The sequence below is a fragment of the Chlamydotis macqueenii genome, chromosome 1 (genome assembly GCF_036417535.1).
Source record: "Chlamydotis macqueenii isolate bChlMac1 chromosome 1, bChlMac1.mat, whole genome shotgun sequence".
NCBI lineage: Eukaryota > Metazoa > Chordata > Aves > Otidiformes > Otididae > Chlamydotis > Chlamydotis macqueenii.
The window spans coordinates 209,356,793-209,428,260 of NC_141556.1; the positions used below are offsets into that span (position 1 = coordinate 209,356,793).

General features: G+C 42.1%; 2 protein-coding genes across 8 annotated transcripts; one reads left to right on the forward strand and one right to left on the reverse strand.

The window, feature by feature from the left end:
- The first annotated feature begins 1,136 nt into the window (after positions 1-1,136).
- Positions 1,137-18,610, forward strand: EED (embryonic ectoderm development). The gene is made up of 12 exons (XM_086742974.1): positions 1,137-1,265; positions 4,101-4,253; positions 9,503-9,595; positions 10,524-10,589; positions 11,317-11,442; positions 11,556-11,637; positions 13,234-13,325; positions 14,252-14,385; positions 15,538-15,643; positions 16,554-16,712; positions 17,164-17,237; positions 18,281-18,610. The coding sequence occupies exons 1-12, from the start codon at positions 1,137-1,139 to the stop codon at positions 18,405-18,407; spliced, it is 1,341 nt and encodes a 446-aa protein (XP_086599100.1). The 3' UTR covers positions 18,408-18,610.
- Positions 18,611-26,026: 7,416 nt separating this feature from the next.
- Positions 26,027-36,891, reverse strand: HIKESHI (heat shock protein nuclear import factor hikeshi). Of its 7 annotated transcripts, none has more exons than XM_086739698.1 (6): positions 36,776-36,874; positions 36,236-36,344; positions 35,739-35,921; positions 31,264-31,415; positions 28,987-29,105; positions 26,027-26,258 (listed from the first exon to the last, which is right to left on the reverse strand). In XM_086739698.1, the coding sequence occupies exons 1-6, from the start codon at positions 36,803-36,805 to the stop codon at positions 26,204-26,206; spliced, it is 648 nt and encodes a 215-aa protein (XP_086595824.1). In that variant the 5' UTR covers positions 36,806-36,874; the 3' UTR covers positions 26,027-26,203. The 7 variants fall into 7 exon arrangements, with proteins under 7 accessions (XP_086595824.1, XP_086595825.1, XP_086595826.1 ...); XM_086739699.1 differs by lacking the exon at positions 36,776-36,874 and adding an exon at positions 36,431-36,751; XM_086739700.1 differs by lacking the exon at positions 36,236-36,344 and having other exon boundaries at positions 35,739-35,976; positions 36,776-36,891.
- Between the last annotated feature and the right edge of the window lie 34,577 nt (positions 36,892-71,468).

Sequence of the window (71,468 nt, forward strand, 5' to 3'; positions counted from 1 at the left end):
GCTGCAAGAAAGGCAGGCAAGACGCTGTGCCTGTGGGCAGATTACTTTTCCCCTTTGGTAGAAGTTCTTTTACTGTTCATGATTATGATGACTCTGGGACCAGTGGTTTCTGAAATAAATAAATAAATAAATAAATAAAAAACTGGTGACTGCAGTTATTTCATTTATAACTGTAGTAGGGACTTGCCATTGAGTACAGTAGAAGGCAGCACAGTAGAGCCTATTTCCTTCTCCATCATTTTCAGACTAAAAGACTTTTGTAGAGCAAGAGGAGAAAAAAAAAAAAACCAAAAAAAAAACCAACACCAACATTTTAGCCACCTGAAACATTTTTTTTTTTTTTACACTGAGGGTGGTGAAGCATTGGAACAGGTTGCCCAGAGAGGCGGTGGAAGCCCCATCCCTGGAAACATTCCAGGCCAGGTTGGACGGGGCTCTGAGCAACCTGATCTGGTTGGAGATGTCCCTGCTCCTTGCAGGGGGGTTGGACTGGATGACCTTTGAAGGTCCCTTCCAACCCCTTCCATTCTGTGATTTATATCGCGGCCGTGCCAAGCAGGGACAGATGAGAACGCGTGTGAGGCAGTCTCTGTCACCAGGTGTTAATGGTCCCATCTTCATGCAGTTCTCGGGTGCCGTTTCGTAGAATCCTAGCACAGTTTGGGTTGGAAGGGACCTTTAAAGGCCATCTAGGACACCTTCAACCAGACCTTGTTGTTGAGAGCCCCGTCCAACCCGGCCTTGAAGGCTTCCAGGGATGGGGCTTCCACCACCCCTCTGGGCAACCTGTGCCAGTGCTCCACCACCCTCAGTGTAAAACCTTTCTTCCTTACACCTAGTTTGAATCTACCCCCTTTTAGTTGAAAAGCATTACCCCCTGTCCTATAAAGTGTCTCTAGGCGCTGTTTAAAGACGCGTTAATTTAACGCGTACCCCCACCGGGCCCAGCGCGCTCCCTAAGCCAGCGGATCCCCGAGGCGCCGCGCGGCGCTGGGCGCGGGAAGAGCCCTTTTTCAGCAGTGTGGCAGCTCGCCGCTCCCCGGCCGAGGAAAGGGGCTCAGGGCTGCTTTACGGCAGGCGTTTCGACCTCCCCGTCCGCGCTTTGCGGCTGCGTGGCGGGGTGGGGGGCGGGGAAGATGTCTGAGCGGGGAGAAGCCCCGGCGGCGGCGGCATCGGCGGGAGTGGGGGGTGAGATGCCGGCGAAGAAGCAGAAGCTGAGCAGCGACGAGAACAGCAACCCCGGGGACTTGTCCGGCGACGAGAACGTGAGGCCGGGCGAGGGACAGGCGGCTGGAGCCGGGGGCGGGGGGGAGGGGCGGCCAGGCGGGAGCGGGGCCTCGCGCCGGGGGCGGGCGGGAGCGCTGAGCCGGGGGGGTGGAATTTGGGGGTGGGAGGGGGGAGGCGCCGCTCCCCGCCCGCCGGGCCCCGCTGTGAGGGGACCCTCCGAGCCGACCCCCTCCTCGGGTGTCCCGCGGGCCGGGGTCCCCGTCCGGTTCCCCGGGGGTGGGGGGTGAGGAGCGGGAGGAGGGTGTGAGCCCACCCCGCCTCGGCCCGCTGAGTGCCCTTCGGGGCAGGCGGGCCCTTGGAGAGGGGCCCCGGAGGGAGAGACACTCGCTTTTTCCTCCACGTGGGTGAGGGGGAATTTGAGGCCCAAACTCTTAAGCGGGCTCTGTCTCGAAGTCTGCTTCAAAATGTCAGGCTTGCTTTTTTTTTTTTTTCCTTCCTTTGCTGCAAAACTGCAAAATTATCCGTCTTTCTTGCGGTTTTGTGTCATGTGTTGTCACTGTCAGGTTGCAGAGTAACAAGCAGGATGAATTTCTGTATGCAGCCCTTTGGTGAATGAGAAGTAGCAGATAGTGCTGATAAGCTTCTGTCAGCAGAAGAAAGTGGCAGGGGATGAGGACTGTAACCTCCAAGTTAGGCTAAAATCTGGTGTTCAGGACAAAGGTAATGAGATTGATATAGAATAGCTTGATACTTGAAAGATAAACTTAATCTTAGGCATCTAGCAGTCGTTTTATGTAGTTATTGGAGTGGGGGATGTTATTTGGGTGTTAGCTTTATGCAGTGCGGTTCTTTTTCTGGTTAGAGCACTTACCCAGAAAGGGCAGGATCTGGACCACATCCCCCACGACCTGTGGAAGCGTTGCTTGTGAAGCAACAGGCAGGTTTGAGGTGCTTCATAGCACTACTACGGATTTTTTTTTTTTTTTTTAACTGCTCAGCAGCACTTGTGAATCCAAGTGTAATTTGGTGACAAAGGCATTCAGGTTTGCTTTGGTGTCTGCTGTAGGCTATCGGTGACCGTGGGGTGTGGGCTGTCTGGTTATTGAAAATTTGTCTCAGTGGTGAAAGGACTCCGTTTCCACGGAGTTTGTTACTGGGCTCCACTTCTCCTGAAAGGTGGGGATTCTGTTTCAAAGTTGGCATAGTAGTGTTGATCTGGAGAAAGGATGTATTTCGTTCCACAGGTATCCCGGGAGCAAGTTTGTTGGTTCTGCTGTAGTTGCAGGTGCCTGGTGTATGCGCATCATACCCGGTACCTGGTGTTCTTACACTGACAATATCTGACAAGCCCAGAGAAAGCTGCAGTCTTGTGAAGTGTTACGACTCCGGTGAGCAAGTGCACTTGGGACATGAGAATTTGGCAGGCTCTGAAATTTCTTAGGGTAAAGGAGAAGAAACTGGAAAATGTAAAAATTGTTAAACTTGATTATACATATTTGAGAGGGTTGGCTCTTTTAGGGGTGCAACGCGAAGGGAATCACTCACTTGGGCAGTTCACTTACAAGCTTTTGTGTTGTCTGTCCTCCTTTTCCTCCTTTTGATGTCCTGATTTTCAGAGTTGTTGGGTAACCAAAGACTAGTACAGCTCTACTGGCTTCTGGTGATACAGATATGAAACTGGGACAAAGAATAAACGTTTGGTGGGAATTGGTGTAGTCATGTTTATAGTTGACCTTATTCTGTATTCCTAGTGGAGTTCCTGATGGAGCTTCTTGTTACACTTAATCTCTTCCAGTGGCAGGCTGTTACCTGCCTCTGTCTCTCTTAGTTCAGATCTAGAAATCACAAGGCCTTGGGATGAGATGTTTCCCCCCCACTACTCTGATGGAAAGCGAACAGACTACCTTGTCAGGACAAAAAAAACCCAAAAAACAACAAAAAAAACCAAAAAAAAAAGTTGATGTTTAACAAGCGGAACTTACTCATGTGGAAGCCGAGGGTTGCCAGTTATGATGCAGGTGGACTTGGAGTGCACTGTGACGGGCAATGCAGAAAATTAGAAATGTCCTTTTGAGCAGTGTCCTGCAGTCAGACTGCGTATGGAATTGTAATTTCTGTTAATTGTGCAAAGCTGATCTAAAGCTGCTCAGTGACTGGGTGGGTTGTTTCGTGCACCCCTTCTTTCAGTTTTCCCCTTTCGTACTTTGGTTCTGGCTGCTGACAGTGGGAGGCCCAGTTAGATGGACTAGCTAGCTGATCAGACAGCAAGCTAATTTTCTTTTCTTTTTTTTATTATTATTTTTTTTAACTTAGCTTTTAGTTGAAGCAAATGTCTGAAGGGAAGAGCAGGAGCAGGAGGTGGGACTTCCTCTTCTGGTGGCAGTGCTGACTTATTGCAGAACTGTGCTGTGCCTGATGCTGCTGAGGGTGTCCAGAAATCTCTCAGAACGGTTAGATTCTTGGTATGGCTAAGCGTAATGTTTTTACACAAACGACCACTTCCTTCAGTAGTTCAGAAGGACTCATTTCATCCACGTCAAAGATGTTTTCTAGGGAATGCAACCACTTTATCTTTAGACATTTTCGTGAGAGCAGCTCCCAGTATTCTGAAGAAACTTCACTAGATCACAGTTCACATCTGTCCCTCTTGGATTAATCCTCATGTGGCTCATGTTCTGTTTCTAGGGAGGAATGCTATTACGATAATAGTAGATTTAAATACGTGAATCTAAATAACACCAGGTCCTAGGAGATCTTCTGTCCTCATGGAGGAGAAGAAAAAGTGAAAAATGCCAAGTGCTGCAAAATCAGTTGAATTTATACGACAGTTAATCGTATCTTTGTTACATTCTGTATAATTTGAATGTTTTCAGGATGATGCCGTTAGTATTGAAAGCGGTACTAACACCGAGCGCCCTGATACGCCAACAAACACTCCAAACGCACCGGGAAGAAAAAGCTGGGGGAAAGGAAAATGGAAGTCAAAGAAGTGCAAATATTCCTTCAAATGTGTAAATAGCCTCAAGGTAGGTATGGGTGAGCTTTAACATGGGAATGCCGGTACCACTTGCTGGCAGTAATGTCAGTGTTGACTGTGAGACAGTGTCAAGATCTGAATACAATTATGTTCTGTGCTTATTTGAAGAAAGTACCTTTCTTATAGCTAAGTTTGCAAAGTTATGTGTGATTTGTTATAATTATGTGTTTTGTTGAAGGTGCGCTTGCTCGAGATAAAGATAAGAAACTGGATAAACAAATTCAAATAAAACAAAACCTGTGACAGCTTGATGCAAATCTGTACAGAACCTGTACAGATTTTTTTACCCATTGAAATGTATTTACGAAAAAAAACCAGAACCACAGCAACCCAACAAACTTGATGTAGCTTCTTCCTCATACTTACCAGATCAGGTACTTTCTGTCCTCAGGCAGTTGTCGTAAAAGCTGTATAGTGCGATTTGGTTAACTTATCTTGAGTGTTGTGATTATGTGTTCGCACCTGATCTAGGTCATATTTATCTTCCCACATAATACCTGATGGTATTAAAGAATGGGAATTCATAGTCTTTACTCCCTGTTCTTGTGTTTTAGGGTACAATTGTTTTCTTCTGCACTGGTGACAGACTATGGTGGACTGAATTATTTTTCTCTTTGATTCTTTTACACTGTGAGGATGTTGTTTTTTCATTCCCCAGCCTCATGTGGGATATTTGTCTGGCAAAAGTTGTAAATATACCGTCTGATTAGATTTTTATAAGATTTCCAAATAAAGAAAAGATTACATCTGGAACAAGACGAGAGTTTTGTTAAACTTTTTATTTAGCTGACAAGAGAATTTTTTCAGCTCCATAGCGAATATTTTCTGCAGACTTGCTTTAAGAGGTTTTGTCATTCCCCCGTGCTTAACCGTTGCGCTGCGCTGATGTAACTGTTTCTGAATTTTGGCTTCAGACTGCTTCACAGAAATCTGTGGTAGCTGAGTGCGAGGGGATGAGAGCTTTAGAGCATGGAAACCTCCTAAATGAGCTTTGCCACTGGAGAAATTGTGATGTGAAGTTATACTGACAAAAGTGTCTGGGAAGCAAGTTGATCTTAATGTGTTTTTTTTGAAGTATAAAAATTATCCCCAGTCCTTTCAGGGTGTAGGAGGAAGGGAAGCTCTTTCATTTTCACCGAAGCAGGCAGCTGTTCCTGTGATTTGCATGAGTCGCCCCCGCAGGTAGTGCTTTTTGTGGCTTCAAGTCATGCTTCAAACGTAAGCGCGGGCCTTTAGCACCCAAACATTTAACAAGTTCTGAGTTTTGCTAAGCGTATTTGTTTTCTATCTGCAGACCAAATATTCCAAAGGGTACTTTTCAAGTGTCTTATGGGAAAACAGAACAATCCCTTACCCCGGCTTCAACCCAGGCCCTGCTATAGGGTGAGCCTATGAAGCTAAGCAATCCCTGACTTTTGTGGATTTGGATCAGGGCCTGGGAACAGATTCCTGTGCAAGTAGAATCAAGCTGTGGGGGAGTAAATGTAGCGTTTCAGCAAAGTGGGATATTTATATTATCTTTTTTCCCCATTTCTTTTTGAACTGAAATTAATGCTAGTAATAATAAACGTGCATGTTAATACAAAGACTACGTAGCAGCCAAAATTGGTAACTCCTTTTTGCTTCATGTTTGAGGAAGCCTCTATTTTGTTTTTCCTGTTCCTCCATTCTAATTTTGAAGATACTGTGGCAATAAACTCTAACAATTGAATGTTGTATATGGGTTCAGAAAGACACTTCTGACACTTGGGATATCACATCATATATCCCATAATTTGTATGTCTTTGAACTGTGCTGTCAGGTGCCTGTACTGAAATTAATGAAAAGACTCTATGATACACGGAAATTAATTTTAATATTTTTTAGGGATGTATGAATTATATGTTTTTTCACTTTCCTACTTTTGTTTTCCCCTTTTATTTTGCTTTTTACTTTTTTTTCCTTAAGGAAACCAAGGAATATGGCCATTACTGTCTGCTTTGAATGATAAATGGTTATGGTTCAGCCTGAAAAACTCAGTGCTTGCTAAATGTGTGTTTTAAACACTACTGTGGAAGTTATTTTGGGTGAAATTTAAACATCAGGAAAACAAAAATATAACTTGGAAAATGACAGGAAATAAAAAACTGCCCTTTTTTTTTTTTTTTTTTTTTTTTTCCTGCACTAAGTTACCATAAGGTGTACAGAAAAGTCTTTGCTGTCTGTGGGCTGAGTGGAAATGTAGTTTATGAATGAGCGTATGCAGCTAACAGATGCACATCCTCGCGTATATCCGTATATGTTTTGCTTATAGATCTTCCAGCAAAGAACTGTGTGTATTCTGCTTTGATGTGTTCCCCTTAAAACAATGCTATTATTTCTCCTACCCTTTGCTGGGGCTCAGTGGTTGTTAGCAGTCCAGCGTTGTCTCTCAGCTTCTACTCGCTGTCCCCTGAGCTGGGGGTCAGTAGCCATCTACATGCAAGATTCTAGCTTGACGTGTGAAGGAGAGGTAACTGAAACCACTGCCAGTAATGGCTTGCTTCCACTTCAGGGAACTGGAAATGCATGTGTGGTCAGTTGGTTCCTCGTTGGCAGTGTGGGTGACAGCATATTAAAATGTACTTGCAGGTTATTTTTTGTGTTGACATAGTATTTACTTTGCTCCCTTCAGTCTAAAACCGGGTCTAGTCTTATTGTCTGACTGAACCTGAGTTGGCGTTTAGCGAGTAGGAGCAGAACCATTGATTATTTATTTATTTGCTTTTATTACAATTGTAGATCTGTTTTCTCCTCTGCCTTCTGTCTCTGGCGCACGAAGAACCCGAGTACTTCGAGTTTCGTGCCCTTTATTCGTACCAGGGTCAAGATGGCATTTCACAATTCTACTTTTGGGCCAGCGTCTGGGTCAAACTCTTCTGTCTGCACAAACGAGTGGTCAGATTTGCACAACATACTTAGCATCTCAGGATAGCCGTAATGTGCAGCACCTACAAGTGTAATATTTTTAAAAACCTGCTTTATTGTTTAGCACTTGGGACAAAAATTAGAGCAGACAAGTATTATTAAAATAGCTGTGTGCTGTCTCTGACCAGTGAGGATGACGGTAGTTTAAATGAGGTGAGCGTAACTTCTTCAGATACCCTAATGACTTCTTGCAAAAGCCTGTGCCTGTCTCATTCATCCATTAAACACCAGAAAAACTGTGATATGTACGGTCGGCCTCTTGGAGGTTGTAGCACTCAATGTGAGGAATGTAGTCCAGATGATGTAAGTAGTCTGAAGACATTTTCTCGCAGAGTAACTTTTCCAGGGAAATAGGTTTTCTTAGGAAAAGCTGACTAAATACTTCAGGTATGTACTCAGATATAGGAATAAAGAAACAGCATAACTTATGACCCTAGTCTGGGTCCTACCTAGAAAATCACCAACTTATAACAAATTACACTGCAAAAATATCCTGTCTTGAGGGGCAAAAACATCTTCCTCTTCACTTGTCTCGTTCACTCTGTTTAGCAGAAACAGTGCAAATGACAGAGAACAAGAGTATTCCAGAGAAACAAGCACAAAACCTGCTGATGTAAAGCAGTAGGAAGAATCCATGCATTTTACCTGTGTTATCTCCATGCAGTATGTCAAAAGCCCTCGGTATTCACCAGCATGAACTCTTTCACACGGAAGTTCAGAGCTGACTATTACTAGAGGAAATTTTTTTTTAGGTATTCTGTGTTTGACCTCACAGCCATTCTTTTCAAGGAAGTTTAAATACACTCAATAAATAAGCCTAGAAAGTAAAATTCATAACTTTATTGGACACTAAAAATCGGGGCCTTATGTATGCAATTTTATGGCATGCAGTTTTCCTCATTTTCCATCTGTAATTAAACTATGATGCTTTACAGATGCTGAATACCTGCTTTTTCCTTCTGTCCTGGCATCACTAATAACGTTGCTACTTTTCCCTTTGCTAATATCCCATATCCCTCATCACATAAAGCCACTAGTCTGTTCTTTCGTATTACGATGGGTAATACTTTGAGTTAAACTTTGAACAATGCTTTTAAATCTGTACTCAGGTTTGAAAGTTGTTACTTCTCTTGAAGAATTGCAGGAGGGCCTTCATCTCTGAAAGATTTTTCTCCCTTCTCTTTCTAGCTCTTCTAGCTATTGCTGTTAATAATGGTTATTAGTAAATAATTCAATTTTAAATTCTTCCAGACTTCCTTACTCTTCTTTTTCTCAGAGTAAGGAAAGTTGGACTCCCCACCCACACCCCCTCCTCAAATTTGTTCTTTGGTTCTTGGATAGGCCAGAGCTGCCAGGGCCAATATTTCTCCTGTTGTCTCTGAAGCACTGCCATTTGAGAGCTGCTTAACAGCCGTCATGAGACACTTCCTTCCTGCCTGCGCTGTCCCAGACAGTCCCCTGCGGGGAGGCACTTTAATGAACATTATTCTTACTGAAAACATCCTGGCAGGACAGGCCAAAATACTGTTATCAATTATTAACAAGCACCACCATATTCATCACAATTTGTAAACATATCTGCTTCTTTTTTTTTCCTCTATTAAACTGATGTAAGCTGTATAAAAATAATACTTGGCATTTCTCTGGTAACTGTTTGTGCAGGAGATCTGAAAACACTTTGTGTTGAACTTTGCAGCAGCATTGTGACATGCTGGAGTGAGTTTGTCATGTCTGTGACAGAGTTGCAAGACGTAACCGTGCTGTAGTAGTTAAGCGTGGCCCTTCTCCACCTTTTTACCAGTATAATTCTTCTCTGCCCTAATAATTATTCTCTGTGAAGCTGTAAATCCTTGTGTGGAAGTAATTATAACAGTACAAAATGCATCTAGATGTGACCTTAGATGCAGAGGAAGATTGTTTAAGATTGCAAAACAAAGTAGTAGAGCTGAAAATATAACTCAGGAGTTCTGCCAGCTTCTGGCTGTAACTGTGAGACAACATTTCTTCTTCCCTTTCACTTTTTAAAAGCTTGAGGGGCAGGGGAGAAAGAGTAGGGGGGGCAGACTGTTCCTTTAACCTTCCTTGAGACAGCCAAGTTAAAATGTGATGTTACAAACCTGTTCTTTTTAACTGTTCACTATCTCTATCTGAAATTATCCTGGATGTGAACCCAGTAGTTTGAGGAGGAAAACACATCAATTAAACTGTTTACCACCGCAGCTGAATTTCACAGAAATAATATGCCTGTGGGTTTTATTTATTTTATCTCTGATCTTACTTTACATCTACAGGAGGACCATGGTCAGCCTTTGTTTGGAGTCCAGTTTAACTGGCACAGTAAAGAAGGCGATCCTCTCGTTTTTGCCACTGTGGGCAGCAACAGGGTGAGTAATCTGTTTTTAACCGTAAGCCCTTCCGTGTGGTTCTGCTTGCATTCTTTTTTTCCAGCCAGTCTCTTTACCTGTGTTTAGTATGGACACAGGATATTTCATACAGAAAGCTTTATTTCTGAAGCATGTAGCGTCTGTTATCTGGAGAGAGTTGCATCTTCTGGATTGTTTCATGAAGCAATGTGCTGGCTATTTGGGAATTAACCTATATAGTTAAAAAAAACAAAAAAAGAAAAACAAAAAAACCCCTTCAGTAATAGAAACATGGTTAAGGAAAAGAGATGCATAATTGTATCTTTGTGCTAAAATTACTCCTAGATGTTATTGTTTCCAAGAGGTCATATGCTCTAAAATGGAATGAGAAGTGTCTGCAATGATGCCAGGCAGCTCAGCAGCTAAATTAAATAATGGCCTGTGTGGAGTGAATTTATAGACTTTTTCTGAACAAGGATCTATGTCATTTCAGTCTTGAAAATAACTCCTGAAATGCATTCTATGCAATGTTGTGAATAAACAAGAAGCCTTTCATTTCCAGGATTGTTCCACCTGGCAGTTAACAAAAGTGCTAAACTAAGGTTAAACAAGGTACCGGTGGCTCATTAAAAGCCCAAGTCGTGTTAGAGTTGGCTGCAGGAACTAATTCCAAATAGAGTTTAATCTTACTAAGACAATTCAAATAATAGATGTTGGTATCTGGGAAGGACTGCTGACAAGTTCTCAAGTGATACGCTACTGAAGCTGCTGTGAGCATTCTTTTATCAAAGCATTTCCACCTGTTGGAAACAAACAGATAATGGATGAGATCTAAAGCATAAAGACACAATACCTCTCCGCGTCAGGAAGTCAATACACACATGCACATGATTTCTTTTTGAAATACCACAAGTAAGCAGCAATTTCTCCCACTTTTTTTTTTCTCCAGGTTACTTTATATGAATGTCATTCCCAAGGAGAAATCCGTCTGTTGCAGTCCTATGTGGATGCTGATGTATCCTTTTAAGTTAAAAAGCCACTTCTTTGCATCCTCTTTACAAAAAATTAAGAGGCTTTGTAGGAAAAAGCATGCGAAGGTTTTCTCTGTGATTTAATACTTTGCTTATGTGGCACATTCCTTACGTTAGGTCCAAGTCTTACCTCTTTCCCACATCCTAGAGTCCCTCCTATTGAAAAAATATTAAAAACACAGACTGTATTAAAATATTTGAAAGCTGATTCTCCATCAGTTTAATCTTTCCAACACTAATATTTGTGTAATGTTTCACATTTGCTGTATTACAGTGGTCTCATCTTCCCTGTGAATTGAAACTGGATTTAAACCCTGAGAATTATTTGTCATGCTCTGAAGTGGTAATAACTTATGTTGATCATTCTCAATATACAAGTCAATAACTTGTGAACTCAGTCTTGATCCATCCTAATTTTATTCCCAGTCTTTGGATGTTTTGGAGAAAGAGGTTGAAAAGTGATGCCAAGAGAGAGAGGTGTTCCTTGTGTGTGATGGAACAGAAGTGAGAAAACTGGCATCTGTAGAAAAGGTGGTGTTCCTTGTATTTGCAGATATGTAATGAAATGTGTATCTTTTTGTTACTGGTTCCAGCAGAGCATCTCGGGTACTTGTGTAAAATAGCAGCAAGTTTACTTAAAGAAATCCACATTGTTTAAAAAAAAAAAAAAACTCCTGTTTTTCCTGTGTTCCTTAATGTAAGATGTTATAGGCAGATGAAAATTTCTATACCTGCGCATGGACATATGACAGCAATACAAGCCATCCTCTTCTGGCTGTGGCAGGGTCCAGGGGTATTATTAGGATAATTAATCCTATTACAATGCAGTGCATAAAGGTGAGTGCTCAGAACTTTGAGATACAGCTTGGGTTTCAGTAAGGCATGAAACTTGTCTTCTAAATACATGTAAACGTGAGGGGAAATAACTTGGTCTCTGAATTCTATCCCAGCACTACGTGGGCCATGGAAATGCAATCAATGAACTGAAATTCCATCCAAGAGATCCAAATCTCCTTTTATCTGTAAGCAAAGGTGAGGAAAAAACCCTCTTTTTTTTTTTTTGTTTTTGTATAGATCAGGATACTTTGGATTGGATTTTGGTCTTGAAAATGGCCAAAACCTCCATGATTTTTTTATGAATGGCACTGAACAAGTTTACCTTGAAAGTCTAGAGCAAATCTTGCTCGTGTATGACTGAATGTCTTGTACATATTAAATCCGTGGCCTACAATAAACGTAACTCCACCTGTGATGCAAAGAGCTGGTGAACAGTGCTGCTATTAGGAGAGAAGAAACACAAGCATTGGGGTTGCTCCTGCCTCTCCAGCAGTCGAGTTAATTTTTTTTTTCAGTTGTTGACTTCTGTTGCCATCTAGTGGGGATGTCTTAATGTCGCGGACAGCATTCACCACCGTGTCCGTGGGGAAAACATCGATTGTCTCTGTCACTCAGGAGCAGTTCTGGCTTTAATTAGACTTTGTGTGAAAAGTATATTAGTGAAGGGAGAAGCGGGTTTTTGGTGTGGTGCCATACGGGCTTGTCCAGGATGTCTAAACAGTCGCAATTTCCTAATCTTGGCTGTTTTGTTCAGTAAGGGAATGCTTGATCTGCCACAAGAGTAAGCCTTCAGGAATGCTCAGGTTGGAAATCTCCACATAAGGGGACCTTTGGCTTTAGCACAATTAGTATTACTGGTGAAACTGCCCAAATATAGGAGTTGGGAACCTCTCTTATTCTTGCAGTGGTCAAGTTTGTGCCTTTGGTCTGTAACACTGAATCTTTTGAGTTCTGTGTATTTTTTAGATTCTCTTTTTAATAACATTTTGATGTCAGCTGTAGTACTAGAAGTTTTAATTTGCAATCTTTGGACCAGGTACTGTCTCTGAGAGGGCATGAGGCAGGAAAATATTGGAGTCTCAGAGCTGATTGGCTGAGAGATGAGTAGAAAAAGAGGAAAATAATTGGGACTGAGTGGCCTTGCAGTTAGCGTTGCAGTAATTCAGTGCAGTGTACATGTGGAATCCAAAGGGAAATACATTAGAGGTTCCCATTTCCAAATGAGAAATACAGTAGAGGTCCTTCATTAGAAATTGTTACAACTTTCTTTAAACAAGTGGGTTAGGCCAATTTGACTTTGGAGTACATGTTGTTTATAAAAACAGTTTCTCCATCCCTGCAGTCTGTGGTTCGTAAAGAATAATATTTTAAAGATTAAAAATAAAAGAAAATAAAAACTTCTCTGCTGATATAAGAATGGCTGAAAGGAATTCTAGCATTTTTTGATAGATACAATTATTTTTGGGGTAAGACTGAATAAAGCATACTTGTCCAAGATCAGACTCTTCTTTGCTTTTCGGATGATCTAAAGATCAGAATATATTTTTGCTAGAAGCTGGCTCGAGGGGAAGGGGATGGGCAAACTTTCACAATTACAGAATTACTCTAACAGTAGTTCAGTTGTAATGACAATTTTAGTTAATGCAGTTCTGTTGTTTCTAACAAGTCAAGAAGATTTAAGTGCCTTTTTGATGTTTACATGAACACCTGTTATTGAAAGTGGTTAAGCTGAAATATATGATTCGTATGTACGTATAAAAAGCAGCATGTAATTTTATTTGTTCTTTATAGATCATGCATTGAGGCTGTGGAACATCCAGACAGACACGCTGGTTGCAATATTTGGAGGAGTAGAAGGGCACAGGGATGAGGTGTTAAGTGCAGTAAGTGGAAGACTGTGGGGCAGTGACTTAGATTTACAGAGGGTAGCAAGCCTACGATGTGCGACTTTCTATCCTCTCGTGCACTGTTTTTGATATTATACCTACTTAAAAAAACCCTGAAGTGCATAAATACTGTTTTATGGGGATAGACAAGTTTAAATCTAAGGTAGTTTGATTAATATGGCCACCTCTTAATGTACAGGACAGGTGTTCACTTTCTATATGTTTCAGTAGCTAGTTTTCTCACAGTGCAGCCTAGAAACAAACTAAGGGTCAGTGGGGCTTGAAAGAGTAAAACATTTTTGTGATGGTCCCACTTTTGAATTTCTTGAGGTGTTACCAAGCCAAAGCAGCAAGAGCAAATAAACCTGAGACATATGATAGTGAAAGAAAGGTAGCTATTTTGGGTGCTATGCTGCTTTTCAGTGGCTGTGAACAGGCACTGGTACCCCGCAAACCTCAACAAGAATAGTTGGCTTTTAATACATTGCTCTTAAGAACTGTTTCCATTCCTGTTGCGTGACCTGAGAAGTGAGGGGTGCATCTATGTGAAACCTGACACTGTATTATTCTCTTGTGGTTGTAAATAGTCATCACCCATGTCCTAGCCCTGGAATTCTGCCGAAGTTGCTCCATAAAACGAAACCTGAGGAATTTACTGAGGGGGGAGCACTAGCAGTAGATTCACTGTCTGTCAGTGCTGTTGAATATACCTGTCTTTTTGAAAGCGTAAATGTAATTATTAAGATACTGTGCTGTTTTGCAGTGAGTAGGATTAAGTTGTTAGTATTTTCCTATTTGAAATATGCAGTTTTATTGCATTCTCTATGCAGAAAATGTTGTTTTGATGGAAATGATGGAATAAAATTTGAGTCGTTATAATGCAGCTTAGGCTGGGGGTGCTCAAAATTATTTCATATACATAGGATTATGATCTTCTTGGTGAAAAAATCATGTCCTGTGGGATGGATCACTCTCTAAAACTCTGGAGAATTAATTCCAAGAGAATGATAAATGCCATCAAAGAATCTTATGAGTACAACCCAAATAAAACCAACAGGTACGTAGTCTTCATCTTCTTGGCAAAACATGAATATTCTTATCAATGGCCCAGGTTAATTCCTACCCAAACTAGGAGTTCTTTGGGATAGTGAGTGATCTAGGGATTGTTCTGGGTACTGAATCTGTCTAGAATATGTGTCTTATTGATGTTTCCTTCAGTAGAATTTTATTGAATTCAGATTTAAAGTCCTGACACTTTTATTTTAAAATATTTAAATTATTTCTAATCTGCTTGACTAGAAAATGTTTGGAATTGTTATCTCTCTAGTTCGTAACTAAAGCTGGTATTTCACTGTGTTTCAAGATGCCAATGGCTTTCTTTCTCTCACCTCAGTTTCTGGGAAGGAATCAAATCCATGTAGCTAAATATAGCAAATAGTTTTATATTGGGTAGTTATTACGAATTATTGTACCTATTATCGGACTCTGAGGTGGGGACAAAACTGTTTTATGTAGTAATAACCTTAATTTTCATCATTCTCTGATCTGACCTCAGATGTGAGTAAATTGTCAAGTAAACATAGCAATTAGATACACAATAGATAAATCCTGCTTTATTAAGTTCATCAACTTTTTAATCTTAAATTCCAGTTAAACCATTGAGAGCACTGAAGAGTCTAAAACACACTGAACATGTTCAGCAATGAGACTAGCTGTGAAAATACTCTCGCGGTTTTTTTGGTAATGTTACCAAATATTAAATGGTGCTTTTTTTTGAAATGATGATTTTTTTTTTTTTTTTTTTTTAGTAGTAGTGTGTCTTTCTATTTAACAATTTAGATGTTGCAGAAGCAGTGTCAGGAAAACTGAGCTTTAATTAGTTCTTGAAGTACTTGGCAAGGGAAGCTGCATTCAGCATCTGAAGGAGTGGTTTTGTTTAGCACTGTCTCTGTGCAGTCTTGTACAGTGGGAAACATTATTTCGTTAGGAATGAGGATGAAAACAGAGACTGTTCCTGTTATTAAAAAAAAACCACAAACCCAAACAAACAACAAAACAGCATACAAAATCAACCTTGTTATAAAACTGTTAAAACAACAAAAGAGACAGGCTTGTTCTTTTAACATTGAGATATCTTAAAACTGGCCATTAAAAATTAGACTTGTGCTTCTGTGTTTCTCTGAACCTCACCTGGCAGTTTTCTCTGTAGGCCTTTTATTTCCCAGAAAATCCACTTTCCTGACTTTTCTACGAGAGACATACACAGAAACTATGTTGACTGTGTACGATGGTTGGGAGATCTAATTCTTTCAAAGGTAACGTTGCTGCTCTTTCAGTTGTATCACTCTGTTTTGAGGATCTTAAATGGTAAAAGTCTTACTAGACTAGCATACTTAGTATGCTATGTCAAATGATTTTATGCACTATATTGTGAATTTTGACAGCTGTCAGGATGTATGGATAAGCAGCTTGTACTTAAAAAATAAAATTATTGCTATAGCTGTACCTCTGCTAAAAGTACAGGGGTACCAGCTAACCCATTTGGTGGAGAACACAGAAAGAATATAGAATCATAGGATGGTTTGGGTTGGAAGGGACCTTCAAAGGCCATCCAGTCCAACCCCCCTGCAAGGAGCAGGGACATCTCCAACCAGATCAGGTTGCTCAGAGCCCCGTCCAACCTGGCCTTGAATATATAGATACTGATGAGGGGTCTTGCTGCTAAAGGGAGAAATGAGGGTTCCCATAATGGACCAATTTTGATTTGTGTTTGTGTCCACCAGTAACATTTACTTACAGATATTAAACGAGGTGATCTTGCAGCCTCTTTGCCAGAAATCGTTGCTTGCATGGTCCTGTGGGTTGAAGGGGTTATGTGAACAATCCTCAAGTCTGGGTTAATTTAAACTGCTCACTAAAATGTGTGTGGGCACATCTGGTTGGCTTTCCCTGAAGTGGGTGAGGGAGGGCTCCTGTGGTCCTGTTGCCTGGCAAAGCTGTGAGGGGAGCAGGCAGCAGGCTCCCAGCGACGGGCAGTGATGTATTGTTGGTGATGTGGCTGTGATCTAAGGACAGAGGTGAGATTTTAAGTTTTATGGTTGTTTTTGATGTAGTTGGGGAAGCTGTGCGATGAAATGTTTGGTTAGAATTATAGTTAGTATGAATGTGCAGTATAAATTGTGAATATAGGTGATTTTTTTTGTTTGTTTTTTGTTTTCCCCCCAGTCTTGTGAAAATGCCATTGTGTGCTGGAAACCTGGCAAAATGGAAGATGATATAGATAAAATCAAGCCCAGTGAGTCAAATGTGACTATACTTGGGAGATTTGATTACAGCCAGTGTGATATATGGTACATGAGGTTTTCAATGGATTTCTGGCAAAAGGTACGTGTGAGCTTTGACTTTGCTGTATTTGAAGGTTTGTAGCTTTTCACTGATTACGTATTTGTGGACGTGGGAAGTCTTGGGTCATGGGATGTGGTGTTTGAGAAGCAGAATGATTTACTGCAAGGGGCTTTATATGAAACTGGAGGAGCTCCAGGTTTTTCATTCTGGGTTCTGCCTGATCTAAAAAGTTCCACCAAAGATATTTATTTATTTTCCACTAAAGGTATGTGTAGTGATATCTTCCTCCTCCATGTTGCAGAGGTAGATAATAAAGTTGGAAAAAGGAGGCATATTTTATAGCGTTTCTAGCCCCTCCAACAAACTCATTAAGTTGATCATATTTAAACATTCACAAACAATTTATCAGCTATAGAGCCTTTGTAAAATTCTGACTCCCATTATTTTAGATATATTTTAAAACTTCTGTATCCTCTGTTTTCCTTTGAAGATGCTTGCTCTGGGCAATCAGGTTGGCAAACTTTACGTTTGGGATTTAGAAATAGAGGATCCTCATAAAGCCAAGTGAGTACTTGTTTAAATTTTATTTTTATTAAGACAGAGAGTTGGGGTAGTTTCCTTCTTCCTTTACTGGTAACTACAGAAGTTCTTTAACAGTAGTAGTCACTTTCCATTTTAACTACTAGGTAAATAAACATTCAGAGCCCCTGAAGGTTAACATTTATTGGTTTTAACTACTTTGTTATTTATATGATAGTAGTGCCAAGGGACCCCAGTCAGATTGTGCTGGGTACCATATGTAGATACAGGAAAAGACAATTTCTTCCTCAAAGAGCTACAAACTAATTAGGTGGAAAATTTAGCCCTTAAGAGAAGATGTGGTAGGTGAGTGTAGCACATGACAAAGGAGAAAGAGGTGAAAGGACTTGAGTAGTGAGAGTATAATGGTTAGCTATAGGCATAATGTGGGAGAACAGTATGGCTTTCCAGTTCCTCACCTATGTGGCCAGGAAATTTTACAGCATATCTTCTATGTATTTGTATGGTTTTTTTATATCTATATATAAATGAATAAAAAGTATTCTATATATAAAAATAATATATACATTTTGTGTAGTAGATGTATATACACTATGTATATAAATAATATATACGTTGTATTTGTATATACACTATATAATAAATTATATATACTTACACATTTTAAATATATGTAATCTGTATAAATAGGTATGTGTGTATATGTATTCATAAACACATGAAGTTCCTGAAAATGCTTCAGTCTTTAATCACCCAATTGCTGTGTTTTATGCCTAACCACTGTGAAAGAACATTGATTACAAAGTCCTAAATAATGCGATTCAATAAGCTTTCAGTGAGTGCTTCAGTGAGAATTGGGTGGATGAGAAATGGCAGTGGGCGAGCAGGAAATTACTGCTTTCCCAAGTCCACATTTGGAATACAAAATACACCATGAAGGGCGTAATCCTGTTGCCCTTCAGTTCCTCCTAGGTCACCTAAGTAAGAGGTTGGTGAAGCAGTGCTCCATAATGTAGCAGCAAGTGCAGATTTAATGTTGCGGCTGAATAATTTTCTTTTATTTATAGGTGTACGACTCTTACTCATCCCAAATGTGTTGCTGCCATTCGACAAACCAGTTTTAGCAGGGATAGTAGTATCCTTATAGCTGTGTGTGATGATGCCAGTATCTGGCGCTGGGACAGACTACGATAAAATACTTTTTTCTTAGTTCAAAGTAGAAAATATATTTTCAAATTATAATACAGTCTGTTAACTCGCTAGTACGGTAGATGCGTTTAGTGTAGACTGTCTCGAAAGTTCAGCAGGCTGGAGCTGAACTTAGTGATGTTTACATTCTGTGTATTGTTCTGCTTGAAATTGCTGCTTTTAATAAAAAGAAGTATTTTTGTAAAGTTTTCTGAATTGTCCATTTTAATTATTTCCCACAATGAGTTTCCACTTCTGGCCCATGAAATTGCTTTGCATACAGGTATCACATGGTACAGGGTTACGGGCTAGAAATCTGGTATGTGTATGCTTGCAGCTGTATTTGTGCCTTTTCGACTGAAAACCTAATGAAGCTATTGAATATTATCCTGGGACCACACAAAGGAATAATACACTTAGGAATATAGTGTAAATAAATGTTAAATCACTTGTTAAAAACACTTTGAACTCATTCCTTAACTTGGTTGCGTATTGAAAATGATATAGTTGAAATACTCTCAAATTGGATGTGCTTTTCACCAGTTCTGTTACAGATTAGGGAAAAAAACTTTACTGGCTTTATTTTTATTTTTATTTTTTTTATATCTTGTCAGCATGTAGTTGAAACGTTAGTGCTTGTATTCTCCACGTGGTCTAAGACGTTCCACGATAGCTGTGTCTACCTGAATGAGGAAGAAATTTAATAACATTTACTGAAACTGAACCATTTATGTACTTTTTTTCCCTACTGTGCTTTTCTTACCCTTCACCATAACACGTTACTTGGAAAGAATATATTAGGATATTATATAAATACAACTACACTGTCACTGGCAAGGTAATGGTGCTTTTTTTGATCAGTAGGTTAATTTAAGTAATCCTATCTGCTACTGACTTCTTAAGTGCATATCTGACTTTTATCTTTCAGGATATTGCTTTTTCCTGTTTGCTACAGTTTGGGAAGCTTGTAAATGCTCTGCTTAGATAAACTACCTGCTCAGTTTGAAGTAATATGACTAAGCCAGTTTTGATTTGTGTCCTTGGAAGCCTGCAAAAAATGAAATCCAGAGCTGGCAAGTAGTTTACAAGTCTTACTCTATAACATGAGATTTATTTTTCCCCCTTTTTAAAATTTTTTAAAATCCCGTTCTTTACTACTGGGGAGTTGCGGTAGGTAGTACCATCGTAGCACAAGTCTGTCCGAAACCAGTGTTAAACTGAGCTGGATTTGAACCTTCTTTTTCTTGCACCAGCCAAGTGGCCAGTATGCTCATTCTTGGATGAGATGCCCTTGGCTGACTGGTCATGGCAACGTGATCAGGACGCCAAGTGCAAGACCACAGGATCAGGCAGAACCAGGTACAAGCTTGAGTGCTGGAGGGAGGAGGCCAAAACACCTGCAGAGTGAACACAGATTCGCTGGGGAGGGAAACAAGTGGGACTGGAGCTTGGAGGCAGTTTAACCTCTAGTTCTACTGCGGCTACAGAACTGCTGGCACAGCGTGAACCGGCGTTTACGCAACAGCGATGGCCCACGTACCTCACAGTTCATCCTGTGGAAAGTACGTGGGGTTGGCAGAGTCTGAGAAATTGTGGGGGTGGAGGTGCGGTTGGGAGTGCACTCCAAAAAGGCAGTGGGAGTGTGCAGGCTTCCTACAGCCTTCAAGGAAACTGCTTTGATCAGATGAGCTAAACTATATTGAGGACACTTGGAGTGGAGGCTGGTACCATTTAGCCTTTGCAAACGCTTTACGGTAGCATGCCATGAGACTGGGTCATCTTTGTTTTCTCCTGTCCAGGGCTGAGAGTGAAATGGGATACAAAAGCAACGGAGATTTTTTAGCCATGGTTGTTTTTTTGGTATGCAAGCGGTACGTTCGGACAAATGAGCTGCCGTGTTTGAGAGGAAGGAAAGGAAGGGAGGTGCTTGACTAGAGAAAGGCCTAACACAATTAGGATCAGCTTTAACTTCTGTATTAACTTACGAATGTGCTGAAGACTGTTCTCTTAAAATGCAGACAAATATTCTAGCAGGTTTGCCCTGAGAAACCTGGATGGAGCTGAAATCAGATTCAAGGTGTGAAGGGAAGGACTAGAGAATGTGAACTTGCAAAAGTAGAGCTGGAGCAAGCTATGGAGAAGAAGAAATTCTCCTTTACACAGTCAACCCCATCTGCTTTTAGAATATAACATCAAGTCAGCGTTGGAGTAAGTAATATCTTGAATATAGACCACAAGAGAACAAACTCCTTTTCCACATTCAGACCCATAAAGCTCAAGTGACCCTGTGTGTGTATTTGGTTGGGATGTTTTATTCCTAGAGTTCGTAGAATCATAGAGTGGTTTGGGTTGGAAGGGACCTTAAAGATCATTCAGTTCCAGCCTCCCTGCTATGGGCAGGGACACTTTCCACCAGATCAGGTCGCTCAAAGCCCCGTCCAACCTGGCCTTGAACACTTCTAGGGATGGGGCACCCACAGCTTCTTTGGGCAACCTGTGCCAGTGCCTCACAACCTGCGTAGTGAAGTATTCCTTCCTTATGTCTAATCTAAACCTACCCTCTTCCAGTTTAAAGCCATTACCCCTCATCCTATCACTACATACCCTTGTCGAAAGTCCCTGTCCAGCTTTCCTGTAGCCCCCTTTAGGTACTGGAAGGCCGCTATAAGGTCTCCCCGGAGCCTTCTCTCTGCCAGGCTGAACAGCCCCAACTCTCTCAGCCTGCTGCTTACTTCTAGGCTAAAAAAAAGGGAAAAAATAAAATTATTTTTATTGTGCATCTTCTGGAAGATACAGAGCTAGTAGAGTTATAATCATTGGAAAAGAATTTAAAGAAGAGTTCAATGTTCTCCAAAACTCTTTGATCTTTTAATATATATTTTTGTGTAACATACCTTGAGAGCTCCGGTGTGTAAGTTCTTCAGCAAAAGAAGTGTGGCTTGACTATAGTATTGGAGAGACCTACCAAAAATATCCCAAAAGACATTGATGTATTCTTCAGCCAGCTGTAGTTCTGTTCTTCAGCAAGTTCTGTAATTGGCTCCTTCTGATTCATATCTCAGTGAAAGGCAGATGAGGGAGAGGTAAAGCCAGGCTTTGCCTGGCTCCAGGTCTCCTGAGTGATTGTTGCAGTACAGCCAGGAAACTGTTTCAGGAGGCTGCAAGTGTTACAGATGTCTTTTCTGGATGAACTCTGGGTGAGGAGTACAATAAAGTGCAAAAGTTACAGTTTCCTTCAACTGTTGCACACAGAGTATTTCTCTGAAGTGATTCATCTTTTTTTTTTTTCCCTTCATAAAAAAAAAAAAAGCTGGAGAGAAGAGGTACCTGGAGGTCCTTGTCTTTCTCTGTCAACTGTCAGATACTTAGAACCTGGCTAAATGATTGGTTTGGATTACAGTCCTAATTTTTATCCAGAGATTGCCTGGAGTCAGCAAGAAACTTTGAAGCACAGATGGAAGTAGAAAATAGTTCCCGATTGTTAAATCAGCGGTTCAATTAGAAGGGGCTCTCTCCCTCAGAGGCTAAGGTCCTGTTTGCTGGGCTTTTACTCCATCTGGTGGTGACTGAAGAAAAAAAAAGTCACTGCATTGTAATTTAAAATCAGGTTCTTCTTGAGGCTTCTGATTTTAAGCTAAACAATTTCATCCAAATGTGGTTTGAATTTGCCCTTCCTAGTGTATGTAGGAGTCCGTGTTTTCTTTGATGTGTTTTGTGCTCATGTTTCACTGCTGATGTTCAGGAGCTCTGGTTCCATGGCTGAAAGTCAAGAAATGTACAGCAGGTGCTGCAGGGAAAGCTTCAGGTTCAGCTGGGAGTGCTTAGCTGTTAGCATGAGCCATGTGCCAGAAAATATTTGATTCATTTCATTATTGAAACTCTTTTAAAAACAAACCTACCCAAAAAACCCCCACCCTCTGCATAATCAGAATTTTGACTACTTTTCATGGATTTTTGCATCTGTTTCAGCAAAGACCAGTAGCAGTGTATGCAGCTGTTGCTTTTTTTATTTGTAAATCTGCCGCTGGGTGTGGTGCTGAGGTGTGGGCAGACCCAGAAACAGGTAAGGCCCTCCTGAAAAAGAAACTTCCCCAACCCTGGCTAATGATTCGTGTTAACTTAGGAAGAAAAATTATTTGGAAAAATGTCCTAAAATGGAGAGAAATAAATCTATCGCTGTCATGGTTATGAGACTGCCATGGCAGAGCATGTTCAACCTCAAAGCCTGATGACCAGTAGACAGTCTTGTTTTTGTTTTAAGAGGTTTTCCATTGAAGGGACCTAACCTCTTAGTAGCAAGAAACTGACAACAGCACAAAAAATTACTTCAGCTGTAGGAAGACCTTTACAAAATAAGTTATATTACATATAGGTTATTATTATTACAAGCATTACATCTCTGGAAGTACCTGGGGGAATGATTTTTTTTAATTGTGCGTGGGGAAAAAAACCCAGAACAATATAGATGTAAAAGACAGGATAGATTGTTGCATGCATTGTGTTTTTCTGTTTCTCCTCAGGTTTATTCCTGAACTACTTCAGTATAACCCTGTTCTCTCATTTTAAACCAGTGTGTTGAGGGAAGAAGTATTGTTGTGGGATATATATTTAGACAGATAGATATGTTCAAGTGTTTGTTCAGATGTGAAGACAGTACAAAATCTAATCCGTTCCCTGTGCTTTCTTTTTAATCTGAAACATGCAGAGAAAAGACACTAAAGCACTACTCATCCTGAAGAAAATGCAGTAAGAGGTTTATTCTATTGCTCAACAGGGAAACAGTTTTCTGTTTTAGCAAGCAGACCAATACATCCTCACAAAAATAATAATAATAAAAAAAATCATCAATCGTTTCGGATAGTTTCTAATTTCCCCTTCATTCTCATTACTTCTGAAAGCATGTTCACATGTATGAACTCTGCCAATTGGTGAACAAAAACCTTCTCCTTTGAAACTCGGCTTTATCTGTGCATGTGGGTCACCCACAGCCCAGTAACCCAGCTGCTGGGAGCTCTCTGTTCTCTGTAGGGCAGCGTCAGTGCTGAAAGCTGAGCCCTGTAACTGCGTTGACAGCTTTTCTCCTGCACTGGGCTCCCAGTTCATTTCCGAGTCACTCAGGAGAGTTTCTGACTCTTGGGACAAGACAGACAAAATTAAGAGCTAAGCAAAAAGCTACAAACCTTACTTCTGACGTCCAGATGCTGTAAAAGGTGAGTGATGAGCTCAGTTTTAGGTTTCTAGTTTTAACAGCAGTGATCAGGCTTTTGTTTTCCTTCTCATCATAAAGAAATAATAACAGTTGTTTGGTATTTCTCAGGACAAAACCATACGGAACAAAACTTGGGTGAGGTGCTTGAGAAGCAGAGCTTGGCAGTTCAAATAAACAACCCGTAGCAATAAATGAGTTCTTACTTTCATAGTGGTTCCGAAAGGCTCCTCTCTGATTCAGTTTGAAGGGGGATGGAGTCTTCCTTCTGCGAGTTTCTGATCTGTGCGCTTGGCCACAGGCAGATTGGAAAGAAGAGGAGAGTGTGTACCACATCCACAAAGCCCAGAGACAAGACCTGGCTGAACCTGCAGTGGCTACGCCGAATTCTTCAAACTGCATACGATTTTATGTATTCATTTACAGCCTTGAAAACTGGAGCCAGGGTAAGAGCAGTGACAGTTTGGACTGGAGCCTTAGCCACCCCACCCACGTGGTCTGGTCTGGCTTTCTGAAGCCTAAACAACAACAATCCCACCAGCACCACGGAGTAACCAGAACACAGTTTTGACCAAGTCAGAACAGATAGAGTTTGTCTTCTCTCCTGTAGCTGTAGTAACAGAGCAGCAGAGCAACAGCCTCTGCTGACAGGAACTCTGCCCAAAGGGGTCCTTATAGAGTTGATGCACCTGTGGGTTGTACAACTCATTCTTCACCAAACCGTGTCAGATACACGGGACTATAGAAAATTGCAACGAAGAGCAGTTAACAACGGATTGCTTCCTGCAGGGGTGCTCCAGTCAGATAAAGGAAGCTCTACACGGTACCTCTTTTACAAATAATTCACACTTTGTTAATTCAATCAGGCTGTTGGGTCATCCTGACACACATTTCTTAACTAGTGAGGTCTGGCAAGGCCTCTGAAGTGTTAATTATTTTACTTCCACACCAGGCAGATGCTTCCTTAGAAATGTGAGAACCTGAGCAATGACCACCAGCAGTGTTCAGTGCCCTATCACAGCTTAACTCCTGCTTCCATTTGGTCCCTCTCTCTTCCTCCAATACCACTTGTGACATCGTCAGCTGTGTGAGGCATCTGCTGTCTGCGTAACAAGAGTACCCTAACCACCTACAGCAGGATTTGACAGGTCAGAGACAATGATCCTAGTGATGCGTTCTGGTGCGGGAGTGCAGCCTGGGTCTCTGCCAACTGCCCTCCTTGCTGCTTCTCCACAGCCAGCCTACAACTGTGTCTTTGAGAAAATTAAGTCCTTAGTTGAGCAGGAGCTCAAGTATTTTGGGGTTTAGGCCTGTTACATGGCTTCTGGGAAACAACTCCTGGGATGGAATTAGTTTTACTTTTCAAAAGCTACTTGGAGCATGAAGTAGTGGCAACTACTGAAGAAAAGATACTTCCTCATATCAAACTGAAGGGACATCAGCTTCCTCCAACCCCTCCAGAAAAATTTAGAACATTCGTTGTTTTCATGGAGACTCTGGAGATGCTTTGTTGTAAGTTCTGAGTAGAATCACAGAAAAGTTCAAAGGAGACCAAGAGAGGCTCAGAGGACAGGCAAAACAACCTTCAGTTCACTGCACTGTTAATGAGTTTCTCATTGTGGAAGACAATAGCTTCCTCTTGAACAGTGGAAGTGATACCTTACACATCCTTGACATAAATTCAGTTTTGATGTAACCCATTTTTCTTATGGAAAGAGTCTTCCAGGTATTAAGAACCACTATGCTTATTTTTGTCCTTCTCCACATCATTTTTCATACCATAATTAGAGAAAGCTGAAGAGAAAGACAAATTCATCAAATACCTCCACTGTCAATAATTTCGCAGCTCTCAACTCACCACAGTCTAGGGCTGCAAAAAACAAACCTACGACTCTGAATTGGCCCCTAACGGCTGTTTCAAAGCTATTTGACTTGCAGCAGGGAAAGAGTCCCCAAAGATCTCTCTTCATTACACTTTCATACAGGAAAAGTTAAACATAGATACCCTGAGATCAAGCTCAATATTGTCTTCATGCCAAAAAGGAAATACAACTGTACCATCTGTGGTACAATAAATGACCTGGGGACAGGAATATTGGTTGTCCACAAGTGAAAGAACTTAAGAGAGTTACGTACCAACAGGAAAACCATCAGTGTATTCTCAGTTGCCTGGTCACCCTTCAGAATGAGGTAAAGAAGGAAAAACTACATTTATTTTGTTCACAACTAAACACCCCAAAACATCAGAAAAGGATGAAACCGTGCTGCCATTTTTCATCTTGTAATTTCTTCCACTTCAAATGCAGTTTCAAAAGAATATTTCTATGCATGCACATGCAACACTGATTTCTTGTTGCAGCCAAGTACTTCAATTAAAAAACAAAAAAAAAAAAATTTCACCAAACCACGCGGAGGCAAGTAGTTTTCACGGATTTTAATTTTAAATAATTTTTGAGAGTAATACAAAAGTTACAAGTTTGTCTGTTCAGACTAATCGTATTTTTTTTTTTTTCCTCAAAAATTCCTCAGTGGAGTTCCTTGCTGCACCTTTCAGACAGCACTGTTTAGAAAGCACTTCAAATGACACAATTTAAGCTCATGTTTTCCAGAAGAGAGGGTTCTGTGTCAGACGTCTCTGGAAGTTTTCATACCTAGGAAAAAAAACCAAAAAAAAAACCAAACCAAAAGTTGCTGCAAATAAAATGGCAAATAGTTTAGTCTACGTGGAGAACATGGTAAATTACATCTACTTCACACCAGGAAGTGAGTAAATCCAAAATCCTCCTTTCTGAACCCACATCAAGACTATTCACCGTGAGACTTGTGCATTTCAACAACAATGCGTTTCATTAAAGTGGGATCCCAGAGGATGCTCATTCAAGCTCAGTAAAATTGTAAGGGAATTAGAAGTGGCTGTTTTGTGCATGACATTTTTTGGGCTACGAAATCAAAGTTTGGGCAGGTAGAAGTGTGAGTCTGAGGATGCCTATCATCCTAGTAATCAGGCCAGGTATCTCACAGGAGAAACACTGGAGAAACCAAACCAAGAAAACTTCATGCCATTCCCACTGTAATACTGGGGAAAAACAAGGTAACACTGCTGCTTCTGAAACCAGTTCAGCTGTCGCTGCGCTGCACCTGTCAGCACTGCTGGATTTAAGATGCACAGGGCCAGCCTAGCCCTTCTCAGTTCCTGGGACAGCGCACACGAGTGAGCAAGCCTGACAGGCTCGAGCAGGCCTGTGCAGAGACCACAGCCGTCAACTCAGGATTGCATCCTAGCAAGAGACGCGTAACGTGCTCACAGGGAAGGAAGAGGGGACTGCAGACAATGCTGCGCTCAAGGCCGTGCATCCCTTTGCCTTGTAGTTCTTATAGAAACCTTGAGACAAAGTAGTCCCCATTATTTTTCCACCCTCACCAAATAATTCTAAGTTCCACATTTTTCATACACAGTAATGTTTTAGTAATATCTAATGAGGAAAAATAATTGTGACTTACAATGGGATCACGTATGCACATGTGCTGTGCTAATTTCACTTTCTATACTCACAGAAACCACAAACAAACTGAACATCAGAATTCATTATTGATGTACAGTGAAGAAATAGGGAAAGTATGTAGTTTCTGTATACTAAAAAAAAAAAAAAAAAACCAAAAAACCAAAACCCCAACCCAAAACGAAAAAGATAGCCTACAGGCTTTGAGCTACAAAAGCCTCAAAACCCCTTGCAATCCTCACAAGCTGTAAGGTATCAAAAGGTACTGCCAATTAAACAAAGAAAACAATGACAAAAAAGGGTTCTCCTCCATCTCGTAGTTCCCCCCCAACTGAGAAAAGAGACTCTAAAGATGTTTAAACATCTTTGTTTAAACAAATTAGAGAAAAGATTATTTACGAATAAATTTCTAAGCCAAACTATTGACTCTCCATTGCAGCCAGCCCATTGCAGAGACTTAAGATACTCTACGTATTACAATTAAAGCTACAATTAAACACATTATAATCACTCACAAACATACAGACCAAAAAGTGTTGTTTTCCTGTGGCTGTAATCACATTAACAGATCTGTATATGCAAACATGCTCTAATAAACTCGCTTCACTGTACTCTTTTGAACAACAGCCACAAGCAAATTCAGCGTCATCCAGGCCCTGACCAGCCGTTACCTGACTCGTTAGCCTGTCTTCCCTTCGATTTCTCCCATCAGACCTCACCCACATATCACAGCATCATAGAATGGTCTGGGTTGGAAGGAACCTTCAAAGGCCATCCAGTCCAACCCCCCTGCAAGGAGCAGGGACATCTCCAACCACATCAGGTTGCTCAGAGCCCCGTCCAACCTGGCCTGGAATGTTTCCAGGGATGGGGCATCCACCACCTCTCTGGGCAACCTGTTCCACCACCTTCATTGTAAAGAATTTTTTCCTAATATCTCATCTAAATCTACCTCACTCTATTTTGAAACCATTATTCCTAGTCCTGTCACAACAGGCCCTACCAAAGAGTTTCTCCTGGTCTTTCCTGTAGGCCCCCTTGAGGTCCCCCTGGAGCCTCCTCTTCCCCAGGCTGAACAGCCCCAACTCCCTCAGTTCCACTCTAAACAGAAGAGATCTCCATCAAATTACACCCCCAAAGACAAGATATTGCTTACGTTAACTGCTTGCATACTCATGAGATCTCGAACTAACGATAAAACAGCATTCACAGAGCCCAAACACAGTTTTTAAAAGGGTTTAGGTTAATGCTGTAGAGGCTAAGGAGGGCTAAACTGATAAACTGTAGGAAAGAATTTTTCAGACACCCTAAAGGACTGCCTGCAGTTCACAGTTTATCTCCAGACCACACAGGCTATCCCCACAGACAGTCATTTCTTAAACCAGTCCCTGGAAAACAGCTGTCAGACACTTCTGTATTTGTGCTCAAGGGTCTTGGTGACAGAACCAGGTCAACTAGGAACACGATTTCTCCACATCTCCCATAGTCTCAGGCAAGAGAACTACGCTGGAAGGATGTCTAGGAAGAGATCAAGCGTAACAAATAGTGACAAGTATCAGTGAGTTTTGTCTTTCCATGACTCCAAGGTATTTGCATAATCAGCAACACGGTGCAAATCCATAGATGTCAAAGGCGACATTTCTACAAGCAAAAAAATTTCATAGGCTGTACAGCACTTTTCTAACAAATTTATATGAAGACGCTGACAAATAAAAACAGTGGACAGAACCTCTCTATACTTGAGATAAGTAAAACCAAACAGTTTTAAACATTTTTGCATCATCTCACTGGGTAGCGTAACTGTAGTTCAATACTTAGAAACTGGCTGGTTTCATGCTTAGAAAAAAGAACGTGTGTCACCAGAGATCACTGCCATTACCATTTCAGAACTACGTTGGCAGGAATGAAAGCTTCAGAAGGATTTGGGGTCATCTGCGCCTGAGTAACAGCAAACGAGGAAGCAAAGTTATAGAAGTTATCCAACATCTTCTGAGTGAACTGAAATTAAAAAAGAAGACATTTTGAGTAAGGTCTTTTTTTCAGTTTGAATTTCTGTGCAGAAGTTTAACAGATATACAACGCCCATATGAAGTAAAATGGGTCTTGTCATGTAAAACACAATGGGAAAGTGGATATAGTCGGTGCAGGGATGTCTGTTTTAGATTGATCAAAACATCCTAATTGTCAATCTTGCCTTCAGATCCATCCAAAAATTATTTTCAGAATCTTCACTCACCCTGTCCCTGCCCAGTTTAATCCAACTGGATAAACAGCTTTGGGAAGAACATTTTCTTTTTGCGACAAAGGAGTGATGCAGTGACAAGAGCTGTCCCTCTCCTCCAAATTAAACCATCAGAACTGCAGACCAGGTCAAAGCTGCCATTCCAGCTCACAGCCAAACGCTAGTTGTTAAACCAGCTGAAGAGTTTGCAAACTGCCTCGTTACCACTGAAGACTCCAGCGATGGAAATTTCCTTTAGCTTTCACCACATAAGGGCTGCTATCCTGGCATTCTCTGCCACAAGTTCTTGCTGAGGAAAACATGAAAAAGATGCACAGGAAACTCCTAAACTGTAGGAATAATGAATTAAAAAAGTGAAAGAGAAGCCAAGAAGTAGCAAGCCCTGTGTGCAGAGGATGAGGCTGCAGGACATTTCCAGCCAGTCTACAAATACATAAGTCCATGGTACCTTCTTCTTTCCCCCATTCCTTTTGTTTTTTTTAAAAGTATGCATTGTTTTGGTGGAAGAACAAACTATTTTCATAGACAGTGAAATTATGGAGAAAAACAGGGCTTAGGGCAACATATGTACACTCTTATGCTTCCCTCCACCTGCTCTTACAAAAGGAGTGGAAGAACTGATGTCCTAGAGCCCAGGAGCCCACCCTCAGTCTCACCCCACTCACATACAGAACTCTGTGGTTTTGTCCCACTTTTTGCCATACAACTTATAGAATCATTTTTAATAATATAACTATATATATAAAAAAATATATATACAATCATAAAGCTTACTAAAAATGTAGTGGGAGAGCAACCCCTTGGAGCAACAGATCATTTTGCCTTTTAAAAAAAATACTTTTATTGCTCTAATGTAGCAGTTCCAAAGAGATGATGTAATAGAATCACAGAATGGTTTGCGTTGGAAGGGACCTTTAAAGCCCATCCAGTCCAACTCCCCTGCAAGGAGCAGGGACATCTCCAACCAGATCAGGTTGCTCAGAGCCTGGTGGAATCAGAAATATAATTTAGATGTCATTTGCCCCTAACAACTCCAGAAAAGCTCAATTAACTGTACTACACAAAAATAGCTGTCTGTCAACTCCTAGTCATGATAACTTTCTCCAAGAGACGGAGCCTATCTGGAGCTATTACGTGTATAAAGAATAAGGATTACTGTTCAATTACCAGTCTAACAGCTTCTGAAACATTAAAAGATAATGCCAGAGCTGTCACTGTTACGGAAATCAAGACCTGCAATGAAAATCTAGTTTGCCTTGAACTGCTGCTAGATGCCCAATGCCAGTGCTGCCTGAGGAATTCCAGAGGTTCTAACAGACAGGCTGGGCAAGCAAATCGCAAGTCTTGCAGCCCAAGGCCTGGTCCATGGGGAAAGAACTCAAAAAAAACCCAAAACATCCCTAAACCATCTTTCTGTGGGAGAGGGCATGATTCTGTAGTTCTGCAGAACTACAGGAGAAGATTTCTCAAAGGACCGTGGTACACTTGGATATCTACCTGCATCCATGCCCGTGGCTGCCTTGACTTTTGGGCAATTTTTGACCATCCCTGCAGTTCTAGCACCTACAAATCACCAAAGATCCACTGTCTCTTACATGCATTCAGTCACAGCTGTTCATACAAAGAAGCATCATAAATACTTTTACAGTAGAGTGACATCGACACAAGTAGGTCTATCGGCCTTACTCCACTGAGCATGCAAAATCCAACCCTTCACAGGAGAGACAGTTTTCCAGCGTAAGAAAAAAATAATTTCAGTATATCAAAGCATCCAGCCAAATGATGTGATTAGGCTGGTTACAATCCTACAGTCACCCACAGCAGCTTTTTTTTTTAAAAATTAATTCTTGAGAGGCTTAATTCTTAAGACTTTAGTAATACAGAGAACTTCTGAAAACAGAATGTCTGAGCTACCTCCGTGAATGAATCCACTGATGACACAGCAGCACTTGCAACAGGAGTCTGCTGGGCCAGGTTCTCCAGCAGTTCCACTGAGATTCCAATCTGGGCCACCGTTGGCGTCTGAGGGAGGTTCATGGCACCGAAGGGATGTTGACTGCCCTTCCCTGAAAACACCATAAACAACACACATTAGATTTGGCACACATGTAAAGACTGTGTTACTTAAATTACCGTGTTTTTTCTGTAGAAGGTGTTTCTCAACTCCCACCAGAGAGATCTCCCTGTCTCAGAAAAATCCCACAGTTCAAGCATAGACAGAAATAAGCACAAGAGATTAAACAGTGCAACAAGAACATGTAAAAAAGCAGGTCTTAAGGAAATTTCTAAAAAAAAAAAAAAAAAAAAAAAAGGAAAAACATAATTTTAAGGCTCTCTATGAAGTAAATGAATTTCACAGGAGATATGATCTGTGTAAAAGGCAGCAGAGCCTCTCTGGAACCAACCTCTAAAGGAACCAAGCCTTTAATTCACATTGTAACAATTGCTGATAAACAGGGAACACGCAGCACTGCTGCACAGTTGTTTGATTCACTCATTCAAAGCCAGGTTCTTGTGAACCTGTTTGTGCACTGAAAAATAGAGAATGTTACTTCAAGATCGCTCTGACTCGAAGCGTCTCATCTGAACTTCTCAAAACCACCAGCACCAGCAACGGTCAAAGGAACAGCTACGGAACAGAAAGGCCTCTGACTTTGCAAGAGCCACAAAGAAAACAAGGAATCGGGCAGAAACACACCCACACATTGCATACCGCTCATACAGGCATCATCCCAGCCCTCTGCCATCCCTTCTGACCTTTCTCAACAGAGTATTAACCAGTATTTCCAGTCCCAGCTCCAGCTAGGGCCTCTGTGAACAACGATAGACACCTACAGTCACTTAAATCACGCACTCCTCTCTGTCAGCATCTCTAACGGAAAATACAGGGAAAAGGTCTGGGGGACCACAGTGCTACCAGTAACCAAATACTACTACTCCATCTATGAGTGAGCACAATAGACAAATATCCTCTTAACACAGAAGAGAAGTTTCAGTAGCACTCTCTGGCCTCTTACTACCAGGAGAAAGTAAAGCAAATCCAAAGCTGTCCTACAGACCAGGCAATGCTACCTTGAAAGAAAACAGAAAGACTAACTGAAATCTAAAGCACCATCTGACTTAGTTTCATAGTGAAAAACTCAGCCTGCAGAAATAGCAGAAGTTTGAAAAGTTGAACTCAGGCTGAAGGTCTCAGAAACTTGACTGTTCTTCTGCGGGGACACAAGAAGCCAACATCCAGCCCAAAAGGAAAGTACACTGACAAACTCAGTGCCCTTTTCAACTGAAGCCTAGTGTCCCATCTCACTCCAGACCTTACAGCCGCAACACAGTGCTAAATTTTTGAGTAAAGCACTCACTATTAAAATGTTACTTTAACACATGGCCAATAAGAAGAGAGTTCATCTCCTTAAGTGCTGTTTAGAAGCTCTTCTGAGAAATGCCACTGCTGCGTGTTCTCAACCTTTAGTGTAGATAGGCGCTTGCTTGACATAGGTAAAACTTATTAAAGTATTAAGAAAGAGAAAAGCTATTAGAAAACAAATATCACACAAATTCATTATTAAAAATCCCAATAGCAACAGCGCTGGTGGAAGTTTTACATCCTGTAATCTCTTCACCTGAGAAGCTGACACAAGAAAAACCGTAACATCCTCAAGCAACAGTCTCCGTCAGAGAGATGGAGCCACTACTTTGGAAAGACACTTACAATCTAAGTAATAACACATCCATTCTGTCACTTTGCATGCTCTCCAAGAATCACTCTCTTGGAAAGATGTCTGCCTAAAATGTTGAGAAAAAAGCATCCCCTGCCATTCTTACACCAACTGAAATACACTCCATCTTTTCCATGCTTGGCTCTTGCAATGAGCATTCCAAATCTTACAACATGCAGTCAGAGAAGAATATACAACTGCGTGCACTAAAGTATTACCAGCCATTATTCCTCTCCACGTGTAGAAGTACAGCTGAGCCAGCAACAGTGACAGTTGCCAGCAATGGCATTCTTCTGAAGTTTGATTATCTATGCCCAAACTGCTTCCCTGTAGCACAGCTTCCTGCTGGGAAAAGGCAGGCCAGCAAAACATTCTACCTGCAACACTTTCCAAAGCAACCCAAACACACCACCTGTGGCAAAAACCAACAAAAAGCAAGCAGAGTCTATGTCTTGCCTTCCAAGAGCAGTCAGGCTCTGCAAGGGCACCAGGAGCCCAAGCAAAAAAAAAAAAAACCTGAACTCTGCAGTCACACCATGAGAACTGACCACAATTCCTTCTGTTGAGTGATAAAGCTCACAGCGATTCCATTAGGAATGCCAGTGACCTTAACGAATGAATACAGTCAGCACTACTGCCGCAGCTCCAACAGGCACCGAGGGATCTTACTACAGCATTTATTACAGCTCCAGTTTATTACACAAGTGCAGAAATTGCACAATTTCAAGAGCTCAACGCAGCTTGGAAACACTGCCAACTTCACCTGCATTGGCTTTCCTGAGTGAGGACGGGACAGGAAGGAGAGAAGCAAAGGAAAAAAAAAACCTGGAGCAACGCCATTTTACTGACCCTCAGAGGCCAGAAGCCTAACACCACATCCCCAGATACCGTATTTAACAGCCCAACCAGTCCTTACAACAGGGTGCAACGCAGGCAAGTTACACACGTTGCAAAACCTGTGCAGTTGCAGGGCATTTCAGACACTAAACATAAACTTAACATAGGAGTTACAAATGGTGCACCTAACCTTTCCCCAAGTCTGCGTAATAAACCACTATTACCCTTCAGCTAAGCCACTCAGGTCCACGTAAGAAACGTGCTGGCGCTCTTCACCATGTAGCAAGAAACTGCTACAGCCGCGGCTTCACACCGAACTGACAAACAGGGACACAAATTTGTTCCTCTCAACAAGGGATTAAACTCAAAATGCAGATTTCAACCCCCAGTAATGCCTCTCAATGATTCCAGCTCCCTGTAACCCCTCTTTGGTCTCCCCTTTCCACAGCCTCACAGTCTTCTCCATCATACAATTGTTTATGGTCATGGAAACTAAGGCTGTGCAGCTCATACTGACTCGACAGTCAGAAATAAACTGCAGACAACAACGGGAACGGCGCAGCTTCCTGTTGTTCAGCTCAAGCACAGCACTGCCTCATGGCATGGCACATGTACTCAAACATGTCACAGTTCTTTGAGAACTATTCTAACCAATATAGAGATTCAAGTTAATGCTACAGACCACACTGGAGCCTAGAAAAGATGTGCATTACTTTATCACCGTAACACTTGAGGCTGACATATCTGTCCCTTCAACGAGACAAAGATGTGCCATTGGGTGCTTCATCGTTTTTATAACACGCATGACAAAACCTCCACATATTTAGGAAAACACACCCGCATCTACTTCAGGTAGCACCAGCATTTTCTGTCTCCTCTACGAGTCAGACTTCTCTTACTTGGGTCTACATTAAAAATACCGAAACATTTGGAAAGCTGCTTTGCAATGACGATACCCTCTACTGGAGACTTACACAGTGCAACCGCACGGGAATGGGAAGCAGCTGTCTGAAATAATTGCGTCAGATTTTAGTCATTACAAGACCTGTCTCTGTGTTACACAGAATACAACCACTTAGCAGTAGAAACTGAAAGGAAATCTTGCAGGCATGTCTAGACAAATGCCCAAAACCATGCCATGGAAGTTACAGGGTCATTCTTCCTCAGGTTCTCTACGCAGGAGCAGCACTGGAACGCATGGCACACCTGCTCAAAGGAATTTCCAGATCAACACCACGTACAAGAGAAGAGGAGGGAGAAATTCTGCTGGGAACATTAACGTATGGACAAACTTCCTTGACAGACTGCTTCTGGTACCACATCTGCTTGGGACTACCTGAAAATACAGAGGTCTGCCTTAGAATCATAGAACCATTATGACTGGAAGAGACCTCGAAGATCATCAACTCCAATCACCAACACAGCACCACCATGCCTACTAAACCGTGTCCTGTAGTGCCACATCCACAGGTTTTCTGAACACCTCCAGGGATGGTGACTCCACCACTTCCCTGGGCAGCCTGTTCCAATCCTTGACCACTCTTTATCCTAATATCCAATCTAAACCTCCTCTGCCACAACTTGAGGCCATTTCCTCTTGTCCATCACTAGTTACTTGGCAGAAGAGACCAACATCTGCCTCCCTACAACCTCCTTTCAGGTAGTTGTACAGGGCGACAAGCTCTCCCCTCAGCCTTCTCTTCTCCAGACTAAACAATCCCAGTTCCCTCAGCCCTGTCAAGTAGCTTTTTGTTCAAAACCACCTTCAAATATTTATCCCCTTATGCATGCAGGAACACATCTGTTTCACTGACTGTTAGCTTTTATCAGTCTTACCAGATTTCAGACCAGAAATTTTGAAGATGGCACTTGGCTTCTCATTAGTGACAAACCCCAGCAGCTGCCACACTGCCATCCCATTCTGGTCTGGATAACAAAAATAGACAGATCCTCCCATTCCATCTGGAAACGGTATTGTTCCCAACATGAAGACCACTACATGGTTGATGTTTTCATAGTCTGGTAAATCAAATACAAATTTGTCTTCAGCCACTTGTTGGGGAGCTGCTTGTACCTAAAGAGAACAAAACTTTTATTAGTATCACTATGTTTTTCATCTTTGACTGCAAGTGTGAATTTCCCTTTAAAGATACACACCTAAAGTGGAACATAACAAAAAGTGAGGAACGTGCTAACCTAAAGAGCAAATAGCCAGATAAAAGTCAAACACAGCAGAAGAACAACTGCAAAAAATATTACTAAAAAAAAGCACAACAGTCGTGTTCTACCTGCACTGAAGGTATATCCCACCCAGGACTACAGGATCAGAATACCTTCGCTCCCCATGTGCGTAGGAGGAAAATAGGGTGCAGAAGAGGTTGCCAAGTCAATAAGCAGTGGCTGTTGACCACCTGGCTGGCACAACCCCAGGATCATGGAAACCTGTTCACATAGGAAATACAATAGACCTTGAGACAGGCATTAGCAGGATGGCAAAACGCCAGAGCAAAAGATACCCTCCTCTTTACCCGAGAGAGCCACATCCTTGCAGCCAAGGCACAATCTAGCCTTAAAAAGCTTCTTTTAAGCTCGCAGCTTGTCTCTGAGGAGCCCAGGCCTCTCCATTAACGGAGGGGACGGCGACCGCCTCCCAGCTACGAGCCTCCACAGCGGCTCTGGGATGAGGAGCAGGAGCCAGCCGAGGCAGCGGGCGGGCGTGGCGAGGACGGCGGGGTCCCCTCTGCCTGGGGCCAGCCCCGGGCCGGGCCCGGCGAAGGGAAGGGAAGGGCGAGCCCCGCGGAGCGGCCCTGCGGCAGCTGCACCCCGGCCCCCAGCGGGTTGAAGGCCCCGCCCGCGGCCCGGGCAGCGCTCACCAGCCTGCCTGCCACCAGGCAGCCGAACATGGCGGCGGCTGCCGAACCCCCTCAGACGCTTCGCGGTTCCGGACCCTCCATGGGCGCCGTCTCCCGGAAATCAACAGCACCCCCGCCTCCCACCCCCTCCACCCTGGGGCCTCCGAGCCACTTCCGGAGTACGGCTCAAGGGGAGACGCGGACTACAACTCCCGTGGTGCAATGCGCGCCCCCTGCGCCGGCGGGGCTGCACGGTGCCGGGCGAGGCCTGACGGGAGATGTAGTTCGCACTTAAATCCAGGTAAAACCGGCCGAAGCACTTAGGAGCAGGTAAAATCTGCATTAGAAAATAAGAGAGATGAAAAGGAAAATTAATCAGAAAAACTGCCTGATTAAACATGCTGATGTACACCAAGTATAGAATCACAGAATCACGGAATGGTTTGGGTTGGAAGGGACCTTTAAAGGCCACCCAGTCCAACCCCCCTGCAAGGAGCAGGGACATCTCCAACCAGATCAGGTTGCTCAGAGCCCCATTCAACCTGGCCTTGAATGTTTCCAGGGATAGGGCATCCACCACCTCTCTGGGCAACCTGTTCCAGTGTTCCACCACCCTCAGTGTAAAAAATTTTTTCCCTTATGTCCAGTCTGAATCTACCTCCTTCTATTTTAAAACCATTACCCCTTGTCCTATCACAACAGGCCCTGCTGAAGAGTCATCTCCTCATCTCTCATCCTCATCTATCCCAAGAAAGATGGGGAGAGGCTGTTCAGTAGGGCCTGTTGTGATAGGACAAGGGGTAATGGTTTTAAAATAGAGGGAGGTAAATTTAGGTTGGATATTAGGAAAAAAATTTTTACAATGCGAGTTGTAGAACACTGGCACAGGTTGCCCAGAGAGGTGATGGAAGCCCCATCCCTGGAAACGTTCAAGGCCAGGCTGGATGAGGCTCTGAGCAACCTGATCTGGTTGGGGATGTCCCTGCTTCTTGCAGGGGGGTTGGACTGGGTGGCCTTTAAAGGTCCCTTCCAACCCAAACCATTCCGTGATTCTGTGATCTTTCCTGTAGGCCCCCTTTACGTTCTGGAAGGCCACTATCAGATCTCCCTGGAGCCTCCTCTTCCCCAGGCTGAACAGTCCCAACTCTCAGCCTGGCCTCACAGGAGAGGTGCTCCAGGCCCTTGATCATCTTCACGGCCTCCTCTAGACTCTCTCCAACAGATGGGTTTGCCATAAATTCTTTGGAAATGACTGTGGTCAAAGTAAGTCTTTTGGGGTAAGTGGAGTCCAGGGCTGCTGGCACAGAAAGCAGCATCCCCTCTTCTGCCACATGTGTGGAGGTGACAGTGGAGTTGTCTGTGGACCAGCAGCACCTTTTGCCCCCCAGCCCTGTTCACCTCCCCTGCCTGCCAGTCATTGTGAGGTTCCAGGCACTGGCTGCTGCTCTTGCAGCTGCTTTTCTCTTGAGCTGCTTCACAATATGAAAGAAGAGCCAAAGGGATGCAGTGGGATAGCATTTGACGGTCGTTCTGTCAGGTATAGAGGAAGGTATGACTGAGATGGGAGGCGTGAGCAATGATATGAGGAGGTTCATGTTTCCAGCACTCAGCTCACCCCTGTGTGGCATGGGATTATACAGCTGTAGTGGATCTTTCTACAAAGGGAGATGTTCTAGGCCCTAGTGTGTACGGCAAACCTTTCTTTCCTTTTCTAAGTTGGTTTGTGCACTAGGGAGTAAACATTTAGGGAGATCCTTCAGGCTGCTGAATACCAAGTTCTGCCTCAAATTGCTGACAGTGGTGGTGTTCCTCTCTTGCATGGAGCCCTTCTGTTTTCTTCTGAGGAGAAACATCATCTGGAAGTGATTGTAGAAAAGACTCCTTACATGTACCAAAACGGAACTTCAGTTTCCTTTCAAGTTCCCAGCCTTCATTCTGAATTGGTTACAAACTTCCCCAGAAAAATATCTATGGTTTGAACTTGTCCAAAACGTGAATTTGTGCAGACAAAGCCAATACAGAGATCTTAGATTCTGTGAAAAAAAATTACTTCTTCACAAGAGGCTCTGCTAGGTCTCTGGCATCTCCCAACCAACTTTTCACAATAGGGACAAGATAAAGCAGGGGGCAAAAATTGCTCCCAGGAGTAATAATGACTGAAATGAAGTGTTGGACAAGTTCCAGTATAAAAAGGCCCTTAGAGTAGGACAGATGGGGAAATTAATGGTCTTATTTGTTTTTGTGAGCTGACTGAACATGTCTGCATGTCATTCTAACTTGAATCCTCACCAAGATGCTGTTTTAAGAAAATGTTGGGGTCTTTCCTTTCCAAACGCTAAAAACTTTGAAAATACAAAATAAAGACCCTGGTGCCTGCTACCAGCTGGAGTAACCAACCTGTACCTTGCCATGTGTTTATGTGTGGGAATTAGGAAAGCAAGATGTATTAAAAATCCCGGTGCTAGCCCACTGTTATTTGTATGGATGTGATAGAATAAATATTTCTGTCTGATTCACGTCTTGGATTTAGCAAGAAGCCCAGGTGTGAGAAGCGGTGAGGCACTGGTGCAGAACTGCCCGAGTCCCAGGCCTCATTTGGCACATGAACTCTTGGAAGTGAGTTCTCCACCTGGCTGGTGCGTTTCCAGCTGGCTCTGATGAAGTGGAATGAAAGAAAGTGTTTTAAAGCTTGAGATGTTGCAAATTAGTGGAGGGTGGCAAAGTTCTGCAGTGCAGGCACTGAGGCACAACGAGAAATCTGCTAATTAGGCAAGGGCTCATCTCACATTGCCAATTTGCTACGGACCTCTGAGATTGCACCATGTCTAAAAGGTGCAGGGCAACCTTATCTTGCAGGCCTCATCTCAGCATGGCTCTCGTGCACTCTTGCTGAGGCATGAGGTGGTGGTTTTTTATTTTTTTTTCTTTTAAATTTAAACCTAATTCTTTAGTATTTGCCTAAACCTTGTTGAGCTTTCCGTGCAAGGAGAACAGCAGACTTACTGCTGGTTATGATGTTGCCTTAGAATGTACATGTGATATTTTGATCTCCACCTGACCTGCTACTAAGATCTGTGGCTCAAGATCTGTGGCTTAGTGCCATTCAAGTAAAAGAGGGTCATGCAGAGCAGGCATGTTCCCTGTGTGCAATAGGTGAAAATATTTCCTATTCAATATTAACAGATAGTTGTACAACACAGGGAACAGTTATGTGTAGAGAACCTCTAAGAAGGCAGTTGTTCCTGGGTGAAGCAAAGGCATGAATAAGAGGAAGAAATCCCAGGAAAGCTGAGTCCAGACTGATCCATAAGTTCACCCATAAAACGGTGGGTGGTGTGCCAGAATACATACTGGGATCACATATGAACACGGACCAGCAGCATCTACAGGTGTCTGAACATGGGTGCAGTGAGATGTGGGTGCTGGATGAGCAAAAACTGTGAACAGCAACTTTTTTTTTTCCTGAATGAAGAGTAATTTTTTTGTACTATGAGCTTGGTCTATTCAAATTAGTCACTGCTGCAAAAGCAATAATAGCTTGTAAAAGACTGATGATGTAGGCTTTTTTATTGTTCTCCTTTCCTCCTTCTCTAAATGCCCTTTTCTTTTGGTTTACTGGTGTATTTTTCTGCTGTCCGTCTAGTCTCCAGGCCATTAATGACTTCATGAGTCTATGTCACGTCCCTCTTCACTTGAATCTTTTCCAGCCTGATGAGTCTTAACCTATGTAGTCATTTATTGTGCAGAAGTTGTTCCATATTGTTCTAAACAGGTTGCCCAGAGAGGTGGCAGATGCCCCATCCCTGGAAACATTCAAGGCCAGGTTGGACGGGGCTCTGAGCAACCTGATCTGGTTGGAGGTGTCCCTGCTTCTTGCAGGGGGGTTGGACTAGATGGCCTTTAAAGGTCCCTTCTAACCCAAACTGTTCTCTTATTCTACGATTCTGTTTTTGATCATTCTTGTCATTTCTTGGTCACAGGGAAACTAGGGTTTTGCATCTTTTCCAGGCACAGAGATTTTTTTCCGCTCTGCTGCTCTAGAAGAGAGGAAGGAACTGGAGACAATTTCTTCTTGATGTTCACAGTGTTTCCGGCAGCTGCAGCTGCCCAGCTCTGTATCTACCAGATCTAGGCTGAGCAAGCTGCCCATGGTCTGTTTCCCACAGATTCGCTGCAGGAGAGCTGTCAGCAGTCAAATAGGCACCAGCCAGATCTGCCCACAGGTGGATGTCTCTCCCGTTTCAGTAAAGCTTTCTTTGTTGGCCATATGTGATCAGACGATTTTGAAGAATGGACTCTTGACCTGTTCCGCTGACTTAACAGGCCTGGGATGCTTCAAGAATTGATTCCTCTAAGCAGCCGGCGTATCTCAGAGCTCTGCTTCTTGAGAGCTTGGATGAGGTTGCGTAGAAACACTCGAGTGGCAGAAAGCAGTAGGGCTGGGGGCATCTGGGGTAATGGAAATGTGTGATAGGAAGGATGCAGTTATGTAATGGTGAAGAAGGAGCTGCCTCATGGGACAGAGGAGGAACAAGGCTAAATGGAGTATGCAGGAACGCAATGTTGAGTGGTTTGGGGTCAATGACTCTAAGGTCATTTCAGAAAAGAGATTTTAATAATCGTTCTGGTGGGCAGTGGCCTGTATTTGTTGTGTTGTTGCTTTACTCAGTGATGTTGACCAAGTGTGGCATTAATCTTCACCCTTTAGGAGCCAGTGAACATTTTGTTTACAGAAATAGTGATCAGGAAAAATTACCAGATGAATTTGCAGAGGTTGAATATTCACTTGAAGCCTGGAAAATAAAGCCAAAGTGTCTAACTTAACTGCAGACTAGCTATATTCTTTTGGGTCTCTTCAAATAACTGTGTAAAGCAATCAAAATCCACAGACAGTGAACACAGGTGCATTTGGTGGCACCGTTTTGTATTAAAAGATTTAAATTTGCATTATAATTTGCCATTATCGTAAACTTTTCTTGGTTGCTTCTCAACTTGTCCAAACTTTAACTGTTAGGAATAAAGTTATTTTCACTAAGTTCCTGCCTTAGGTTATTTTTTTTTTATATGGGAAAGTTTCAGACAGAATATTTCAGTTATTTCCCAGACATGAGTCAAAACCCACATTGTTTTGCTTAAGTGCAAAAAAAAATATTGGATGACCTGTTATTTCAGAAGACCTAATTCCCTCATGCTCTAAAGGAGGGCCTTGCAATTTGGTGGCAGGGAGCCTTAAGTCAGAAATGATGCCATGAAAACAAGCTCAGCTGTATCTATGTATGAAATATTTGAAGAAACCCAGTCTGTACATGCTCAGGAGAAATTTAGATAGCACCATAGACTCCATCCACACTGAACAGGTCACATGGGGGGGCTGCAGAAGTTCCTCTGTAGCTGCCTCTAGGTTGAGCACCAAGCCAAGAAGGGAGTACTAAGGCCTTCTTGGTACTTAACAACCTGAAGGAAGTACCTAAATTAAAATCATGTTTTCCCTCTGTTCTTTCTAGATAGTGGCTGCTCTAAGACAGAAATTGTCCCCTGGAAGAGCATCTTGGTTGCCAGTAACTACAGAAGACATCTTTGCCTTCTAACTGAGGAGCCCTAGTTACACTGGAATTTAAGTGGGATGAACCCCATCATTTCTGCAGGTCTCGGTGCTGGTGTTTAGGTGTGACAGGAGATACAAGAGGGGAAAGAAGGAATAGTGAGACTGGGGGAAGCCATAAGGGCATTAGGTTGCAGCAAGGGGCAGGAAGGAGGGAGAGGATAGTTTACTTTTCAGTAGTGCTGCTTTTCTGAGGTTTGAGAAAGAGTTTTAAGACTCTCTGGGCAACTGAAAGGGATGATCACTGGTCTTACTGTGGGACAAATAATGCCTGTTTTAATGCCCTTCTGTGTACTTTTATTTTCCAGTGACAGACGAAATCGGTGTCTGCGCTGTGAATTTTATTTCACTTACCAACAACCTTGAAGCCTTTGTCATGGCAGTGATATCTGACAGCACCTGACTACGGTTCAGTGAAAGATTTAGCAATGACAGAACAGTAGGAAAATATAAGAGATCACATAATTTCTGTCTATTCCTCAGATGACTTTTTGGGACTCGGGTTCCATGGAGGTCTCACACATCTTTGCTGCCTTTAAGATCTTTGAATCTTTATGGAGAGGTACGGATTATTTTGTCCACAAAATAAAAAGTTGTAGGGCTGAGGCTGAATTTTTATTTTTAAGCAAATGCCACTTTGTCTCCAGCAGATGGTGATAAAATACCAGGGTTTGACCTATTAAAAACCAACTGTTCCTGTCAGAAGTTGATCGTATTTCGGGCAAAAAGCTGCTCGGTTCTGTTTAAACCTCAATCAGAATGGAACAGTTTTATAAACATATTAGTGATATATAAATTAACTGGCAACCAGTGAACTATACATTCAGGATCAAAACTGGTAAGACAACAAATAAGCCACAGTGCTAGTCCCTAACAGGCTGTTACTAAAGCTCCAGACACCGTTCTGCACCTAATCCCAGAGGTATCAGTCCCTGTCTTGCCACACACAGATACATGTCTCACCCACCCCCCAGGTTTGGATTACGAACAAACCGACCTTTTCTGGGTGTAGAGGAATCAACATCTGAGCAGCATACTCTAGGCCATCTCAAGCTGGATAGGTTGTTGGGTGGTTTGAGCTGTTAAATAAGATAAATGTAAAGGAAGACAAAGTGATTGGTGTTGTAGGAGTTCATTTTAGAACTTCTCAAACAAAAGACCTTGCTTTTTTTGGGAGTAGTTACTTAAGACTTCTGAGTGAAAATACAGAATATAACCTTGTAGCCCTTCCCTGTGTAAGCAGTCTAATGACGTTCCTTTAGGGTTACAGGATTTGCATGTTTAAAGACTTGATCCCTGGAAACATTCCAGGCCAGGTTGGATGGGCCTCTGAGCAACCTGATCTGGTTGGAGATGTCCCTGCTCCTTGCAGGGAGGTTGGACTAGATGGCCTTTAAAGATCCCTTCCAACCCAAACCATTCTATGATTCTATGATTCTATAACGAGTCTGTAATGCTAACTAAAAATGCACTAAGAATACAGTTAGATTTGGCTTCCAGGATTTGGAAAAACATGTTGAGATACACAGCCAATCTTAAAACGTGTTGAACTTCTTCAGTTCCTGATAAGTTCAAAGGTTGTGATGGTACCCAGCAAGTCAAGGATGGAAGTCTGGAAAACCAATGAGGGAAAAAAAAAAAAAAATTCCTTTGGGAAACCTTACCTGCATTCCAGTCAGGCCCAGCTGTACGTGGCCACTGGCAAAAACTGTCTTACCAAGCAGCTGGTGTATCAGCAACTTGGAAAGAGTAACCCTTCCTACCCAATGGTGGAGGAAGGGCGTAGGGCTGAAGGATGGGTAGGAAGTGTTACGGGTCTTTAGACATTGAATTCAGTGAAATTTGGCAGTTTCCATCAGGAGAGGTTATTGTCCACGTTTTCCCAAGTTTCGGTAAAGCAGTGCTTGTGCTTCTGGGGAGTTTTGTAATTAACAGTCTGCACTACCACCATGCTCATTAAACAGTTATGGTTGGTATTTGTGTACTGGACGCAGACAGAAGCAGTCTAAATTCAGAATTACATTCAGTTTTGCAGCCAAATTGTGGATCTCTCTCGTGAAGACACTTTCTAGTTCTTTTTTCTTGTACTCCAGCCAATCCTACTGAGCAATCCCTCAGAGAACTCACTATAACGTAGCTCTGTTTTAAACTCCTTTCAAACTGTGGGTCTGTATTTCAGACACAACTAATATTATTTAAGCATTCGCACACATCAGTCCACTGGAAGAGATGGATGGTCCCAATCAGCCAGCATTTATAGACTCCCTTAGGAAAGAGTAATGCTTTTTCCCCCTCATCTGACAGATTCCTGTCGTGTCAAAGATGTTGTAATTGATCTTTGTCATTAAATTCAATAATGTCCAAATTTACAGATCTACCTTGTTTCAGGCTAATGTAGATAAATGAGGTTCACAGTAAAATATTGACTTTTACTTGGCACCTGTGCACCTCAGCACTTTATGCGTTTGATTAACATACAAGCAGGGCTTTAAAATCAAATAAATGAATGCAAGGAGTAATGTTTTATTCTCCTTAAATGATATATGAGACTCAGCTATTTATAGCAAGGGGTTGTGAGAGAAATGTAAAGCTAAGCCAATTCTAGGAGTGCTGATACAGGAGATTTGGTGAAAAATTGATATTCATATGAGGAAACTTCTGTAGGGAAAGTCAGAACATCATGTAGTGGTGTAAGGCTCATTTGTTTGTGCCTTGATCATGGTCTCTACCCAATGCAGCCAGACATTACAGAAGAAGCATTTTGGAGAGATAAGGTACATGTTTTTAACGCTTAGCTACTGGGATACCTTGCTGGGGGCTGTGTTAGATCATTTATATGGAAGTCTTTAAGGCAAGACTTTGTACTTCTCTGCAGGCAATGCTGCAGCTCAGCCATGAACACTGGGCTTACTAAAGACACTTCTCCAGCAGACGATCATTATGCAGGTGCCCAGACTGGGTGATCACGCTGATCCCTGTGTGGACGTGACACACTCAAATCAGAGACGGCTTATTATGCAAATACTGTGACGGGGCTGAGCTACTGAGAATGGACAGAAATAATTTAAGGAAGGATCCCCTCAGAGAGACGATTCCATTGAAAGAGTGTTTAGTCATTGCAAGGGGAACTGCTCAGTTCTCAGTGAGCCCACAGCCAAGGGAGTTTTCAAACAATCTCACTTGGGCACAGGAAAAATACTGACTCATTTCAGATTTGTTCTCTCACTAGTTCAACCCATGCGAAATACAAATAGGCAGATCCTTAAACGATGCAAATTTCTGAAGCTCTGTTGGCATCAAGGGAAAATCTTTAACAGATGAGAAGGATGCTGCATCTCTGGGAAGGCTGCATATGAATCATTTTTCTCCATAAATAATGAGGACAGATACAAAAAATGTGAAAAGTTTGACCATTGTAATCACAGACAATTTTTCTGTTTTCCTTACTAGCAGAATCACTGCAGAAAGAGCAAGATTTAGACAGCAATCAAAGAATCCTAGGCTCAGCTTTCATTTGAAGGGGGGGAGGTTTTTGAGCACAGACACGGTGGAAAATGGCTGAATGGGGAACCTGAGCGGAACAGCTCTCCCACTGGAGTAATCCTGGAGTAGATGCCTATGGGGATACTCCTGTTTCGGAGTGAGAAGTATTTCATTGCAGATACTTAGTTTCCTCCCAGAACAGAATCAATTTTCAGGTGTAGAAACTTTTATTTTGGAATAAGGAGTCCACAAGGGAAAATACTATAGAAGAGCAAACATCCACCTGTGTATTTTGACTGACCTGTATTTACAGAGGGTCAGAAAACCGCCACAAAACGCAGTAGTGGCACTGCTTCTTTCTACTTCTTGACCCTCTGCCCTGACCCTCTGCTCCAGAATAGCTTTCCTGGACAATTTTCTCATACTGCCAAGCTCTAAAATGAGGAGACCCTAATTAAAATTGTTCTCAGGCAACAGACTAGGAAAAAAAGAAAAAAGTATTCAGAAGGACGAGGTCTCCTCCAGAATCAATTTTGCAGATAGGTCTCTCTTTAATGTCTTCCCAAAAGATTTCTCTCTGCCGTGAAGTTTCTCCTGTGGATTTTTCTGGCTGTTGGATTCCCCAGCTATTTCAAAAGGGAAGTGGCTTTGCTTCAGGAAGCAAGCCTGGAATTTTGAAATCATAGAATCATAGAATCATAGAATCATGGAATGGTTTGGGTTGGAAGGGACCTTCAAAGGTCATCTAGTCCAACCCCCCTGCAAGGAGCAGGGACGTCTCCAACCAGATCAGGTTGCTCACAGCCCCATCCATCCTGGCCTTGAATGTTTCCAGGGGTGGGGCATCCACCACCTCTCTGGGCAACCTGTTCCAGTGTTCTACAACTTGCATTGTAAAAATTTTTTTCCTAATATCCAATATAAATCTACCCCCCTCTTTTTTGAAACCATTAGCCCTTGTTCTGTCACAACAGGCCCTACTGAAGAGTTTCTTCCTGAAAATTTTTTTTTTTTTGCTATTTCGCCCCCTCCCCTGCACGGGGCCCAACTGCTGTTTCTCTTCCCTGTGCTGTGAGGCCTGAGGAGGCCACAGTCTCCTGACAGGGCCCAGGGCTTCCCCGCAGCATGGCCAGGCAGCCCCTACTATTGAGGCCAGCTCGTTGTTTGCCCCCGCTGCTGGGGCAGGCCCAGGGGGCACGGTGGGACCGCTGCCCCTCACCACATAGTGGAGAGGGAGAAGCTCAACATGAACCAACAATGCATGCTTGCAGCCCAGAAAGCCAATCGCATCCTGGGCTGCATCCAAGGAAGTGTGGCCAGCAGGTCAAGAAGGTGATTCTGCCCATCTGCTCCTCTCTGGTGAGACCCCACCTGCAGTACTGCATCCAGTTCTGGAGCCCCCAACATCAGAAGGACATGGATGAGTTGGAGTGAGTCCAGAGGAAGCCACGAAGATGATGAGAGGTCTGGAGCACCTCTCCCATGAGGACAGGCTGAGACAGTTGGGGCTGTTCAGCCTGGAGAAGAGAAGGCTCTGGGAAGACCTAAGAGTGGCCTTTCAGTACTTAAAGGGGCCTTATAAGAAAGATGAGGACAGACTTTTTAGCAGGGTCTGTAGCAATAGAATGAGGGGTAATGGTTTTAAAACAGAGGGAGGTAGATTCAGATTAGACGTTAGGAAAATTTTTTTTACACTGAGGGTGGTGAGGCACCGGCACAGGATGCCCAGAGAGGTGGTGGATGCCCCATCCCTGGAAACGTTCAAGGCCAGGTTGGACGAGGCTCTGGGCAACCTGCTCTGGTTGGAGATGTCCCTGCTCCTTGCAGGGGAGTTGGACTAGATGGCCTTTGAAGGTCCCTTCCAACCCAAACCATTCTATGATTCTAGGATTCTAGGATTCTATGACTCAGTAACTGGATTGCCTTTACAGCTAATGGAGGGAAATACGTGCTTTCATCTGAGCTATTCTAGATATTTACTATAGGATGTGATACCTCACAATGATGAAGTGCCTGTTTCTTTCCACTCATTCCAAAGCTAACCCAAGGTGACCAGCTCAGTTTTAGAGATCTAAACATCTAGATCTAGATCTAGATCTAGACATCTACAGTGAAGTGAGTTAGACTGGAGCCCTCTTGTCTTTTAGTACCTTTTATATAGTGAACTTAGATCTTTTAATTGTGATCCTCAAAGGAGGATAAAAGGGTGTAAACACTGATCATGTGCTCTCCTGAACAGATGAGCTTCAGATCAGGACATCTGGAGGCTCTAAGAAGGATTATCTCCTCTTCTATCAGGAAAAAATATTTAAGAAATCCAGAAAACTTTTGGAAATTTATCTATGGGAAAAAAAAGAAAGTCTGACAGTCCTTCACACAGTTTCTTCGTTTCAAGGTCATAATGAATTAATTTTGGAGATCCATAGAATCAGTTGTCTATGTCCAATAAATTATGGCAGGTAATTAAGCTATTCATTTTAACTTCAGTGCTTCACTCCAGTGTCCTTGTGGACCTGCAATAACTGGGTGCTTTTTTTTTGCAATAGAAAACTTGGATAGATAGTTCGCTACGATTTTGATAAGGACCTTGGTGGAATGGTGTTCTGTGATTTTCTTTGTATGAAAAGTTACTATGTTCTCTTCCCTGAGCAGAAGTGGGGTTTTTTTTTACTTTTTTCTTAGGAAAGCTGTTCTCCTTCTACTCAGCTTTTGATTCATCGGTTCTGTAGGGATAGTATGAAGGTCTCTATAACTAATTTTATTTGTGCATGTGTAGCTCCGTGGTTCTTACCTGCTCATGTTCTTTGACAGATTACACAGGTAAGACTATTGATAAGCTAAATCTGAGCTATTATCTTCATTTTGTAAATGGAAAAGTGAGACACAGAAGGATTTCCATTGGCTGCAGTGAGGATTGTATCAGGCTGCAAGTGTTTCAGGCAAGAGGTCACAAAGTTTGTGGCACATTTGGGGAAAGTATTCAGAAAACCTAAATCTCACTGAACGTACAGAAGGTAACACAGGTTATGAGGATGAATTAGGATGGCAGATTGCTCTCAAACATGTGTAGCCCTTGCTTTCTCTTTTAGATCACCAGTGTCCACTACATTTAGATCACCAGTGTCCATTGACATTTTAGACTGGAGCAACACAGAGCTCTGTAATGCTCACCAGGGCTAAAATACTGAGATGTGCATTCATTTCAACCCGTGTACTATCGCTTGTATCCCTAGCTATGGTAACACCCACAGACCAGATAGCAGCCCAGCTTTGCACTTGCACCACACAGACTCCCTGCCCTCTGGGTTCCCGATGGCTGCAGGTTGCACAGCCAGTGGATTTCCAAATCCCGTGGATGCAAATCCAGTGCAGCTGCAAAAGGTCTTTCACATCTAGGGACTCTTCTGCACCTGAAGAGTGCAAAAAAGAGTATAAGGGTGATGTAGGCTGGAGAAGGAGCTAGTACAGAAATGCTGTCAGAGATCATGTAGATGTTGGGTTTCAAGGGAGTTAGTTGCCTTCGTGGTCTGCTAGAGACAGGCTGGGTCCTCAGGTCTGAGTCTGAGCACCCAGTTGGTGCACGCACACACACACAAAGTGCATTCACAACACAGACATGCAGTCTATCTACCAGCTCTCCCTCAGACCCTGACCTCCTCCAGTTGCTGCCACCCAGACCTAAGAGTCTTTCAAGTTTGTTGCTGGCTGGTATCAACTGGGACCAGCGAACTTGAAGTTTGCTAGTGGATCATGCACACACACGCACACACAGAGAACAGGGACACAGTCCTCAAATTTTCTCTGCACCATCCCTATGCCTCCCCTAATAAGTCCTACCCTGCTTTAGGCTACAACGCTTTTCAGTTTGCTCAGCTTTCCAGGGAGACAGTTTTCTTTGGCTGATGCATATTGGAGGGTTTCACACCAGGTCTAATCCTTCTCTGGAAGGCTCAGGAGTAGGTGATGTAGTGCTCCAGCTTCAGAGCTGGGGCTCCTCCACCTCTAGTTGTTCCTCTGTTCCTCCTTGGGTCTTTCTCAGATGTGATTAACTGTTAGTCAAACAACCTTAGAGATGCTTCAGCTACATTAGTGGAAGTCCTCTTTAGAAATTTCTGAGCCCACATTTGATTTCAACTTGTAAATTTTCTTTTATTTCTTGCTCTGAAGTTCAGTCTCTAACATTTGTGAGAACGTTAGAGTGGCCTAACCAACAATGTGCAGAGATCCAAACTGTTGATCTGCTATTTCTCAATGAAACTTGAAAGCAAAATATTTTGTACTGAGTTTCTTTGTGTGTCTGTTCTTCAAGGCATATAGAGTTTTCTTTGATTTCTGCAGATGTAAGTATGTGTTGTCATGAGAAAGGGGATGGGAACAGTGGGAAAGAGGGTTCCTCCTTGTCCACTTTTGCAGCTTTTTAATGCACAGCAAACTCAATGGGTCTTACAATCCGCTTTTCCTGAACAGAAGGGCTGGTTCTACTTGTTGCCTAGACATGTAATAAATCACTGCCCTGAGACCTGGCTTGTCTCCACTCTATATCTCATCTGTTATATGCAGTCCCATTGACCCCAAGACTGTTATTCCTGGTGCACAAATGTAAGTTCATGACAGACCGGTCCTTAGGACACAGCAGTCTGCATAAAGTGATCCATTTGTGTGTTACACTGGGATTTTTTCATATTCTATCAATATTCATGATCTTCTGAAAATGCTGCTACCTGGAAGGGAATTAATTTTGGCTCCAAGGAAGGTTGTTTCCTCACCTTCAAGCTGGAGTACACCAGAATAAAAACAAGGTGGTAGTATTCAGTTAGGTGTCTTCCCAGCTTGTTGGTGAAATACTGTGTTTGGAGAAAAGTGTGGAAGTGAGTAACTGCTATTCTATTATGTCTACTGTTATCTGACCCCCAAATCAGTGAAAGCTTTAGCGTATTCTAGTTTTCTTTAACACCCGGAAAGTTGAATTTGTATTATGACAGGTGAAGATATATTACGATGTGAAAATAAATAAAAGCTGCCACCTTACTCCTGGAAAAAATAATGAGAGGTCTGTTGCATGAGAGTCTGATTCAAAATACCGGCATAAACCAGAAACAAGTTGTCATACAAACCTGATAATAGGTTAAATGAAATCTAGCCAAAGGATTTTTTTTTTTCTCACAAACCTCTGGCGACATTCTGGTCCAGCCAAATGATCCCAATGCACGTGTACACTTTCTGGAAATCTTTTTCTCCAGTCCTTCCAGCTCCTCTCTGCAGATGATGCCTTAAGTTCAGCAGGGCTAAAGAGCACTATTCACCTTCTCCATGTAATTTTTAGTTTCACAGACCATTATCATTGTCTCATTCTTCTGGGTTTTTTTCTCCAAGCTGAAGTACCAGTCTATTAAATTTCTCCTTATACAGAAACTATTCTACATCTCTCACTGTCTCTGTGTATTCCCGCCTTTGTCTCTCATCTAGCTGAGATGGGGCGAAGGCGCAGTAGTGATGATGGAATATAGCACTGTTCAGATAAAGGAGATCAAAAGGGCCTTACACCTCTCAGGACTGGGCTTTGTCTGCCCCAGGTTGGTCAGAATAAGTTCACTTTAAACCAAAAGAAAAAAATAGAGATGAAAAAAGGACAAAAAGATCCAAGCGAATAACATCATCTTCATCACGACCCCATTAAGGTTAATAAAATGTTAAAATGAGACAGTGCTCACCCACTGTTTTATCTTTACTTCATTGCTTTTTCCTACTAGTAGTGCATCAATAACCCGCAGTATATTCTAACTGATTGAATAAAAAGTTATATTTAATTGGGAAATCAATGAGCAGGAATAGGGCACCGAGGTCATATAGATTGTATCATCCTGACCAATCTAACTCATTTGCCCTTTGAGCTGGTCTTTCATCATTATATTTCACTTGCCAATTCCTCAACGGTCTTAATTATGGGCACAGCAATTTATCTTCAAATATCACACTACAGTGAAATCTATGCATCAATAAATACAGCTCAAAAGCTGTTTTCCACACTGCTGGAGAGTTAATTGCTTCTCTGGTTATAGCAAATGTTGTAATTCTTTACATTTGTGGTGCTTTTCAACATCTTCAAGTGGCTGGAGGCCACTCAGAATGGCTGAATTGAAAGAAAACATGTCTTTGACTAGAAAGATTGGTTCTGAGCACTTTTGGTGCTTTATCTGTACAGAACATTCTGCCCTGTGCTGCAGTGGGAGCATGGCGAGAAAATAGCAGAGGACACTTCAGAAAGCATGGCCATCTTAGTCAGAAGGATCCGCTGGCTCTTCATTTTCTACCTGCCTCTTTTAAATAGCGGCTGTATGTAGGGCAAGTGGTGAATACCACATTCACAAATTTTGCCTAGTTTAGGAAAACAGCTTTTTCTGTTTGAGAAAGTGCAGTTCTAGTGCTGTCCTTGTGTTTGTCCTCTCCAAAGCAGGAATGTTCCCTAATGTGTGAATGCCACTTGGAAAGCACGGGGTGCAAGTGAGTCTTGAAAAAATCCACCTGTGAGCAAGAGTAGTGGTGAAGTCCACAGCTGTGGAAGACATTGGTTAGGCTGGGTGACTTCCGTGCAGGCTTTTGTGGAGTTACGGCAGCCAGCCCTCCAGGCAATATAAAGCATCTGTGTTTTGTGCTCTTGTTTTTGCATGCAATAGCTCCTCAACTCCTAAACCACTTCTAAGCTGCAGCGCTGGATTCTGTACTGGCAGCTTGACTCAACCTGATTTTTGAGTGGCTGTCTATATTTTCTGCTCTTGTAATAAGCAACCTAAGAGCCTCCTGCGAAAGATTCTAGTGTCTGAAAGGAAAAAAATGTCATTTCTGTCTGATGTTATTTTGGCAAGGGTGGATGGGACAGGAGCAGGCCTGGGGCCACCCATACTGTGATGCGAGTGTGCTGTATGCACTGGACTTTCCTGAGTTTCTCCACCAGGAATATCTGCTTGATTGCTTGAAAAAAAAAAAACATTTCAAGTGAAGCAGTGTACATGGGTGATTAATTTAACCTACAGCCTGTGAGAGGTTCCAGTCCAGATCATATTATGAATGCAAACGGGATCTCTTCTGGGGTAGAGAACTCTGCAGTGTGCTCAAGACTGAAGAATGAGATCTGGGCATTGTTGTTACCTCAAGCAGGAGCTGCTTGACTGTATCTAAACAACTAGATATGTGTTGGTCATCCTTGCTGCTGCACTGAAATTCCCGTTAAACATGTTTGGCATTTAAATGGGCTGAGGTCAAACCCCAGGTCTGGATTAAGTTGTAAAGAGGTTGAATCTTAGATCTTGGCCATACAAAAATAAAACCCCTTATCAGGCAGAACTCCTGTTATTTTGCCTTTTCTCCATCTAAAACCTCAGTCATGCAGCTAAGCAGCCTTCCCTGACCAAAAGTTTTGTGAAAACAGGTAGATGGTAGTGAAAAGTTTTGATTTTGATTCTTCAGCCTTTTCTGACAACCTTTGTTGAGACATTTCTGACAAGCTGTAAACTGTGTCTCTGAAATATCTGGACAAATGTGTTGTCTTCTGGGGAGTATTTTCTGTGCAGGATGCAGCATGCTCTGAGCTGGTGCTAGAAGGGCACCCGAAGTACCTGGTTTTGAAAAACATGTGTAGAAGTAATCCCTGTCTTCTTAAAAATGTTTATTCAAATAAAGATGCTCTTTAAGGTCCAAGACATGTATTGCAAGAAGCTTATTCTCTGAGCCAAGCAGAGTGGAGCTATTGAATAACTGTGCTATTGCATGCATAAATATACAGAAAATAAATTGATTGTATCTATGTTAGACAATAGATGGAAATAAAACTCCTATAATTGAATATTATCACAGGTTTGGGTGTTCTTGGCTTGGAGAGACAATATTGCAGTTTCTGCTTGGAAGATCATCTTGGAAAGCTATCAGCTATCGGGGTACTGACAAGACAAATACACGTTAGAGAAACCACGGCACACTCTCCATGCCTCAGCCCTCGAAGTCTGTCACAAAAAGTGACAGCCTCAGGAGAGGTTTGGACTTCTGCCTTGGCTGTGTGTTTCCAACTTTGGAAAGCCTTTTCATGGAACTTTTGTACATAAAAACAATGTGTTGGACTTATCTCACATTATGCTCATGTCCATCTCTAAAAAGAATATTAAAACTAGCTTCTTGCTGTAGGGGCACTAATATTGTTGAGTTTCGTCCCTGTTGTATTCACAATGCTTTGTCAAGGATGTCAAGATGTGTACCTGTGTCCTCATGGATAGATTTGAAAGATCTAGGGGCTAAGTGTTGCGTCCAAAAAACCTCAAGACAAACACGAAGCCTATGTCCAAATAGGCACATACTAACTAATCACCATACTTGCAGATAGGCTTAATGGAGCTTGTCATGGAAAGCGGTGGAATCCACACAAAATTAGGCAGCTGGTCAGAATGTGCAGGGATAATATGTACAGAATATGAAATACAGACTTTCATCTAGAATTTCAAGTGCCTTCCAAAGTTGTTCTTTTTCCATTTGCTGAGTATTTATGCCAGTGGTTCCCTACTTTGCTCTCCAAAAGGCAACAACACTGAGCCAACAACATGCTGTGTGCTCTGTGTTCATGGAGACCTCAAAAAGTGCAGGATCCTACAGCTATTGGAGGATCTTGTGTATGGATGGAGAGATGTATGGCTTCTAAACAATCAGAGTGCTAGAGAAAAAAAAACACAAAACATTCATTGTGGACTTGTGCCCTCATCTCAGGTCCTACCCCAACATCCACGGCTCTGGATGATACACAACAGGAGACAGGTACTCCTTTGTCATTAAATCCCTGTGGTTGATCCCATGCCTCTGCACATAGAAATTACTGACTGAAATGCTACGTCAGCAATACTTTTCTTGATCTTCTCTGGCAGAGGAAAACATACATAGCACTTTTTTTTTCTTTGTTTGGTCACAGGATCTTTTTCTATCTGTTTTATGGAGCTCTGAAAAGTAGTTAGGTTTGTAAGCTTTGTGCAGATATTGGAGCTATTATCTAGTTTGTTTTGTTTTGCCAATGGGGATTTGGCTAGATTGTCTCCCCTCGGCACATAAACTCTAACTGTACGTTTTCTATGCATGACTGATGTGGTGATATATCATCCTACAAAAGCTGGAAAAGAGTGTCTTGTGACTTTGCCCTAAGCAAACTGACCTTCCTAGAAACGAAGCTTTGCCTTTGTGAATGCTGCTTTAGTGTTGCCTTTGTAAGATAATTCTTTTCATGAGCAGCAAGCTCTATAGCTGTGTATTGCAACACTTTCTGTCTGCAAAGGATTCGATCTTCTCGGGGAAACAGCAATGGTTAAATGCTCATTTCTTGTACAGAATGTAGATCTGATTATTCTCCAGTCAATTCAGTGTTTTTCTCTGCTAGTCACAGGCAGTGAAATAGAACAAAATTATGAAGGATATCAGTGAATGGAGAAATCATTTTAGGAAGAGATCACCTTTGTACATAGACAGTGTATCCAGACGTAGTAAGGATTACTCAGATTTCTACATTTAAAGATACTGCTAAAATGTAATGGTAGGCACACAAGTGAACTGAAGTAATGAGGTTTTTTACTTTTTTATCAGGGCAAAGATTAAGTAGGGCTACCGCTTCTCTGGAATATTTCTTGAGATCATTATCAAGTTCTGGTGCAATTCCTTTATGTCCAGCTTGACCACTCTGTAGTCATACCAAAATGGAAATATTCATGCAATAGCTCTAGTGACGTCAATAATGTAGACAAGACTTCCCACTAGTATATAGTAAATGAGAAATGAAAGTAGCAGAAAAGATCTACGGCAGGACAGAGAGGAGAGAGTCTTTATATATGATTAAATGATGATGAATTGATTCTGAATTCACAAAACTGAATGGAAGGAGAGTTGCAGATCAAATAATTTTTCATGCTGAATCCAAGACTAGGTGGAAACTTTCTTCACCTTAAGAAAATGAATAGAATAAAAAATAAAGTCCATTCACAATATGCAAAAGAGAAGCTTCTACACATGGCAGGTTTATTCTGTGGACAGGTTTATGTCCTTCTTCCAGGAATGGCTATAAAAATAAAAAATAAAAAGGCGTAACACAACTCTAAATCATTAAGAACTTTCAAATAAAGTTATCAACTGGGAAACTTAGCAAAGAATTGTTGTTGGGGGCAAGTAGTAAAAATCTTTGAGGAACCGTCTTCAGTGAAAGGAATAGTTGTACTAGAAGCAAGAAATTTTGAATCCTGATTCTGCAGATTGTACTAAAACACTTCTCCAGTTCCTCCACATCCAAAATAGGAATAGTCCCTCTTCACTTACAGTTAAAGGGAGTTGTAAAGTTTAATTGTCAGCAGATGACAAAAAAAAGTTCACTCTCAGTAATGCACAGTGATGAAACAGTAATGAAACAGTGCTGGGTCCCTCATGTGTCTTCATTACGTGGAAGTTTTCCACGATTAGCCAAATTCACGCCAACATACCCAGCCTTGGGTCATTTAGAAAATTGCAACTGCAGCAATTGCTGTTATTAAAGGGATGAATGAAGGGACAGTTTGTGTTCAGTTCCAGTATCCTCCAAAAGGTATTGAAATGTATTGCTGTTCCTGAAACACTTTCACCAATATACACTTTTTTTTTCTCATTTCCCTGGTCTCATAGACCATTTCCCTTGACTCAGAGACATCAAATATAAAAATCTTTGGCAAAAGCCGATGTTACATAATTTCAAACTTGAGTACTGAATTTTGGAGTTGCTCTGCTCCTTGACATCTGAGGTTATTTATTTTTATTGATCAGAAGTCCAATAAATTTACTAATTGAATTCAGGTCAGGGTCATTAAAGGAAACTGATTTATGTAAGGAAGCAGCTGATTTTTGTGAGAGCATGGGAATCTTCATACTGTACTCAACCAGAGCTAGAAGAAAAATTATAAATGTATTACTCTTTAATGGCATGGCTTATCATAGTGTGAGGCCAAGAGGGACATGGGAAAAGAAGTATGACTCAGCATCTGAGTTCTTTTTTGTTCCAGATAGAAAGCTACTGTAGCTCCTCCTAAAGTATCAGCTCTTCTGCTTGCATCTGCAGTGGTTGATAAGTGAAGATAAGGCAGAATCTGTCTCCTACCTATGTTCTCCCTCTGCACCAGATCGAGTGAGTGGGATGTTTGGGTGATCTGGATGAGCTGGTCAAGAGTTTGCCTTTGTGTGCTTGTGTGTGCAAAAGAAAGGATTGAAAGGGAGGACAGCTCAGTCCTCACCATTTCCTTTAGTGGACAGAAGAAGCAAAGCCCAAGCTAACCCTCTTTTGTGTTGCAGTGCTGGTAGAGGATGTGCAAGGAAGTGGTTCCAGTACACTGGCCCATGCTGAACTTCTGGGGAAATTCCGTGGCTTTTAATGGTAACCGCTCTAAGATAGTGTGGAAAACCTCTGTAGTTTGTCCTGATGAGACAGAAACCTGCCACCTTCAGAGGGAGGCCTGGGTCTAGATAGGCTTGTACAAGTAATATTATGGTTGGCTCTTCTCCAGTGCTTCTTTCCTGGTCTGTGACTAAGGCCATCTTCTGCACACAGGATTGCAGAGTGGAGAGGGGCAACAGACCGTTGAAATGATAGTCACAGTCACTGAGGGGTCATGCTCTGCTGCTGTCCCTCCCCTCAATGCCCAGACACACCAGTGGTAACCATGAGTAACAATCAAGCCTGAGACAGAAGTGGCCAGGTTTTCCGTAAAATGGCTAAAAGATCATCAGGAAAAGAACAGGCACGGAAGAAAAATGATGTTTTGGAGCTGTTTGGCTTTATGTTGCATCATAGAATGAAACTATGTTCTGGAAGAAACTCAGATGCCGTTGGGAAATGTCCTGAGCTTCCAAAACAGCTGGCTAGCTTACATGTAAGAAATTTGGAAGAAAGGACACAGAATACTGTATGAGGAAAATAATCCTCTCCTGGGTTCTATATGAAGGCTTTAAGAAGCATCGGCTTTGTATTAAATTTACAGGCCCTTTTTTTTCCTCACAAAGGTGATCTCTCCCCTGTGAAGCAATTAGCTATTAAGAATCAGTTTCATCTTTGTCCTCATGATTCATGCCACACATTTGTGTTCATTGCAGAAGGCAAGTTAAGTCCCTTATGTAGAGAGCCCTATATAATTTTATAGTCGTCTGCAGAAAGAACATAACTCAGCGTAATTTGTGTTGCACAGCTCACCTATTGTGTAGCACTGGGTGCACTTGCAAAGCCATCTATTAGGAGAGCTGTCGTGGTGGTTGTTCAGCAGTACGAGCGGAATGGCTGCTTTTGGGAGGTGATTTGGTAAGGTGGTGTTGTGTTCAGTGAATGGGGATGCTCAGAAGATGTCTCCAGAGGCAGAAAGTTCTGCACTGGCATGCTCTTGCATCACATTTAAAAAAAAATAGTGTGTGCTGTTACTATTTTTAACCACCATGGGCAACGTAGAAGAAACAGAAAAATTTGATATTGTACTAAACCATTTTGTTCTTCTGAGGAAAATACCTGGATTCTGTCTCTGCTGCGGCTCTGGACAGATACAAAGAAGATACCCAGGTTAAATGTACAGTTAAAGCCACGTTTGATTAAAAGAAAGATAGTGGTGATACTGGTATGGCATTGAGATGCCCAGGGGAATTATTTCTCTCATTGTCAGTAGGTCTGGCACCAGCATTGCTGTTATCGTTCCTCTAAGTAAGCAGGATACACACTGCACTGCAAATAAAACAGGCTGTTGGAGTAGGCCAACTTTCTGTCACTTAGTGAAGAATGTGTAAAACCAGCTGAAGTGTCTCATTCTTTGTCTGGCCCACCAGTCAACCAGACCTTGCTAAAAGGCAGCTTTACGGATGGCTGCGTGTGATTGAATTCTCAGATGTTACGATAAGGTGTACAGTACTGCAGGCAGGGGGGCATCCCAATGCACACAGGATGATGCAGCATAGGGACTTTGGTCCATATACTTCATTTATATCTTTAGAGTCGTAGAATCATCCCTGCAAGGAGCAGGGACATCTCCAACCAGATCAGGTTGCTCAGAGCCCCATCCAACCTGGCCTTGAATGTTTCCAGGAATGGGGCATCCACCACCTCTCTGGGCAACCTGTTCCGGTGTTCCACCACCCTCATTGTAAAAATGTTTTGCTTATTTCCAGTCTGAATCTACCTCCTTCTATTTATAAACCATTACCCCTTGTCTTTTCACAACAGGCCCTGCTGAAGAGTCTCTCCCCATTTTTCTTACTGGGAGACTATAAAGTCTCCCCGGAGCCTCCTCTTCTCCAGGCTGAACAGCCCCAACTGTCTCAGCCTGTCCTCATAGGAGAAGTGCTCCAGCCCTCTGATCATCTTCGTGGCCTCCTCTGGATTTACTCTGTGAATCCGTTGCACAGGTCAATGACTACTAATCCTCTGCACCAGCAATTTTTATGTAGGATCACCCTCCTGTCAACACACTAAATCCAAAAGGTCCATGCATTGAAGTTCCTTGTGAATAGGTTTAAAATTGCTGTTCAGGCATCTGCATTTCCATTTGGATCACAAATAAAAAATGTTGAAAGCCTTAGGGTGAAAAACAGAATCCCTAGCTGAGGTCACTTTTGTTAGCTGAATTTTCTTTTCAGTGGAGATAGACATCTTGAAGCAGATGGATAAAGAAAAGAGAAAGTTTGAAAAAATACATGTTGGTTGGAACGTTAGTACCAAGGCAAACAGAAGACAAGGAACATGAGGTCAAAGCAAACAAGGAAACAAGAAGAAAGGTCCCCAGACAAACCTGTGATGTTTCCAGTTCTGGTCATTATTTTCATGGATGCAGCTATCTAGAAGAGTAGGAAGCATGGCAAACCTATTGAATGGATGTAGTTTCTTCCATTGCTGAAGAACAAATGAGAGTATTCAAGGAGTGAGGATACTGCAATGAAGGAAAAGGAGAACAAGAGCAGAGAATGATGAGTGACCTTCTGCAGCACAAGAATTAAAGACATACCCAATAAAATTTCCAAATAGTGGATTTAAAAACAAGACCAGGCATGTTTTTCCACAATATGCATAACTAAAATGTGGAGGTCATTGCCCCAAGTTATTTTAGATGCCAAAAAAGTAAAGAATTTTAAAAGTAATAAAAGAATTAGCGGCAAATGGACCCTGTTAAACAGCATATTACAAATGGAAATGTTGCTCTAAGAATTCCCTGTATCGCTGAAAGTGTGAGGAAGCAGGAAGCTGAGGCGATATACTAGGGAAGGATCACTACAGATTTTCCCTGTTTTTTAAAGTCTTTTTCTAAGCATCTGCAGTACTTTCAGTGAAAGGTCATGACTATAACCCTCTATTGCTCATCTGAGGTTCTTAATAGCACTATATATTCAAAACAGGTCCTCTCTTTTCCCTTATTGCAGTCATTGGATTTGGTCCACTTTTTCAGACTCATTCTTTCTAACCCTCAATGAGGATAGGGAAGCACATGCTGTAAGGTATTCTTATTCATCACATGACATGATTAAATTGTGTTCTTTTCTTCAGGATGCAACCACTTCAATAGTTAGGAAATGAAAAGTGACTCTAGATTCTGAAACACTTTGGTCAGTAAACATTGGGTTTTTGGTTTCATTAAGCATCTTGCTGCAGTGGCCACTCTCAGAGAGGAGAAACTGAAAGGGATACTAATTTGTATATTCCAGATGAACTGATTCCTGTAAGTTACATTTTGGTCCAAAAGATTAAACTCTCTGCTGTATTTCATGTTTGAAGGACAATGTGCTTTGTTTTCAGTAGCAGCAAGCCTGATATTTCTGTAATGTCTTCAGATCCTTTTTGACTTTTCTTGCATGTTCCTTCTTATTTGTGCCAGTTAGTAATATATCTCCCAGATAAGAAGCACTGCCATTTAACTCCCAGCAGACCAGGCTTTTCTGCGCTGAAACACTGGAGCTTATTAACTTGGAAGATACTTAAGCAAACATTCATTTTAGCCCATCTCATACTGCTTGGCTGGTACTTCCTTAATAGAAAATGAACCACATTTTCCACCCTAGTATTTTCTTGAATCCCAGTAAATCATAATTTCTTTCTGTTTATTAATTGTATTTAGCTAATTGATGCTGATATTAGCTGTATTGAAAACTGAAAGTGCTTTATGTGCCAGCACAGTTGAAAATACACTTTTCAGACATTAGAAGAAAAATATAGTTCCTTTGAGACATAAACTCTAATTCTGCAAAAGCTGTAGTTTTAAAGAGGGTCTCTTCTTGTCTCCTGAATAGCTTAGAGTGGGATTCATACCTACCTACCCAATAGATATCTACCATTTAAGAATTTACACCTAAGATAATCACCCTGGGTTCCCCTTATAGTCAATAAAGTGCATTTGTAGATCATCGTGCTCAGGAACAAATATGGACTTCTGCTTAGTCTGGAATGAATTTCCCTCTGAGTATCAGAAGAGTCTGTAATGTGCTTGCACTGTAATGTCTGTGCTTGATCAGGTAAATCTTACCTTAGTTTCTTGGTAGTTTGCTTAGAATTACAAAATGTTACAGAATAAATGATGTCACTGGTGGGACAGCATGTCTGTAGCTCAGGACGTTGAGTCCAGAATGGGTTTAGAAATGGATGGATGAACTTGTTACCACCCGAATTTTTCTTCAAGATAAATATCCATCAACTCTTTTTCTCTTTTCTTGAACTTATGTAGTTTTTATTGCTACCTTCTACACTTTCTTGAAAGGTCCACATCTTTCCTGAAGTGCAAGGTGAAAACCTGGAGAGAATAGACCAGCCGAAGCTGTCGCTGTGGGATGTGTTCTCAGAAAGTATATTCCCACTTATGTTTCCTACTGCTGTTTGCATTGCTCGTGTCATTGATGGCTTATTTTCAGACCCTAATCCAATCTGTACAATGTACAGATTGTTTCTGCAGAACTGCAGTGTGAGTGGCTGCTCCCCTTTTGTGCGTGCGTTGCTGATGACTCCTGCCCAAGTGGCGTGCCTCACCCTGCTAAACAGCATACGTTTTTTCTCCTCCCAGCACGTTTCTCAAGATGATTTTCAGCAACAATCCTGTCCTCCAGTGGACTGGCAATTCCTTCCAGCATAATGTCATATGCTTATTAAACACTCTGTTGTGCTTCATCCAGGCCTTTTGCAGTGGTAATACAAGACCTAAGGCAAACCTTTGCTCAACAGCATGGCATACGTCCTCCTTTTTGTCCACAAGCCATTTTTTGCTCGTTGTCAGAAAATTCTCTGTTCAGAGGCTGAAAATCCAGCTGTGATTGGGAATGGCAAATAATCTATTATAATCTTGTTTTGAATTTATAATTATAATTATAATTATTTTAACAAAGACAGTTTAGTCCTTACTGATGAATAACCATTAAAACAACTTGATCTGGGAATCAATAGATCTTTAGAAAAAATATGGTATTTTTCTGCTAACCAACACAATATTTGTCTCCATACGCCATATGTATGTGGATGTGGAGACATACATCTATACCCATATAGGTATATATGTGGGATTTTCTATGTGTCTGTAAGTAGTAATGCAGCTTAACATATACTTATTCTGATCATTATGTCTCACATTTTCGCTATATAAGATGATGAATGATACATTTCCTTTCTACTAGATGATGAATGGTTTATGTGCAATTTGTGTCAAATTACATTTAAATGGGAATAAAATTCAATTAAATGCACAGAAACATTTAATGATTAATTTAATAAAGCTACCTTCAGTGAAGTAGATATATCAGGGAAAAGAGTTAATGAAAAATGTTTCATATTCAAAACATACTTTAATAAACAAATGAAATATTACCACTAATTAGTTAGCAAATATTGCTAGTTCTTATCATCATGCCCTTTAAGATTTTAAAACTACTGGATCACATCTGCTCTGATTTTATCTTTTGTCATAAACCAGAGGAAGAAGAGAAACTTCTACTTTTTCTATCTGTATTTTGAAAGAAAGAGTTACCAAACTTATATTTGATTAAATGAAAATTAATATTTTCACTTGGCAAAATTAATATTATCACTTGCAAAAGAGAGTCCATATGTCCAAAACAGTTTTATAACTTGAGCAAATTCTGGTTTCAGGTAATGAGTTGGTAACATCAACCAATTCAACAGTTTGCATTTCTTTAAAAATTTTAAGCAGTAAACATATGTTTGAATTGAAATAATTAGTTTATTCTTCAGTACTGATAGTCATAATTTGAAATGCCTTATTTTAAGGCAAAACACATTTTTCTGAAGTAAAAACTAATTTAAGAAATAATCAGTTCGTGTCTTCTTTGTTAACACATAGACTTAAAGCAATTGAAAATGGCAGTTAAAGTGAAGGGCATTCATTTCATCCAAGGAAAGCAGATCCACAGGTCATCCAAAACATCTCTTCAAGGGGGAAAAAATACATAAACTAACCAAAATCACTGATGAGTGACACTAGACATCAAATGTTGCATTTGTTACGACCACCTGACTTTTATTTAATTCTGAAAACAACTGTGATAGATGAGTCATTTTTCTTTAATCTTGCTACAGCAGAGGTGGGTTTATGGTCTGTTTCTGTTAGTGTGAAGGCAGCCTCCACATCCTCGTGGACAGGTGTCTCCAAAGCGGGGAGCAGAGGGGCACGGGGAGGGGGACACTCACACCTGGCTGCACCCCCCTGCCTCTGGTAAGGCTCAGACTGTACATCTCCTCTCTGCCCTGCCCGTATCCATTCAAGTTGAATGCCAAGCCAGGAGGATGTGGACAAGTACCGATTCACCATCTGGGTGATTGCTTTGATATGGTAACCACGATGATGGATATAATGTTTTTGAATGGGAGCTGATATTTCCAGCTTGGTTTGGAGTCCAACAGCAAGCAAGGAAATAGCTGCAAAATTCAGTGCGGATTGACTTCTTACTATGACCATTACTCAGAGCAGGAGCTCACATTGTCCTCCTGGAGCCCTGTGTTTTTCCTTTGCCATTACTTCAGCTGGACATAGCCATCCCTTTTTTGGATGCTCCCTGATTGCCGTGGGGTTCTTGGGTTAGCTTGGCGGCAACTTGCTTGGGTCCTGCTGGCCTGGACCCTGGGCAGTGAGTGTAAAAGCCTACAGATAGATTTTCACCAGTGTAGAGCAGGAGCTCAAGAAAATCCAGTATTCTCCTTCAGACCTTGACTTCTGAAGTAAATTCAAGTGGGGATTTTGCCTGGGGCATTTTAAAATCCTGATGAATGTTCGGGGCAGGGAGCAGCATGACATAAGTGTGTCTGATTTATACCTCTTACTGACATAAATGTGGTATGAGCAAGTGGCAAGTGTTTGCAGGCATTTACAGGTCATATCTGAATTTTTTCCAGTGCTGGAGTAGTGCTCTTGGAGCAGATGATCAACAGGACTTGGAGCAGATGACCAACAAGACATTTCACAACATCCTTCCCACTCAACATATTACTGCAGGTAAATAATGGCCTTTCAGTGAGCATCTTCTTCACGAGTAGGATGTAGGGAGGTTGACGTTTTCATGGGCACCACCTTAAAAAGATGCTCTTGTCCTTGAAGGAATCAGAACTCCTGTTATGCAGCTACCAGAAAGAATTCTGCTGAAACAGAAAACTTTCATTTTGCTTTGTCTTTACTTTGTAAACTCGTAGGGGTGGTGCTGTGTCATTCAGATCTGGAGGTTTTATTCATTATTAAGCAGAAGAGAAATAATGCTGAAAGGGGGAAAAAACTATATAGAAAAATGCAAGGGTTTTTTTGACAGAACAGTCTCCTATCTCAGAGACTGTGTTCTCCAAGCCGGAACAGGAATGCAGGCCAGAAGTGTTCCTCAGGAACAGAAGAAATTACTACAGGGATGTTTGTATGAGAAGACAGGGTAATTTTTTTCTACACAGGAAAGAGGAAAACATCTTTGAGGTGTAACTTCTATTAGTACAGCTAAAAGTCAATTTCACAATCTATTATACATTTATTTTGGGGCCCGAATGAGTGAATTTCTGTCTGACATCAAAGATATAGTAACCATACAGTTAACTCAGGAAGGATACAGAGAACTGATTTAACATGTAATAATCTAATAATTTGTTTTACTCCAATGTCAGCAAAAGCAAAGAGACCCTTAGTACAAGGAAAAAGTAATGTTCTGGGTTTCTAGCTGCTTACTCTGCTGTTGTTATCAGGTAGCTGGAGACAACGCAGTCAGATTGATGCCTGTATTTAATAGCAGGTGTGAAAATGCAACCTTACCTCATGCCTGCGGAAAGGAAAACCTGCTTTACAGGACTTCACTGCAGCACTGACTGTGACAGTAGAGAGGTCCTTTGGGCTGTGATCGCTGAGGAAGGCAGAGCACAGCTTGCTTATGCTTTACAGCTGATAGAAACCTAAGGTCTGTCTATTAGCTAGTTCTTACTTCTGGTTCTAATTATATTTTATTTTGTGCAAAGCCTGATTTTAAGTCCTAGATTTTGACACAGAAAAGTTCCTGAGGTTTTAAGTGATGCTGATGGACCCCTGGAGAGCTGCTGATGGATACCTGCTCACCCTCCTGTCCCTCTGCTTACTTTTAAAATGGTGGCAAACGTAACTCCTTGCTGTAGCTCTGAACTTAGCCATTGCAATTTTCTTTAGTTTTCCTTTCTGCACCTTATTTTCTAACCTAATGGCTGGCTGAATGACATATGGAGCCTTCCAGGTTTTAATCCTGCCTAGCAGATAGGGAAAAAGTCTCTTCATTTCAGCAGTAATCTACTAAAGAAATCTATTGTAGATAAAACAATTATGTCTTTCATTTGTTCTTTTTTTTTTCCCTTGAGCTGACATACAGTTCTTTCCAACTCCATAAAGGTGTTTTATTGCACTTACTAAAAATGTCAAGGATACTAAACAGCAATGCATAATTTACAACAGACTTTGTAGGCAATGGAGTCCTTACAGCCACAGCTTCCTGAGAATATATTTATTACTATTTTACTACCTGCTGTAGTATCCAGGCTCAACTTCCAGCGTATTTGGCGAAAAAAACAGAAGGGAAGGAGAGACAGGGACCGCTGGTGGAAACAAGTGGGTGATTACTGGACATTTGCCAGTTTGCCTAAGATAAATGGATATTATTAACTTTGTTGACCACACTGAAGTGCTTTAATTATGCAGAAATGTAGGCAGGAAAACATTAAACCGAAAAAATGTGCTTGAATTAAAGTGTTGAGGTGCTGACGAAAAGAAGTCATCCCATTCCAGCAAGATTAAAGTGACCTCGGTTATTGGTTAAGAAGCAAAGTGAAGACAGGATCTTTTAATACAGTTTTAATGTCTGGGTTCTTTGCTGGAGTTGTTGGTTAGTAATGAAGGGCAAGGTTCAGCTGGACAATAATCACAATGGCATGACACTATGTTGATGTCAACTTAGAATCATAGAATCATAGAATAGTTAGAGTTGGAAGGGACCTTCAAAGGTCATCTAGTCCAACCCCCCTGCAAGAAGCAGGGACATCCCTGACTAGATCAGGTTGCTCAGAGCCTCATCCAGCCTGGCCTTGAACATTTCCAGGGATGAGGTTTCCACCACCTCTCTGGGCAACCTGTTCCAGTGTTCTACAACCCTAATTGTAAAAACATTTTTTCCTAATATCCAATCTAAATCTACCTCCCTCTATTTTAAAACCATTACCCCTCCTGCTATCACAACAGGCCCTACTGAACAGCTTCTCCCCATCTTTCTTGTAGGCCCCCTTGAGGTACTGGAAGACCGCTATCAGGTCTCCCCGGAGCCTCCTCTTCTCCAGGCTGAACAGCCCCAACTGTCTCAGCCTGTCCTAATAGGAGAGCTGCTCCAGCCCTTTTATCATCTTTGTGGCCCTCCTCTGGACCTTCTCCAACTGGTCCATGTCCTTCTTGTTTTGGGGCCTCCAGAACTGGACACAGTACTCCAGGTGGGGTCTCACCAGGGCAGAGAATCACCTCCCTCGACCTGCTGGCCACGCTTCTCTTGATGCAGCCCATTGCCAGCTCATGTTGAGCTTCTCGTCCACCAGCACTCCCAACCTGATGGAAGTGATCTGTGTAAGCACTAACCATGATGTTTTAAAGTATTAACCAAGAAGTTCAAGAAGTCCCCAGGAGAAGACTACACAGGTAGGTACAATGGCTTGCAAGCTGTGTTTGAAGGGGAAAGTTTTTGGAGCAATGTTTTTAAGTATGTACACCACACATTCTCTGCTAGGCTTTTCTAAAGGAAAGCTATCACTGCAATTTCAGTCAGGAATAGCATTTTTTTTTGTCTCTGTATTGATTTCTGCTTAAGCAGCATGCACAGGTTTGTCATAATTTTAGCACATTTGTTCAGAAATGAAACTCACAAAAGCAACAAGTGTTAATTGGGCTGTGTTTAATTTTAATTTACTCTGGCAGTCAATATCTCACACTCTGTGTAACAGCCCTTTATTTACCACGGGAAATGTCTTAAATGCTGAGAGTCAGCCTGAGGAGAAGAATATTGAGGAAATATGTTCACATTAGGAATTATCTGGGCTTGTGGTAGCCCTGAGCAAGCCAGCACACAGCTCTTTCACCAAGGCTCCCAGTCCAGGCACAATCTCTTGAGTCTAGATGCCTTTTCTGAAACAGAGTAATAGGATCTGTCATGTCTTACAATCCTTGTCGTGGTTTTGTTAATGAGGGGGGGCCTAAGGTGGTAGCTTCTGTAGGAAACTGCTAGAAGTCGCTCCCCTTTGTTCAGGGGACTTGGTCAGGCCTAGGGCGGACCCACTGCTGGCCAAGGCCGAGCCGATTGGTAGCAGAATGTCCCATGATAACGCCTCTGCGATAACGTATTTAAGAAGGGGAAAACAGAAAAAAAAGAGGAGAGAAGATGTGAAGAAGCTGAGCGGGGGCAGAGGCGCAGAGGGGGAGGCGCAGGCCTCATGGGCCTTGCAGGCCTCACCCTCTGGCCTCTCGCCAGGCAGCCGATTGGGCCCGACTCGGTGCAGCCCAGCTGCAAGAAGTGGAAAGGAGATGAGAAGTGAATAAGATGTAAAAAAAGATCCTGAGAGACATCTACCAGCCTGTTGTGAGGAACGGCTGCAGACGCCAAGGTCAGTTCAGAAGGAGGGGGAGGAGTAATGTGGCTCCTGGCCAAGATTCCCCTGCAGCCTGTGGTGACGACCATGGTGGAGCAGGTTGTCCCCCTGCAGCCCATGGAGGTCCACGGAGGAGCAGAGATCCACTTGGAGCCCGTGAAGGACCCCATACCGGGGGAGGTGGATGCCTGAAGGCAGCTGTGGCCCATGGAGGGCCCACTGGGACAGCTGTTCTGGAGAGACTGCACCCGTGGAAGAGATGACCCACGCCGGAGCAGTTCCACGAAGGACTGTGGCCCATGGGAGGGACCCCACAATGGAGCAGGGGAGGAATGCGAGGAGTTCTTCCCCCGACCGTGAAGCAGTGGCGTAAAACAACATATGATGAACTGACTGCAACCCCCATTCCCTCTTCCCCCCTGTGCCGCTCGGGGAGGGGGGGTAGTAGAGATAATGTTAAGCTTGGGAAGAGGGAGGGGTGGGGGGAGGTTATCTTGTTCTCTGTCTCATTATCCTGCTGTTTGTAGTAATAAATGAATAGTTTTCCCCAAGTCGAGTCTGTTTTGCCCGTGACAGTAACTTTAAGGATTTCTCCCTGTCCTTATCTCAGACCTCAAGCCGTTTTTCCTTATATTTTCTCTCCCTGTTTTCTCGGAAGGTGGGGGGAGTGAGAGAGAGACTGCGTAGTCTGGTCCGATCGGGGCTGAACTACGACAATCCTATTAGTAGCTTCCAGAGCAGGGAATGGTGGCACAGGACCCAGCTGGAATGAATTCCCTTTGGGAATGAAGTCCTTTATCACACTATTTTCATTAACTCCGCTTGAAGAACCCATAGCTACACTTAGGATCACTTGAATGCATGGTGCTAAGTTCCTTGGTAAGCGCTTGCATGATTGAAACCATTGGCTGGAAATGGCAGAGAAAGAAAACTAGATGGTATTAATGTCCTAGAGCAATTAACTCCTGCACATCAGATTTCCTTCTTTCTGCATCGTACAAATGTGCAAGGTAATCAAAGCTGATAATTTCCTTTCATTTTTTTTCTCACTTGATTCACTTTATGTCTCTAGCTAGAGGCAATAAGGTGTGTCCATCAGCAGTCAAAGGGGGGTTGAATCCACTAGAAGAATGGTGGATTTTTCTAAGTGATCCATCTAGATGAGTCTCACCAGTGCTGCATGCTTCTGAAGACTGCCTTAAATTGACATGCTCAGTTTAACACCCACTGCTTTTCTACACGGGGCTCCAACAAATACTTCATTGACCGAGAATAAAATTCCCTTGACAACTGTAGCTGAGTAGACCTGCAATACAGTATTGCCTTTGCTAGTAACAAGCTACAAGCTTTGTGCTGAATTTGCAAGGCTGCGGGACTGAGGCGTGTCAGGTTTGCTTTGTCTGAACTCTTCGTGACCTGCCTGAGCTTTGTTTTACTTGCTGTAGCTGTAACAGCAATTTTTCTAATTGGCCAGGTATCTATGGCTAATTTGTTTTACTTTTGTTTGTCTTTCTGTTGTACCTCCATGGTTTTATGACACAGCAGAGGAGCACAGGCAGGGGTTGATAAGAGATGGGTCACAGGCTGGTGCTGGAGAGCCAATGGCTATAAACAACTCACCCACGGCTAGTTAAAAGAAATGTAGACCTGGAGCGGGTCAAATCTGGTTTTCGGGATAGCAAAGAGAACAATGAAGAAGTATCAGATGAGGCTCTGAGCAACCTGATCTGGTTGGAGATGTCCCTGCTCCTTGCAGGGGGTTGGACTAAATGACCTTTGAAGGTCCCTTCTGACCCAAACGATTCTATGATTCTATGGTCTAAGATTTGTAAAAGGCATGATATATAGTAAATTTAGATGTGACATGGAACTGCAGATAGATTAAGAAGGAACAAGGTGCAACAGCATGATAATAAACATATAAAATGGATCTCCCAATGGATCCATAAACCCCAATGGATCCTAAAGAGAGGAAGAAGAAACCATCATGAAGATCGTATTTCTCCCAGTCAGGAATTCCAGATGCTAATGGCTTGCCATAACACCCCCCATTCCCACCTCTGGAATGAAACTACCAAATTTGTGACCCAGAAGAGCAGGGTAAGAGGGACCATGATGTCAGGAAAAGGGGTAGAAGTGAAGATGTGTATGTATAACAATTTTAATTGTATTATTATGGTTATTATGGGAACTTTTTTGCATAGAAGTATTCTTTTTCTGCAATAATTAGATCTGGACTAATAAAGATTAGATGGTTAAGATTTCAGTTATACTAACAGTAGATTCTTGGCTTTATATGTATCAGGTGTGCTTCCTTTTTTCTTATAAAAAAAATTTTGGCACAACAAAACATGATAAATCATTAGAAGGGTAAAACAACGCTTTTACTAAGCGTGGCTGAAACCAAAGGGACACAGAACCGATTGTGTATCAGGCTGGGAAAAAGAGATAGGAGAAGAATGACATATTTGGGAGTCCCTTTTATTTTTCTGGGGGAGGTGGAACTTCCTATGTCCCCATGTATCTCAATATGCTGATACATGATTTGTATTGTGATGGTTTAACACATCATTGTATGTTAGCCGAGCTGCAGTCACTGTCCCTGCTCTCCTGCTTAGTCTGTGATTAATATAAAGTAATGCAAATTTGCCTGACTCATTTTCACTGTGGGATGTGAAATTATCTACGTTACATTCACCATTTGTTAAGGGCATGCACACAACTACCCAGGCTCACCTGATAAGGAGTAGCTCACATGCTAAGTGTTAGATTCATGTTTTCCTACTTGCATTCGTGTAGTCTAGTAACCAGAAATGCCATGCAGCTACCTAAGGTACATGAATTCCTACACAAAAATAAATGACCTGTATTGTAGCCTACCTACTTATCTGTCCCAAGTCTAGAAGAACTTCTAGGAGAAGCAATAGATTTGTTTTCTTGTAGCCGACTGGATTCTTGTGTGAAAATACACAACTCAGATATAAAACTGAGGACTGCGAGCAGGATGTATGCAAAATTAAAATACCCAGGTTCAAAGTTCTGATAAAAGCATCTTGCTAAATCCCCCATGGTATATTAGCTCACTAATCACAGCTCTGTTTGAATTCAGGATATTTTAAATTCAGAGAACATTGCCCCTTAGGCCAGACAAATTTCTGCCTGTGCAGCTGGATCTTTAACTCCACAATAACCGGATAAGGAACTAAATATCACCCAGAAAGTGTCTTCTAGAAGCCCATTGGGGCAGGTGAGTTAAAGGAACTCCAAAATACACACAAAATACTTCTCTATTTGCTTTCTTTTAAAGTGCAACTGTTAAGGATAGCACGCCTGTCATGTTGTATTAGGTAGCCAAAGCATTAGAGGCTGTATCAAGGGTTTAATGGTCAGTGCACTCTTCAGGTACATATCCACAGAAAGGATGAAAAAACTCTTTCTTGGTTAGCATCCCAGCTACTCTGTTGCAGTCATTTTCTGCCCACCTTTATCACCCTCTCTCTTCTTGGTGTGTACGC

Excerpts from the sequence above, each read along its gene's own strand:
- EED (XM_086742974.1), top strand. The coding sequence starts at position 1,137 with ATGTCTGAGCGGGGAGAAGCCCCGGCGGCGGCGGCATCGGCGGGAGTG. Across the intron at positions 9,596-10,523 it reads CCACTGTGGGCAGCAACAGG|GTTACTTTATATGAATGTCA; the intron begins GTGAGTAATCTG and ends TTTTTTCTCCAG. Across the intron at positions 13,326-14,251 it reads GGGATGAGGTGTTAAGTGCA|GATTATGATCTTCTTGGTGA; the intron begins GTAAGTGGAAGA and ends TCATATACATAG.
- HIKESHI (XM_086739698.1), bottom strand. The coding sequence starts at position 36,805 with ATGTTCGGCTGCCTGGTGGCAGGCAGGCTG. Across the intron at positions 31,416-35,738 it reads AATTTCTGGTCTGAAATCTG|GGAAGGGCAGTCAACATCCC; the intron begins GTAAGACTGATA and ends TGGTGTTTTCAG. Across the intron at positions 26,259-28,986 it reads GCCAACGTAGTTCTGAAATG|GTATGAAAACTTCCAGAGAC; the intron begins GTAATGGCAGTG and ends TTTTTTTCCTAG.